This window comes from Polyodon spathula, chromosome 2 (assembly GCF_017654505.1).
Source record: "Polyodon spathula isolate WHYD16114869_AA chromosome 2, ASM1765450v1, whole genome shotgun sequence".
Classification (NCBI taxonomy): Eukaryota; Metazoa; Chordata; class Actinopteri; order Acipenseriformes; family Polyodontidae; genus Polyodon; species Polyodon spathula.
In genome coordinates this window covers 23,152,106-23,224,194 of record NC_054535.1, presented here as the reverse complement: position 1 = coordinate 23,224,194, position 72,089 = coordinate 23,152,106, and the positions used below count along the sequence as shown (strand labels likewise).

General features: G+C 37.9%; 1 protein-coding gene across 2 annotated transcripts; it reads left to right on the top strand.

Annotated features, from left to right (window-relative positions):
* Positions 1-16,753: 16,753 nt before the first annotated feature.
* On the top strand, positions 16,754-68,301 carry LOC121294305 (uncharacterized protein C20orf194-like). Of its 2 annotated transcripts, XM_041217897.1 has the most exons (38): positions 16,754-16,907; positions 22,605-22,684; positions 23,259-23,378; positions 29,725-29,849; positions 29,974-30,070; positions 30,443-30,549; positions 33,146-33,223; positions 33,875-33,976; positions 38,963-39,018; positions 39,110-39,245; positions 40,609-40,690; positions 41,078-41,110; positions 41,594-41,630; positions 42,036-42,120; positions 42,405-42,481; positions 42,638-42,682; positions 42,858-42,903; positions 43,141-43,252; positions 43,491-43,561; positions 43,695-43,745; positions 44,194-44,284; positions 47,594-47,697; positions 48,896-49,042; positions 49,611-49,702; positions 50,018-50,119; positions 50,243-50,360; positions 50,706-50,794; positions 51,098-51,256; positions 53,314-53,439; positions 57,766-57,803; positions 58,235-58,370; positions 59,078-59,164; positions 59,467-59,573; positions 61,239-61,313; positions 61,741-61,937; positions 64,087-64,152; positions 64,457-64,550; positions 65,138-68,301. In XM_041217897.1, exons 1-38 carry the CDS (start codon positions 16,852-16,854, stop codon positions 65,242-65,244), a joined length of 3,531 nt encoding a protein of 1,176 aa, XP_041073831.1. In that variant the 5' UTR covers positions 16,754-16,851; the 3' UTR covers positions 65,245-68,301. The 2 variants fall into 2 exon arrangements, with proteins under 2 accessions (XP_041073831.1, XP_041073841.1); XM_041217907.1 differs by lacking the exon at positions 41,078-41,110.
* Positions 68,302-72,089: the final 3,788 nt, after the last annotated feature.

The window sequence follows — 72,089 nt, the reverse complement described above, 5'->3', positions numbered from 1 at the left end:
ATATATATATATATATATATATATATATATATATATATATATATATATATATATGTGTGTGTGTGTGTATACACTGCTGTGCAAAAGTCTTAGACACATTCAGGAGTTACAATATATATCGATGTTATGAGCATCAGTTATTTTTCTCAAAGCCTCCACTAGTGCTTTCTACTATTGTAACAACTTTGACTGTTATTAATAAAACATAGTTTGGGTGAGAAGAAACCAAGCTTGTCATTTAGCAATATTTAATTCACATTGATCAGAATCTTCAGAAACTTGTGATCACACATATATATATATACAGCTCTGGAAAAAATTAAGAGACCACCGCAAAATTATCAGTTTCTCTGGTTTTACTATTTATAGGTATGTGTTTGGGTAAAATGAACATTTTTGTTTTATTCTATAAACTACTGACAACATTTCTCCCAAATTCCAAATAAAAATATTGTCATTTAGAGCATTTATTTGCAGAAAATGACAACTGGTCAAAATAACAAAAAAGATGCAGTGTTGTCAGACCTCGAATAATGCAAAGAAAATAAGTTCAGATTCATTTTTAAACAACACAATACTAATGTTTTAACTTAGGAAGAGTTCAGAAATCAATATTTTGTGGAACAACCATGATTTTCAAGCACAGCTTTCATGCGTCTTGGCATGCTCTCCACCAGTCTTTCACATTGATGTTGGGTGACTTTATGCCAAAAAAGCTTGGGCAAAGCTAAAAATTGGACTCATCTGGGGGTGCTTCAGCAAGGCTGGAATCGGGCAGATTTGTCTTTGTGAAGGGCGCATGAATCAAGCCAAGTACAAGGTTGTCCTGGAAGGAAACTTGCTTCCTTCTGCTTTAACAATGTTCCCCAACTCTAAGGATTGTGTGTGTGTGTATATGTATATATAGTATATATATTATATAATATATATATATATATATATATATATATATATATATACCAACCCACTCTAAGAGAGATCTAAAGGAGAGCTGTATATATATATATATATATATATATATATATATATATATATATATATATATATATATATATATATATATATATATACAGTGGCTTGCGAAAGTATTGACCCCCCTTGGCATTTTTCCTATTTTGTTGCCTTACAACCTGGAATTAAAATTGATTTTTTCGGGTTTGTAACATTTGATTTACACAACATGCCTACCACTTTGAAGATGCAAAATATTTTTTATTGTGAAACAAACAAGAAATAAGACAAAAAAAAAAACAGAAAACTTGAGTGTGCATAAGTATTCACCCCCCCAAAGTCAATACTTTGTAGAGCCACCTTTTGCAGCAATTACAGCTGCAAGTCTCTTGGGGTATGTATCTATAAACTTGGCACATCTAGCCACTGGGATTTTTGCCCATTCTTCAAGGCAAAACTGCTCCAGCTCCTTCAAGTTGGATGGGTTCCGCTGGTGTACAGCAATCTTTAAGTCATACCACAGATTCTCAATTGGATTGAGGTCTGGGCTTTGACTAGGCCATTCCAAGACATTTAAATGTTTCCCCTTAAACCACTCGAGTGTTGCTTTAGCAGTATGCTTAGGGTCATTGTCCTGCTGGAAGGTGAACCTCCGTCCCAGTCTCAAATCTCTGGAAGACTGAAACAGGTTTCCCTCAAGAATTTCCCTGTATTTAGCGCCATCCATCATTCCTTCAATTCTGACCAGTTTCCCAGTCCCTGCCGATGAAAAACATTCCCATAGCATGACGCTACCACCACCATGCTTCACTGTGGGGATGGTGTTCTCGGGGTGAGGAGAGGTGTTGGGTTTGTGCCAGACATAGCGTTTTCCTTGATGGCCAAAAAGTTCAATTTTAGTCTCATCTGACCAGAGTACCTTCTTCCATATGTTTGGGGAGTCTCCCACATGCCTTTTGGCAAACACCAAACGTGTTTGCTTATTTTTTTCTTTAAGCAATGGCTTTTTTCTGGCCATTCTTCCATAAAGCCCAGCCTTGTGGAGTGTACGGCTTAAAGTGGTCCTATGGACAGATACTCCAATCTCCGCTGTGGAGCTTTGCAGCTCCTTCAGGGTTATCTTTGGTCTCTTTGTTGCCTCTTTGATTAATGCCCTCCTTGCCTGGTCCGTGAGTTTTGTTGGGCGGCCCTCTCTTGCCAGGTTTGTTGTGGTGCCATATTCTTTCCATTTTTTAATAATGGCTTTAATGGTGCTCCGTGATATGTTCAAAGTTTCGGATATTTTTTTATAACCCAACCCTGATTTGTACTTCTCCACAACTTTGTCCCTGACCTGTTTGGAGAGCTCCTTGGTCTTCATGGTGCCGCTTGCTTGGTGGTGCCCCTTGCTTAGTGGTGTTGCAGACTCTGGGGCCTTTCAGAACAGGTGTATATATACTGAGATCATGTGACAGATCATGTGACACTTAGATTGCACACAGGTGGACTTTATTTAACTAATTATGTGACTTCTGAAGGTAATTGGTTGCACCAGATCTTATTTAGAGGCTTAATAGCAAAGGGGGTGAATACATATGCACGCACCACTTTTCCGTTATTTATGTTTTAGAATTTTTTTAAACAAGTTATTTTTTTCATTTCACTTCACCAATTTGGACTATTTTGTGTATGTCCATTACATGAAATCCAAATAAAAATACATTTTAATTCCAGGTTGTAAGGCAACAAAATAGAAAAAATGCGAAGGGGGGTCAATACTTTCGCAAGCCACTGTCTATATATATATATATATATATATATATATATATATATATATATATATATATATATATATATATATATATATATATATATATATATATATATATATATCAATTACCAGGTGCTGGTGATAACATAAAACCCAATAAATACACGTTTGTACATGTTTTTGGCAGGGAGGATTTTAACTCCATCCTTTCCTATGGTGTCCCATTTTGTGAAGTTACTTAATATTTTATTCAGAACTTGAATGCTCAAACTGAATACTTCTAAGGGTAAGATAAGCAACTTTGGCAGCAACTACAGCCTTTTTGGGTAAGTCTCTACCAACTTTGCACACCGGCTTGGTGCAACTTGTGTCCATTCTTCTTGGCAGATCTCAAGTTGCTTGGCGATCGCTTATGGACAGCAGTTTTCAAGTCTTTCCACAGATCCTCAATGGGATTCAAGTCAGGACTTTAACTGAGCCACTCAAGGACATTCACTTTCTTATTCTTAAGCCACTCCAATATAGCTTTGATGGGAGATGTGCTGTTTTGGGTCTGCATCAAACGTAACGCTTGGCATTTAGACCAAAAAGTTCCAATTTGGTCTTGTCTAATCACAATACCTTTTGCCACATTTTTGCAGGATCATTCAGGTGCTTTGTTGCAAACTCCATGCGGGCTTTGAGATGACTTATTTTTAGTAATGGCTTCCTTCTTGCCACCCTGCCATACAGGCTACTTTTGTGAAGTGTTGTGGATATTGTTGACTGATGCCCAGTCGTTTGCCTCACAGTGGCATCCCTCACCAGTTTTCTCCTTGCCCGGCTGCTCAGTTTGGAGGTACGGCCTGATCTAGGCAGTTTCTAGGTGGTCCAATGCACCTTCCATTTCTTGATGACTGAGTAGACTGTTCTCACAGGGATATTTTTTTTTCTACCCTTCTCCTGATCTATGCTTTTCAATGACTTTATCCCTGATTTGCTTTGAAAGCTCCTTGATCTTAATGGTTGAGTCTTTGCTTGAAATTTTCTACCTGACCAAGTAATCTCACAGAGACATGTGTTTTTATTTTGAAATCATGAGAACCACTAATATTGCACACAGACAAAAGCCATTCAACTAATTGTGTCGCTCGTTAAAGTAATTTTGTGCACCTGAATTAATTTAGGTTTGCCATAGCAAAGGGTTTGAATACTTATGCAATCATGACTTTTCCATTTCTATTTCATATTAATTATCTATTTACTTCTTTCTTTTTGTTTTTGCTTTGAATGTGTGGAGTAGGTTGTGTATACAACACATATTAATTCATACTTCAAAGTGTCATGACTGCAAGCTTTAAAGCAACAAAATGTAAAAACTGCGACGGTCTGAATACTTTTGCAAGTCACTGTGTGTGTATGTGTGTGTGTGTGTGTGTGTGTGTGTGTGTGTATATATATATATATATATATATATATATATATATATATATATATATATATATATATATATATGATATCACATGTGTACTGGAACCACTGACAGATGGAGATAGGCAATGTTTATCTCTCAGCCAGGAGAGGGATCTTATCAGAAAAGACAAAGGCAGCAGCACTTGAAAGAAGTATTTATGCAAGACTGTGACAGAAATATGAGTTCTGGTGATAAATCTTCCTCTCAACCTGTGAGGGCGCTAAAGAACGAGAGGAGAAGTATCTGGAAGGGCTGGCCTGACAGTCCGTTTCCGGGACAGGGAAGTGGGTCAGCCTGGATGGAAACGAGACTCTGTTGTAAGACCGTATTGATTTGAAAGGTAAACGAGAGGCAGCTGCAAGCAGTAAAGCAGCTGCAACTGTTTACCTAGATATCATGCGGGATTACATATAGGGGCCAGGGTAACGCTGATCTTTTCCTTCATTTGGGTTAACACTAGGCGAGAAGGACTGAGAGAAGAGCTCTCAGAAAATACGAGAAATAAGTGTTTGTTACATGTTGTGTGTTATTTCTGTCTGTCTGTAATTGTCTGTCTTTATCGCACCACTAGACAGTTAAAGCACACCTCCGGAGCTGTCGTCACGAAAGCACTATCCGGAGCATCACTGCACAGAGCACCTGCACGTTTGGATTCACCCAGGACTGGTGACCGTGCCTTTGTTTTCTGTTCAGGACTGTGTTGTGTTATTCACGCTCCCTGCGCTTTACACATTGATGTGTACTGCCGGGGATTTATTATTTGACGGTCGCCAGACCTGGAAACGGCGCAAAAATGTGTCCTAATATATATGAATATTTAATGGCATGCCTTAACTCTCTAAGAAAGAGCTATCCAGCCTGACTGGTTTAGGAGTAACATTGTTCACTGTACACTGATCCAGGTATAACAACATGCCTCACTTGCACATGTCATTTTAGATCTGTGTACTACTTTTTTAGACAATGTGAAGTTTAAGCTTCCTTCCTCTAAGAATGCAAATGCATTTGTGCTCAAGTTTGACATGCCTTGTTCAAACATAACATGCTTTGAATAATATTGCCATTAAATTATCCTTGGTGGTACTTTTTAATTCTTGCTGGTTATACTTTGAAATTCAGGCCTTGGGGAAATAGCTGGAATTATAAAACTTTGATTGAGAATACATTAGGTGGATACTGGCATGTACAATCCAGTTCAGTTTTCTTTTTTAATACTAGCAAGGGTGACAGTAGTCTCCTTCTATACTGTTAGCTTCTTTTTTAAGGTCCTTTAACAGAGGTCTTCTAGTTGCTGCTTGTGCTGATTTTACCTGAATCAGTCATCAGGCTTTGCAGTGTGTATTGCTGGAGAATATAAGGATTTGGAATCTCAACAAAATTGAATAGTGAATTTAGATTTGCAGTGGTGGCAGGAGTGGTACTGTGTGTTACTTACATTCTGGTTGGTGTTAGATATTCATTACTGTACACGGCCAGAAATTCAATCATTGTTTTTCAAGTATATCCAAGTTATGCTGTAAACATACTATAGGGCATGTATTTAATTATGACATGCAGAATTCTTTAACACATGCATTTCTTTGTTTGTAGTGCCTGTCCTGAGCACACTTTCAACTGGCGAGAGGTCATGTGATATTATTCATTTAAATCAATTTAAATTGAGTTGGACCCAGCTTCTATAAATAGCTGCTGCAGGATTTCTGAATCGACTGTATATGTCATACCATCTCAATAATGTAGAGCAACTTACAGTACATGTACACTTTCTAAACATATCCTTTTGTTTCCCAAAGTAATATTAAGTGAATTGAAAATAAGTGATATGACTGATAAACATGAATGATATTAAGCAGTGTGGTAATAATTAAAGTGATATTTCCGGGAGCTTATTTCCATTGAATCCCGTTATGGCTTTATATAGTTTTTTTTTTTTTTTTTACAGCAGAAACATAGCAAAGTGTAATAAAGCATAGTGAAAGCATGGTTAAGTTTAGGGAAGCATTGTAAAGATTAGCAAGGTATGGTAAAGCATATTAATAAACATGGCAAACCAGGGTAAACTATGGTAAATGCACAGTACAACCATGGGAAAAACATGTGAAAACTGCAAAAATACCATGGTAAACTTTTATAAGGGTGTCCTGGCTGGGACATTTTTATGTGGTGATAATAATTAGTGGGGGATATTAACAGGAGTGATAGAGTGCTGTATTTATTATTATGGGTCCTTTCATATGGGTGCAATGTCTACAGTACTGTAATTTTCATTCCTAGCTGGTGTGAGATGGCTCCCCAGTGACCAAGCAATGGGTCTGGATAACAAATTAAAGAATAAGATTAAGACTCCTGAAGGGAAAAAAAAAAACAACACACAACAAATGAACTGCCCAATTGGGATGTGGACCATTGAGTATAGATGTTATGTTTGTGTTGGTAGATCAATTGTGATCTCATTACATCTTCACACAGTATAACTGGAGATGGACATGTTGCTTTTTGTTACAAATTACAGTACCGCATATATACTGTATTTCCATATAATTATTACAAATTGGTTCTTTAATTGCATATCTCCTCTACCGCTATTAATACATACGTTAAAATATATAATATATATATATATATATATATATATATATATATATATATATATATATATATATATATATATATATATATATATACACACACACTGTTTCTAGACACCAGTGATTAATCACACTGGAAATGGTGTGCATGTGCCACTGTCAACATTAGTGGCACCTAATGTGAAATATTGTTTAATAACCCTGTAATGCACTGTGGCAAAGTGGTTAACAGGGTGCAGGTGCAGGAATGCAGCGGTGATCAATAAACAGACAGACAACAATAATCCAGGTGCGATGATGTTTTATTTGTACAATCCAAAGTGTGGTGACAAACGGCAATAAATAATAACAAAGAGGACAGGCAATACAGCGGTGTGTATTGCTTTGTTGTTAATCCCCGGGTTGGTCCTGTAATAATAATAGTCCCGTTCCTAAACACACAAATGTAACACAAAACACAAATACAAGTCCACAGTGAGTGTTATAGTGCTTGTGGTGTAATATACAGTTATTCGTAAACAATAATGCAGTGTTGTCCAGGTAAGTGCTGGCCATTGGCAACAGCTCTGGATCATGTTAGCTCTCTAATAATAATAACAAAGTATTCTTTAGACATGAGAAACAAAACACTCACAATAAAAATACAGGTTTTCCCTCCCAGGTTCAGCATTAACCATACAAAGATGCAGATCACTTCACTACGTCCCCTTTTGTACCCCTTGGTTAGCTCCTCCAATCCACGGCTGCCACGTCGTTTTCCTTCAGGGTCCATGATTCAGTGTATCGTAGCTCTGCCACCTTTCTAGATGACTGACTTCCGTCTAACCCTGGGAATTAATTGTCTGGACATCCAGTCCCTTACACAGCGCCCTCACAGGTCAGGCGGGTGATTTATTACCAAGAATCATTCTGTCTCTGTTACATATCCCACCGCTCAGAGTGGAGGCAAAGGAACACTCTGCTGAATCTACCTTTCCCATTACTACCCCCTTCTTGGAAAAATAATCTGCATTTTGGTGTTCTTTCCCTGCATGAATAATCATATGATACATGAAGGGCTGCAATGCCAGATACCACCGAGATATCCAGGCATCGCTGTCCTTCACTGTGCTTAACCACTTGAGTGGGGTGCGGTCTGTGACAAGACTGGATGAATGTCCCAGCAGGCAATATCATAAAGAGTGAGTAGACCATTTAATGGCCAAACACTCCTTTTCGATCATGGATTTGTTGTGCTCCTGGTGGAGCAACTTTTTGCTGAAGTACAGTATCGGGTGTTCTATTTCCTCTATCTCTTGGGACAAAACCACACCAAAACCACATTTGACATCGGTGTGGAAGATGAATATCTCGGTGAAATCTGGTGTGATGATAGTGGGAGCCTGACCGAGTCTCTGCTTAATAGTATCAAACGCCCCTTGACATTCTACTGACCACTTAATTTAATTTGGTGCACTTTTTTTGGTCACGTCAACTAAGGGATTGACCAGTGGCATACTCAGAGATGAATCAACGGTAATAACCCCAGTATAGACTTCACATGAGCCTTGATTTTGGGGATTGCCACGTCCACCAAAGCCTAGACTTTGACAATGGGTTTCGCCCTTCCACTCCCCACTACAAATCCCAAATATTACGTCTCAGGTGGAGCTGTAAATAACCACATCGTCAAAATACGCTGCTGCATATTCATGATGTGGATGTAAGACCTGGTCCATCAGTTTCTGAAAGGCAGCAGGTGCACCATGTAGCCCAAACGGCATGGTTGTGAAATGGAACAGCCCTTCAAGAGTTGAACATGCAGTTTTCTCTCTAGAACTGTGGGTTAAGGGGATAAAGTGTTTGTCAGATAAAATAAAACAAAAAACAAAACGGGTGTCCAAAGCTGTTCCAACCCTATTCTAAATTGTTTAATTGAACCAATTAAACCTCTATCCAGACCCTGAAGTAGTTAACTATATTATTTTACCCGTTAAACCTGGAGTGGAATGGCCCTTCAGGACCATGATTGGACACCCCTGCAATAAAACAATATAAATACATGCTCACTCCAAAACTGCACAGATTCCCATCTCTGCTTTCTTGGATCTGCTTTTGCTATTTTGTCATACAGTTTAGCAACCCATCATCAAATGATTTATTGTTTAGTGGTGCTAAGAACTTTGCACTTCAACTCATCAGTATGTTTTATTTCCATCTGTGCTAACTGGCAAATGACTAGATCTAAAACAGTGAAAATCAGCATGTAACTATTAGAACATAAGAACATAAGAACATAAGAAAGTTTACAAACGAGAGGAAGCCATTCGGCCCATCTTGCTCGTTTGGTTGTTAGTAGCTTATTGATCCCAGAATCTTATCAAGCAGCTTCTTGAAGGATTCCAGGGTGTCAGCTTGAACTGTAGCAAATAGGCTAGCTTTCAATATCTCTTGTGACAACCTGGAGTCCCTACACAAACCTCTCTTGACTTTAGTATCCCTGGTAAATGAGGTCCAGTTATGGCCCCCAGTGAAAGAACAACAACAGTGTACAACTGCTTCATGAATAACAAACTTTTATTAATTAATCAAAAGACTTAACAAAATATACAGCTGAAGTAAGGTACTGTACACTGCAAACATAGTGAATGAAAACAGATCAAGATTAGGTAAAAACTCAGTCAATTATCTTAGTCAATTATTTACTGACGTAAATATGATGCTCCTCATGGGCTACTATAAACAGCAAGTAATCACTGATGACGGTAGATAAAGTGTGTGTATTCACTTTAAATCACATTCTTTCAAAGAAAACTCTAAACTCTCTCTCTCTCCTCTCTCTCTCTCTCTCTCTCTCTCTCTCTCTCTTGTGTTTTGTGATTGGGTTTGTTTAACCCAAACAAACCGCTGGCACTCAGGACCCCCACACCCCCCCCCCCCCCCCCCGCCACACTCCCCCCCCCCCCCCCCCCCCCCCCCCCCCCCCAGAGCCTCTGCTCTGCCACAGATACATAATGTTAAGGAAGCATCACATTTATTCATTACAGCAAATCATTACACTGCATCCATGGATTAATTAAATTTAACACTGCAAAACTACAAAGTGTGCTCTCACCTTCTATGCTGGAGAGTCCATTTAGTGAAGTCATCAGTGTTAAGCAGCCTATTCCGCTAGGTTTCCGCAAAAAGGTGTTGACATGCATTTGACAGTATTCACAGAGCATTTGCCTGGATTTTATTGTAAGATACAAAATCCTATTGTTACAGAACTAGCAAGAAACTCCCGAGTTACGTATTTCAACATATTGGTTTTATTTTCTTATTGGAAAGGGACTACTGTAAAATTATCACCGGAGGAAATTCTTTCTGAATATGTGTTCCATTCTGTAGCATTGGCACATTTGCTTATATTAATGATTGTGGCTCTTAGGGAGACATTTTGCATTGCAGATTTACTGTGCTGCATTGTACTGTGAATCCAGTGAGTGAGCTGAGGATTTAAAAATATGTCTCTCTTCCATCAGTCTCTTGTCTCTGATCTTACATCTCCAGTATTTAAGTAAAACCCATGTGCAGAAGCAATTCCATGGCTTAAGATTTAAAAATCCAGCAAATGAACAATACTACACTGCTTTATTAAAGGAAAAATCCAAGAAGACTCAACGAAAAAATGAAACATTTCAGTACAGGCTCCTGAACCTTCAGTGTTTCACTGCTTTGCATCACCTAGGATCAGTCAAAGGCATGGCAGCTTCACACATCCTCCAACTGTACCGATTTAGCCGGTACAATACCTAATTTGTAACTTTGCTACCGAATCCCCACACAATAATTCTGTGTACCGAATTTTGAGCATCTGAAGCTTCTTTTTTCCTGCATGGCCCCACCAAGCCACTAGAGCAGTGGTCCTCAAATTCGTGCCCGCTAAATCAGGTCAACGTGCTCGTGGGAGCTGTTCTTAAATCATGGGTCGTGAACACATTTTTGGCAGGTCGTAGCGTGGGAAAATAAAGAAAGCTTTAAACACGTTTTCCAACAAAAGCGCCACAGCAGTCTGTTGGTAGTGCTCCTCGCTTATACTGTGCTTGTAACGTACGCAACATTATTATTTTTTTCCGAATGGCTTTTGCGATACGATGAACCAATTGAATATCTGCATTGTCTCTGCGGTAGCCCATTCATAATTTAGCTAGGTGGGACATAAACTATGTCTGTTTCAAGTGCAGGTACTAACTGTAAATTTAATAGGAGAGTCAAATATCTGCCAATTTTTACGCAGCTGTCCAATCATAAGCAAGCAGAGGTCGTTCATGGTATTTGTATGAAAATTGAAGGCGAGTAAAGTCCCCAAATGGAAAGTGAAAGATCTGACAGCTGTCCAGTCATTCGTGAACAGAGGCGGGGTGTTAATATGCCGGGTAAGAACTGAATTTTATCGGCACGCACAATTACCACCTGAGACTTGGTCTTATTAGAGTGCCTTCTCGCGAGATGTGTGTGTGTGTGTGTGTGTGTGTGTGTGTGTGTGTGTGTGTGTGTGTGTGTGTGTGTGTGTGTGTGTGTGTGTGTGTGTGTGTGTGAGTGTGTGTGAGTGTGTGTGTGTGTGTGTGTCTGTCACGAGAAGGCAGTGTGTAAGATAAGATCCTATGCAATAGTCAGTGTGTCTGCAAACAGCCAAGTAAGATCAATTTATGCCCTTGCCAAAATGACTTTGAGGACCGCTTCACTAGGGGAATGCGGTGCTAGTGCCGGTACTATGATAGGCGGTTAATATATTCTTAAAAGCAATAAATTAAGGAAGCTCCAAAAACTGTCGGGGTTAAAGCGATACCTTCAATTGTAAAATTAGAGGGTCTCAGTGGAGCGGTCAGGGCCCAGCGGAGTGGTCAGGGCGATTAGAGGGGCTCAGTGGAGCGGTCAGGGCTCAGCAGATCGGAGGGGCAAGCAGCTAATGTTTACAGTCGTCTTTTATACTTTTCAAACAAATACATTTTTTGAATTTCCTGTTGCATGCTCCCATTGGCTAGTTTGTGGATGAATGGGCTTGAAACTTTGATTGATCACTACCCCCCTTCCTCTGTCTGATTAGTTCATTATCATAATCTGGAAAGGGGAAACTTTCTTAAAACGTGCATAACTTTTGATAATTCTAATTTTATTTTGAATTCCAGTTATTTTTACCATAAGAAATTGTTTAGACACCAAATATGTCTGGTTGCGACTTTGGTTAGCCATTGCAAACAGTTTAGTTCTCTTAGGGATTTATTACCTGGGTTATTCTATGGGTTTTTTTCTAGGCAATTTAAGAATAGAAATGCTTGCATCTTGTACTTGTAATGAGTTTCAAATCAGTATGATGTGAAATTTGTCCTAATTCTCTTGTTTTCTGTAAGCTAATTTAAAGTGGTCATTTTTTTGCTTTCTTTCAGGCTCTGTGTTAAACCACCTTTCTCTCACTAGACTGGGTAATTCATTTTTCCTGGTGCCTAGTGCATTCAAGGTGTTAGATCGATAGTTATCGCTAGGCAAAGTTAGACAAATTAGATTAAAGTTAATTAAATTTAGCTTTCCTTGTTATAGGATCCACAACAGCTCCGTCCACTCTGTCCTCTTCGCGGAATCTTTTAGCTACGCAGGTAGCAGGGCACAGTTTCTTCTGGATACTGTGGTTTTAGGTGTAAAGCAGACCGAGAATGGTTTTGTCTGATAAGAGACTCTGTAAGTTTTACAGCAGTCCTCCAGCCGGGGCTCAGTCTCGTTGCTTGTGGTCGTTGACTTGCTTGCACCTTGCTTCCTCTTCTTGGGACCGTTTGGGGCAGAGTCCAATCTTAGGTCCATGTTTAGGCAGAGTCCTGGAGTTGCGGCCTTGCTTAGCAGGGTGACAACACCTTGTTTAGCATTTGCTGTGGAGTGCAAAATGTATAGTTTTGCTTGGATATTTATAGTCTTTTCACTCTGCTGAGTAGCTACTTTCATGAGTTCACTTGTGTACCTCACCTTTTTAACTCAAAGATCTTTGAGATTTATCTTTTTGTCTTCTTTCTTTCATCCAACGGCTTGTTGTTGCAATTGGGACTTGTTGACATATGTATTTTATGTCTTTCTTGCACCAAACTGCTTGTGTTTGCAGTTTTACAGTCTTTTCACTGTCCTTTCAGCCTCACCGAGTCCAAATGCCCCCCTCCTAGCTCTGGTCATCTTCAGTTCAGTATTCCTGCCAGGAACCAAGGGACTCTTTTCTTAAGACACAGCAGTTTCATTAATTAGTCCAGTTATATCATTAATACATGATCAGGCATTAATATCATATTGAGGGAATATGTCCCACACATGCCAACTCTACACATTAAGGCGCTACAATACAAATTGGTAACCTTTTCATGAGGCTACCAGCTTTCAGTACTGCTATATTCCTACTAAAATTTGCTTCTCATACTATGTATCCCAACCTGAAATACCAATGGTATCTGTCATTTCTTCTCTCTATTCAATATGTATTTTTTATAAGAATATATAAATGTTTATATGGTATATCATGCAGGTGCATAAATGAATATTCCTTCTGTAGTATTTGTGCACCCGGGTAAGAGATATAAGCTCTTCAAATTAAAAAAAAGGGATACTTTTGGAGCAAGTCAGTTTATACCTCCTGCTTTAAAAACAAATAAAGTGTGGGCCAGGACAGGAACTGAGCACAGGGTTAAGAAGACAGGGAAGGCTCTTCAGCAGGATTTGTTAGTGTGATTTTGTGAGACATATACATATTTTTGTTGCATCTAAATGTAAAAATGTGCAGGAAATTACATATTTTAAATTTAACATTTCAAAGATTCTCTGAGTGGAAGCAGGTCACTCACTAGCACACTAGGAGCCGCTTGCTCTCTTAATGCCACACAAGTGTACCTATTTTCACAGAGGGTATGGCATCATTAACCTCTGTCATTAGAAAAGTACAAGACATCATTAATTCAATTACATTTTTAATTACCCAAGTGGTCCCTTATCAACCATCATCTTCTAATTGATGTTAACAGAACATTTCAAATATTTATGTTAAAAACTCTTAATGTGGCCTTTCTTTTACAGTATACAGTATATACCTGCACATGTACTAAACTCAATGCAGCTGTACAAAATCAGCTTATTTCCTGTATATTCTGATAAAACAATAAAACATGCACTGTAGGCTTCAAGTACAGTACAGGAAAGACCCACCGGGCTCAGAACGAGGAAGTGTGTTGGGAGAATTAAGGAGAATAAGAGTGAATGTTGCCAGCCAGCGAACAAGGTACTGGTACTCGTTTGCTTAAAATAATTATAATTGTTAGTGTTTGTTTTACTTTGGACAGAATGCCCTTTTCGTTGTGTGTTTTTGTTTCATTCTTTATTAAATACGAGCGCAGCAACTCCGTTTTGCCTTGTACTACTTGTGTTTGTTATTCATTTCTTGTCTGACGTCACCACCCTCCAGCCACCCTTTCACAATCACTATGGATAAAAACAATTAAGATAAGGTGTGGCTTCCTGTTGTGTTAATACATTAGGTGCTAGAAAGCAGCACAAGCCCACAGCATTGCACATATTTAAAATAGATGAGGAAAACAAACTAGAGATGTTTAACACAGGAAGAGGGGAACCATAATGTTATCTGTGTTAATTAATTATGGATTTTCAGCCTTTATTAGCAGCCCTAACTAACTATCAGCATATTGTTACCAGCATTCATTATCTTGGCTGGCTTTTTATGTGGTGGTTTTATTTTAAGCTTCCTTTTTAAGTTTTTTAGGGGTTAATGCGGCAAAGTAAAGAAGTCTGGGTAAAATCTGGCTGCTTTTCTGTAACTAGCAAACATCAAAAATAATGTTCAGAGATAATGAGCTCATAGTGAGCTACAGAACTTCTGCAATACTGCTTGCTACGTGATACATGAAACATTGCTTGCATTCAATGCTTATGGTGCATTTCCCTTTATACTGCAAACCAGGGGCATGTCTTTTTATGCAGTAGGAACCCATTGCTCAAGTATCTCAGGTGATCATTCTTTATTGACACATTTGCCAGTCGGTCAGAAGCTAGGCATTCTCAAGGAACTAATATTAGATGACCTTGAAGGAATTGCAGGAAAACCTCTTGGTTGCACACAATGCTTCTGGGGTCCCCTGGATACAGGTGGCGGAAAAGATAAACAAGAGAAGCAAAGGTTCATGAGACAGGAGGGTTCCTGAGGAAATGCATAAATTATTTATGAAACACTGCACAGAGATCTGACTGGGGCAGCTGCTCATCATACTGCAGGCAGGCATTATACAGTATATTGATGTTGATTGCTGAGCTCTTACTCAACACATTTTCCTTGAATATCAAAGCTTTTCCGACCATCGGGGAGGGCTTTTGTGGCAGGACTTCAACTGTTTTCCTTGTTCTGAGCAAAAATCAAAAATGGCCAGAAAGGATGAGAACAGTCGCAAAACCCTAATTCCGACAGTATGAGCAATGTTATGAAAATGAAGTGGGTACCTAATTAACATAACTGGCGTGCAAAAATCAAAAGGGTTCATGTGGTTGGATTGAGTATTTTCTGTGTAAAGTGGCTCCGTCTGTTTCAAAATGTCCTAATGGAGATTGGCACCTATTTCAAACAGGCACCATCTAAGAAAGGGTCTGATGTGGGTACAGTGACTCTGACTTCTTTGGCAATGGATGTTGTCCAGGCTTGCTCTAGTTATCCAGACTTGCTCTAAACAAGATTAATGGTTTGTAGTGTATGAAACATTTTTGTTCTTTTGTTGTTCTCACTATTATTGTTCAGTAAACATTGCTTATTTTGTTTACATCACAGTCGTTGTTCCCATATCTTTCACAGTACACTCACAAAAATATGTGCTACTGATTAGCTTGGATTAGTTATCGTACAATAAAAACGATTATGCTATGTACAAAGAACTGGGGTGAGAATTGGCCCGGGCTAATGTTCAACTTCCCAGAAGAGTATTGGGGTGAGAATTAGTCTCTTTTGTACAGCGGTATCAGTGCTATACTTCAGAGCGGGCCCACAGTTGCCCATTTTGCTTATAATAATGCTGGGCTTGTTTTCTCGTGAGACTTGGCAACACTGGGAGGTCACAGGGTTCGCATCCCACCTCTGCCTGTGAGAAGGGTCTGCGGGAACTGCGGTTCGCCACGTTTTACATAGGCTAATCTAATGCTTATATTAAGGAAGACTAAATAGTATTCCTTTCGCATGTAAAGAAGAGATAACATTTCATTTGCTCGAAAATGAATACAATTTAATTGTTTACACCTGGAACCATGTCTGAGCCTATGACTAAAAAATTATTTAATGTAAAGGAAGCAGGATCTGAGGAGTGTGTGTGTGTGTGCGTGTGTGTGCGTGTGTGTGTGTGTGTGTATATATATACACACACACACACACACACACACCTCAGATCCTGCTTCTTTTACAGTGTAAAAATTAAAACCACTAACTGAAATTTATTAAATTGAAACCGCTTGTCAAAACTGTCACTATTTTTCTGCTAGGACTTTTAAATATAACTATCTAGATGGGGGAGTTTTAAATCATTTAAAACTATTAACATAACACTTACCTTCTTAACTACTAATTTACTTCATCATCTGTATATAGATAGTATCAATGCTTTTCCTACCAAAAAAAAAAAAAAAAAAAAACTGTCCCAAGCACTTTACCTGAGGAAAATATATTCCTAAACCACAAAATCAACCATTCTTTCCTATGTGCTGTTGTTACTGCTGTCAAGGGACGCTTAAGGACGTTATTAGTAGGATTTGAAGGGGTGAACAAACTGATAAACATTTACAAAACACAGCTACACAATCTTAACATATTTTTAAACTAATAATAAATTAAATATATATCTGTTTAAAGAATAAGACATTCGTATTTTAATACCACAGTTTGTGATAAAGATGTTTGATGAAAATATAGAATTTGTTATAACTCCCCTCTATCTGCTGTGTGGTACAATCCGTTGCCATTTCTGGTTAGGTCTTCCTCAGTCTTTCAAGGGTTGTTGTTAATGATGGGAGGTGTCGAGGTTTAAGATTTGCTTTTTAACGATATTATTTGTAATAGATATACTGCTGTGAAGATGGCATCAGTGTGGAGGAAGAACATTAAATACCATTCCTTGAGCCCTGCTGTCAGGTAAAACGTGATAACATTATTAAAATTGAGTCGTCAGAGGGAGTAGAGGCCGAGGTTTTTTACTGTAAATTTAACTGCAGCATTCCCATTTTGCATGTATTTTTTTTTAATGACAGTTGGGGGATTCCGTAATTCCTCTGAGAATGCTGGAAAATGGGTAGTCCCATCCGCAAAAACGTATGCATTTTTACTCACCCACTCTTATATATATATATATATATATATATATATATATATATATATATATATATATATATATATATATATATATATATATAAAACAATCAAAAAAACAAACCCCCCCCCCCCCCCCCCCCTCTCTTTGTGGGGGTCTTATTTCATATCACATACATTAATCGTAGGAGTTTATTGTTGCAGCGTTGGTGACTCAATCAATGAATGGACGACGGCAAACAACTGTGCACTGTCAATTGCATAAGGTCTATATAGTTGTTATTCATTTCTAGTAATTTCGGTGTATGATTTTTGAAAGACAAAGTAACGATAATCATTTGTTGTTGTATGTACAGTATGCGTAGTTAGCAAATACTTGATCGGTGCCAGTTTTTTAAATGCATTTATTTATTTATTTACAGACGGCATCATTCCAACGTGTTTTTATTATACTAATAATTGTTGATTATATATATATATATATATATATATTATATATATATATATATATATATATATATTATGTGTATATGTATGTGTGTGTGTGTGTGTGTGTGTGTGTGTGTGTTTTTGAAGCTTCAAATTAGGTGGTGTAATTTATAACTTTGACGCAATGGTAAAATATTAAATCGAGAAATAATAATAATAAAAACATAATTATAATAATAGTATGGTTTGTAGTCTGGAACCATCTCCCCAGTAATGTTGTTAAAGCAGACATCCTGTGACATCCTGAAATCTTTCAAGAAGCTGCTTGAGATTCTGGGATCAATAAGCTTCTAACAACCAAACGAGGTTGTAAGATGTTTGTAAACGTTTTTATGTAAAGCAAGTGTGAGTCCTGTACATAGTTTTAATTGGTTTGTGTTCTTTCTTGTTTCCTTGTGCTGTTGTACAAATGTACAGTATCTGTACTACACAGCAGAGCATAGAAAACTAGCTACATGTTTGTGTTTTCATGCTCAGACTTTCGTATTTACCTTTTAACTTGTTTTCCGACTTTGATTTGTTGCAATACTACTTTCTCTTGTCAGAATACTGTATACTGTAAAAACTGCGGCGGTGTTTATAAACTGAATAGTAATGAAGGACTCCGTGAACTAGTAAATTGTCATGAAAGTAAATCACAAGGTGCAGTAGATGTTGTTTTAATGAGGGGCCCTACATCAAAGTATTTTTGTTTTGTTTACAGTGCCATATTTGTTTTAACAATTTGCATTCATACAGTGTCTTAACAACAGTTGTACACTGTATTCTCAATGAAGTTCCCTTACAGGAAATTAACAGTTTCATTGCTAATGATACAGGAATGATACAGATAATTTTTCACATATCCATTTCACTTAATTGTTACCAGCCATTCAAACTGATACGACATTCCCCTTCGATTGTGCCTTAGGAAAGCTTTCTAGTTATACTAGACTTTACCAATACCCACAACTTTGGTTGTTGAACTTGATTTCAACTTCATAAATTTGAATGTATTAATCATCCGAATAGAGGTTGTGTATTGTTGTTCTAAATCAATCGCCACTATGCCAGCTGCTAATGTCATGTAAAATGTTATAGATGGCATCTTCATATGTTCAGTGATTGGGGCAAAGTCAAAAAATATCCTACACTTATACCCCAGACCAATTTTGACATCCAAACATAGGGTATAGCCTCTAATTCTTTGTGCCTCCCAATCGATCCATTGACACTCTTGTTAGGGGAGTCATAAGCCCCTTTCACACTGGCACTTCTACCCAGGTCCGGACCCAGGTCCAGACTAACTGGGTCACAATCCCGTGTAGTGTGAAACCACGTACCTGGGTCGTACCCGGGTTAACCCTGGTCCCAGTGACCCACTTCAGGATGTGGGTTGACATGTTTTGACCTGGGTTGAGCGAGACAAAATGCTTGGTGGCTGTTCGTGAGCCAACACAATAACAAACAGTCATGTCTGCTGTGAAAGTTTCACTTCCGCAAGGAACATTTTTGTTTATTCTGTTTAGCCATTTTTTTGTTGCTTGAGACACACGATGAGCCAGATCGCAGCAGGGATGTAGAAACCTTTGCTCTAATCAAAATTTGGGCCAACGGTTCAGTCCAGAGACGCTTGGATGGAAGCGTCAGTAACAAGCTGCTTCCGGGGCTTTGATACACACATTGTTTACTTGCTTTATCAAAAGCAGTGTGAAATCATGTACATTACTTGCATGACACTGGGTCCAGCCTGGGTAGGTTCTGAGCCAGTTAGATCATGCCAGTGTGAAAGGGGCTATAGTTACACTGAGAGAGAGAGGCAGTTCCCAGGACAGGGTGTTCTCATTCTTTGTGACTGATAAGATAAGTCACCCATTCCAGATTATGGGGGTGATGTAAGTGTAGACGCAATGCAAATAATTGCGGATGCAAAATTCTAATTGCATTGCGACCAGGCAATTTTTTGCACTGCACCCTATGTCAACTTAAGAGCAATGCAAATTACTCAACACACACAAATAAGGATCCGCAATTATGATAGTGAGGGTCTCAATTATGGGGTTTCTATGTAGTCAGTTTACACGTGGAATAGCGATGCGTGTGCAAGTTTGGGAGAACTACTCGTTTAAATCAGGTTTGTGGCTGAAAAAACCGCCAAAGAGAGGGATAGGTTAAATCTCATTTACTTGTGTAAATGATGAAACACATGGGAAAGTCCACACCCAGTTTCACATGGAAACCCACATTTCATGTTAATGAAAGTAGTTTTATCCTTAACTATAACTATTGCAAGGGAGCAAGTCAGTTGTTACTGTGAATTCCAAGATGGCAGAAAGTAGTTGCTGAAGAGTGATTTTATGGTTAGCAGTGGTGTAGTTCACCTTAATGATAATGCGGGCAGGTTTTTTTATAATTGTTTTTTTTTGTTTTCTGGCTGGTCTGTCATGTTGTTTGTTATTTTTTGTGGGTTTACAGTTCTGTATGAACTGCGTTATGGTCTTGTTATAATATTAACCCTTTGCGGTTCTATGTTGGACCAGGTCCGATATTACAATTTTCCCTTTCCAGCCCAATGTCGGACCCTGTCCAACGTCATCAAAAAGATAGAAAGCACAAGTCTCAAGTCGTTTTTTTTCTCTGGAAAAAGCCGAGAAAACCTTTCAATGGCCAAGTGAGACTGATAGGAGCCTGATGAAGCTGAAAATACCCATGCACCACAGAGATAACACGGACATAAACAAAGGAGATAGCTGCTACTGTATTCAGCGCTCAAACAATATCACAGACATTTGCAGAGCTTTTTGCAATTTACCCGAATAGGCTGCCTAGGATCTAGGAGGTCCTCTGTATGGGATCAGCTCACTGCAACAACTCCTGCACATCTTACAAAGATGGACATACTCCCCCACATCCTCCTCACCCAACTACCTTGGCATTGCTAATGTGATATTGAATTATATTGAAATGAGGCCAGGTTGCCAGTGTAGTATTTTAGGAATTTCATAACCCTGATTATCTGGAATTTTAGGACAGATGTAGGTCAGTGTTTGGCTAGACAGCATTTTTTTTTTAAATTCTTGTTCACTGGTTGATTGAAATCTTCACGTTCATTGTTATTCCTTTGTTATTTATTCTTACTGATGAGAATTATGTAATTCTTCTGTCAACGAGCCAAGAGGCTGTGCACATGCTTAGGAAATGATCTCAAACCAAACTTCCTCTATGTTATTTTCCTTTCTCAGCTTCCAAAAAGCATACATGGTGCGTTATTTGTTAAAACAAAAGTTTGTAATTGGAGTCCTGGATAGCTCATCTGGTAAAGGCAAGGCTGTGTGCTGTGTAGGGTAAGTCATCACTGTGCCCACTTGCCAATTTTAACTGGGGATCCCACAGGAAGTAGAGGGTTATTCCTTGTAATCCTACTGGTTTGAGAGGTAAAATCATCAGGGACTGTTTATCCTCGGCAGAGTCCTGCGTAGGTCAGATTTTTATGACCTGCTTTCGACCAGGGAGCTACACCTCTGCTTTCGCAGAAATGTACCAGTTTTGTGGCTGTCGTTCACAAAAACATAATGACAGGTTTTGCGAGCAATGAATCCAGTCACGTGTTTGTTATTTTAATTTTATTATTTTATTATTTGATTCTAGAAGAATTCCACACTTTACCTCTCAACCTGTTATCCACTACATGATATAATCCCTACCCTACCTTTTGTTTCACCTTGTCCACAGACATTTCTAATATCGCCAAGCAGACGTGATAAAAGGATCTTGTGAGATATCAAACAAGTGGCAATAAAAACTGAGAACACTGCTTAGTCAGCTGATTCCTCCCTAATTGTCCCCCTGCTGTAGTACAGAAAATACATTTGCCTTCTAATACGTTATTTGGGAAAGGGTTACAGACGAGTGCACTGAAAGGACAGAAAACGTTTTTAGCGATTTGAATTCAGACCTGAGAATTACTTTTTTTTTTTTTTTTTTTTTTTTTTTAAATAAATTTGGAATCGGCAGTTATTTTTTCTCATTTTCTCCTTAATTTGGAAAGCCCAATTATTTTTATTTCAACCCGACTCACTGCTGCCACCACCCGCGCTGACTTGGGAGAGACGAAAACGGACACACGCGTCCTCCAAAATGTGTGCTGTTAGCCGTCCACTTCTTTTCACTCTGCAGGCCCGTCATACAGACACCTCGTTGGAGGACCACGCAGCTCTAGGCAACTTACAGACCGGCCCGCAGGCACCCTGCCAATCTACAGGGGTCACTGTTGCGCAGTGAGCTGAGGACACCCTGGCTGACCTAAGCTCTCCCTACTCGGCAGTGGAATAGCCTGGACTCGGACCGCCGATTTCCAGGCTATAGGGTGCATTTTGCACTCCATGCGCAGTGCCTTTACTGGGTAATCCACTCGGCAGCCCCAAAACGTACATGTTTTTGACCTGCACCTGGACTGCAAACTGCAAAAAAGTTCACATTCCAAACCCAACCTGACCCGCTTTTGCGGTTCATCCGCGGGTACCTGATGTGATGCAGGACTTCAATCGTCAGCCAACAGCCCTCTGAACTCAATTGGACACATGCAGGACTGGCCTTTGTCTTCCATAGCTCACCAATATCCGATGTCAAACTGCTTGGTCCAAATAGGCAATTTGCTCAGCAGTGAGAACACAGGCCACCCACTGACCTATAATTCTCTTGAGGTGTTGTGGGGAGTTGCTGCGCAAGTTGATTTGTTAAGTTTCGCATTGTTCTGATATAATGTTTGATTTCTCTTGCTGAGAAAAAAGTAAAAAAAAAATAAATTACATTTTAAAAAATAAATAAATAAATAAAACAAATAAATAATAATTTGGGAATTAAAACCCTAAAAATGATTTAGAATAATGACCTTACCTTTTATGGTGGAGGAGTAATCTTAGGGTCAGTTGGAGCTGTCACTTTGATTAGCATTAAATTTTGAAGCATATTTCAATGGTCCTGCTCTTATTTTTAAAATGTGTAATTTTAGCACTTCTTTACCTTGTGGTGTTTTTTTTCCCCCTTCTTTTATAGCTGTTCCCGTCTTCGTCAGGTTCAGTCAATCCTGAGCGACAGCAGCAAGTCCAAACCAGATGGGATCCTGTGTATTCTTGGTAAGCCTTTCCACAGAACACTGACATATAGCTGTGGAGTGAGATATGTGAGTCATTAATGTAACAGTGTGGAGGCTGGATGAGAATCAGCGACTTTGCACACCGCAACGAAGTGTCCTAACCACAATGCAGAAGATCCAGGCTCTTCTGCATTTGTGTTTTTAGAGCTCATCTCATCTTACTGACGGGACAGATTATGCGCTGACAGTGTATCACACAACACTGCCTGATACACTATGTGTTTGTTTTTGAAAATGGTTTCCCATATTAAAAGGTTCACTCTATTTCGGAACCATTGTGGCTGATACTGGCTTCAATTTCCATAAAAAGTCTGCAACTTTGTTTGGTCACATTTGACTCATCCTTTTTTTAATTTTTGTTGCATAAAGGTCAAAACTAAGCTTTATAAGAATATTCTTATGTGAAAAAACAGACATCCGTACCAACTTGCCCCAGCAGTTCAAGAGATGTTTATTAGTTTTTGCATCATGTTGATTAGTCTTGATACAGTACTGGGTAATGGTGCACCCCATTAAATATCACCACCAGAGTAATTTCTGTCTCTTCATTGCAGGAATTGACAGCAGGTACAATCAGGGCTGCATCGAGCTGGCCAACTACCTGCTCTTTGGTTTGTACAATCAGAATAACGTGGACCTGGAGAGGACAGAGTTCCCAGAGGAGGTGCTAGATGGTATGCACAGCATAGTTAATTGACTGATTCATTCAATTGCACATTGAGTGTAGTTATTTTTTAATTTAAAAATAATTTCAGTGAAGGAATTGCCAGGGGCAGGTTTAGAGAATTTGACTAATTATTTGTCAGAAACAAAAAATGTTAATGTGATATGCAGTAACAATAACAATACAGTTATAGGCAGGGGTTCACATAACTTATATCATTAAGTTTTCACATTACCAGCAGAAATGGTTTGGTACTCCGTAAAATTAGAGGTCATTTTCTATGTCGTTGTCTAACTCCACCTCTAGTGCCAGGGTACCTCATATAGTGTGAGCCACGTTAAATTCTGGCGCCAGTAGGCATGTTTAATTTGTTGTTGTTATTATTATATATACAGTACCGTGAAAAAGTATTTGCCCCCTGTCTGATTTTCTGCATTTTTGCGTATTTTTGACACTGAATGTTATCAGATCTTCAACCAAAATCTAATATTAGATAAAAAAGGGACCCTGAATGAACAAATAACACAACATTTTGATACTTATTTCATTTATTTATTAAAGAAAGTTATGCAACACCCAATGTCCCAGTGTGAAAAAATAATCGCCCCCTTAGACTCAACAACTGGTCATGCCACCTTTAGCAGCAAAACTGTAAGCAAACGCTTCCTGTAGTTATTGATCTCAACGTGCCGTGGAGAAATTTTGGTCCACTCCTTCATGCAAAACTGCTTCAACTCAGTGACATTTGTGGGTTTGAGCATAAACTGCTTGTTTCAGGTACTGCCACAACATATCAATGGGGTTTAGGTCTGGACTTTGACTAGGCCATTCCAAAACTTTAAATTTCCTGTTCTTCAACCATTCTGATGTAGACCTGCTTGTGTGTTTCGGATCATTGTCTTGCTGCATGACCCAGCTGCGCTTCAGCTTCAGCTCATGGGCGGATGGCCTGATGGCGGATGGCCATTTTCCTATAGAATTATCTGATACAGAGCCGAATTCATGTTTCCTTCAATGATGGCAAGTAGTCCAGGTCCTGATGCAGCAAAGCATCCCCAAATCATGACACTACCACCACCATGCTTGACCGTTGGTATGAGGTTTTTACTGTGGAATGCAGTGTTTGGTTTTCACCAGACATAACGGGACCCATGTTGGCCAAAAAGTTCCACTTTTGTCTCATTTGTCCATAGAACATTGTTCCAGAACTCTTGAGGATCATCCTCATGCTTTTTGGCAAACTTGAAACGAGCATTCATGTTCTTCTTAGTGAGCAGTGGTTTCCACGTCATTCACGCCATGAATCCCATTTTTGCCCAGTGTCTTTCTGATGGTAGTCATTAACACTGACCTTAGCCGAGGCGAGAGAGGCCTGCAGATCCCTGGATGTTGTTCTAGGGTTCTTTCTGACTTCCTGGACAATTTTACACCTTGCTTTTGGAGAGATTTTGGCAGGATGGCCACTCCTGGGAAGACTCACTACTGTCCCAAACCACCTCCGTTCTGACGGTGATTTGGTGAAGCACCAGAGCCTTAGAAATGGCTTTGTAACCCTTTCCAGATGATAGGCATCAACAACTTTTTTTTCCGGAGGTCTTCAGGAATTTCTTTTGATTGTGGCATGATGTGCCTCTAGAACCTGTGTGCCGACAACTTCACTCTGATGGTAAGGGTCAAAGTTAGTCAGATTTATATTGGGCAGGGCTGGCCCAAATCAGGCCTGATTGTTAACCAAAGTATTCAAACAGCTGACCCTTATTATCCCTTTAATTGGGTTGAGTTAACTAGGGTGTAATAACTTTTTCACACCTAAAGATTGCATGTTTGATTACCTTGACTTTGGTGTTATTTTTTCTCTCAGACTTCCTCTATGTACTACTGCAACCCACAAAAAGATGTGACCAAATTCAATGTGAAAAAAATGCAAAAATGCAGAAACTCAGACAGAGGGCAAATACTTTTCACAGCATTGTGTGTATGTATATATATATATATATATATATATATATATATATATATATATATATATATATATATATATATATATATATATATATATATATATATATATATATATATATATATATAAAATACAGTGATAGCCGCCTTGAATCAAAACTAGTCTTTTCTTATATGTCCATTAGGGTTTATATTAACCAATTCCATGTCTTTTGAAACAAAATGATGTATGAATTAGATAAACAATGATTAAGATTCAGGGTATGTGAAAAAGTAAGTGAACCCCTGGTTTTATCAGCTCAGTTAGGGGGATAATTAGAATCATGTGTTTAAATAATTATGTAGATCTTCAGGGGTGAGTTTGGGAGGCCCCACCCTATATAAAGGTCAGAAACTTTGGAAGTTTGGTCTTCACAATACATGTGTGTGGAAACATGTCATGTCATGTGATGATCAAAATAAATCTCTGAGAACCTCAGAAAAACAGTTATTGATGGTCATCAGTCTAGAAAGGGTTGCAAAACAATTTCTATGGATTTGGGGCTCCAACAATCCACTGTCAGACAGATAGTCTACAAATGGAAAAAGTTCAAGATCACAGTCACTCTACCCAGGTGCAGTCGTCCTACCAAAATCTCTCCAAGAACAAACCAGAAAATTATCAAGGAAGTCACAAAGGACCCCAGAGTAACATCCAAGGATCTGCAGGCCACTCTCGCCTTGGCTAATGTGAGTGTTCATGACTCAACTATCAGAAAAAGACTGAACAAGAATGGTGTTCATGGAAGGATAGCCAGGAAGAAACCACTGCTCTCTATAAAGAACATTGCTGCCCGTCTGAAGTTGCCAAAGAGCACACAGGCTTCAGGAAAAAATTTATATATATATGTGTGTGTGTGTATAAATTGTAAATATTGTTTGTGGTGTGTGTGTGTGTGTGTGTGTGGATATATATATATATATATATATGTGTGTATATGTGTATGTATACATATATATATATATGTCATGTATATATATATATATATATATATATATATAGATATTATATATATAAAAAAAAAATTAATGTATATATATATATATATATATATATATATATATATATATATATATATATATATATATATATATATATATATATATATATATATATATATATATAATGAGTGTAATTACATACAACACCCACTCGTTATATCGCAGATGTCGGGGTCCATTATAAATCCGCTATATATTGAGGGCCACGATATAGCAAGAGACCCATAGAAAAAAAAAAAAAGGCTAAAAGGTAAATACTGTACAATCACTCCCTCGTTTTACTGGGTATGTCAGGGTCCAGTATAAATGCTTTCCGCAACCTGCTTTTTCTCATTTTTTGTGTAAAAAGTAGCACACCGTTTTAGTTTGTACAGCAGGGTAATTTCTTCTCATCAATTTCAGTCTCAAATTAATTTCATGAGTCTTCCTTTCTCTCCTTTTTCAAATGCACAAAACCGCTGCATTGAAATACTGTAATCCATTCCCAACAACAGCATAGGAGGCTTGTTGCTAGGGAGCTGACGTCACCACCTTGTGGCTTTTGCTAGTACATTGCTGCCACACGTGAACACCTCATTGGCTAAAATAAAAAACGCTTCAGCAAGTAGATACAGTAGTTCATTTGCTTTGTGTTATTGTGCAATACGTGCGTATATAATAACAGTACTATATTAATGCTTTATTTCTAATTGTTTTGTATATTATAGTTTGTGATGTGCAGTGCGAAATAAAACGAACAGGAGTTCTATTGCCTATGTATGTTGCAGTTAGACAGTTAAATTGGGGAGCCAACTCCAGGACTGCGATATATATCCAAATCATCAGTATAGCGAGGGTTGAAATAATGAGGTGCGTGTGTGTGTGTGTGTGTGTGGTTTACCATTTATTATATATATATATATATATATATATATATATATATATATAGATATATATTATATATAATATATATATTATATTATTGCAACCCAGCCATAGATGACCATAGTTCCTCATTTGTTCTGAACTACTCAAATGACTCATCCACAAAGACATGAGAGAATGTTCAAGGTGGGCGTGATTAGGGCGGTACTGTATTTAATAATTTGCACCAGTAGGCGCTCTGGTGCTAAACTTTCAAAACAGTTTTCAAGGATGCTGGCTTCAGGATCAAAGGTTTCAGTGGTCTTCTTTACATGTATGAGTGTGCATCAGGGCAGAAAGGCACGAGGCTGATAGGTGGGGTCGATATTTGTTTTTTCAAATGTTGACATGTGAAAATCCACGCTCATAAGCAACACTGCTTAATGGCAATGTCAGAGACAACAAAAATAGTTTATGAATATTTAAATAGTCCAAATTGCTGGCTGTTACAATTTTTAATAAATCCTCACGCATTCTCTGTTTATTTCAATAGTCTGCCACAAATTCTACCTCTGGGGATTCAAGAGCAAAAAAAAAGAAACACTTCTTCACTTTATTAGTGTTGTTGAAGACGTTAGCTTGAAGGCACAACAGTATTTATAGAAGAATATAACTGGAAAAAAAATATATGTATATATTATTTTAAGTAAAGTGCTTAAGTAAATGTATTTTTTGTTAAATTCACGTTTTAAATATAATTGCTGAAGTAACTTACAAAAAATGATGGTGATTAAGTAGATTCAAGAAAATGCACAGAGTCCTTTTCTTCAATCAGTTGCCAGGTTTATTGAAATATGCAGGGAGTCTGGTCCCAGGTACAGGACAAACAGAATACTCATCATTACAATGTTTGCATGACATTAAATACCCTTCTGTATAGATGGTCCACCTCCCCTTTCTCTGACACTTAACCAATGGTCAAGGTACAACACATTATTCTGTTAATTTAGTGTGTGTGTGTGTCTGTATGTATGTGTGTGTGTGTGTGTGTGTGTAGTCTAGTGTGACAATCTCTGAACTCAGTGCATTCTTCACACTCCTTGAGAAAAAGGTCCATAAATCTGCCCCTTTGATCCCAGTGGCATTATCTCTTTCGATCTCTCTGAGAACCTCTGGGTCCAATGCCAGTCCCTGGGAGCCTTTTAGCCCCTTTATGCTTTGCATTCCAAAGTCTTACAGCCTGGCCCCTTCTGGTCCACAGCACTGTTATCTTTTTAGCTTGCAGTCAATGCTGGGCAAGAAACTTGTAGACACATGGTCTCTATCAATTGTAAGCAGTACATGCAATTTGAACCAAACAGTCTGCTATCTGCAATATTAATCTCTTTTCAGAAAAAAACACCAGTATAGCTCTGCCAGTCCACATGCGTAGCAAACTGCTAATCAATTCTCAATCCATGTTTTCCAACAATGGCTCTCAAACATCGACACCTCCTCTCATCCGGCTTTAAGTGAAATATGGGGACTGATATTTAATTATGGTCGGCGATAATAAGCTCAGTTACCCGAAGATCGTTGACAGATCCCAGAGACCTTGAGGCGCAATAGAAAATCTGGAGGTTAGGCAGGTATGGGTCACAGCCAGATAATATGCTTGACCTTGCAAGCGTGTGCACCCGCACTGCCTATATGAAAAATGCTTTCCTGTTAAAAATATACTGACGTTGGGCATTTGCATCTTAAAAACAATGTGGAGGTCCGCATTTTTTTTTTTTTATTGGTGCGCATGCGTACCAGTTATGCCAACCCCTGCTTATCGAAAATGAATAAAAATCTTTGAAATCCTTACAAAACACACAAGTTTAAATATATAAGTCAATTATACAGTTACAAGACAGTTCTCTTCTGATCTTCTAGTCTAAGATTGAGACCTACTGGGTGTTACTTTTACATGGAATGATTGTTTCCATAAATACATTAAAAGGTAATTATAGCTATCTGTGGACATGGACTTAAAATGTAAGTTTATTCTTAAATAACTTAAATAAGCTTTTTTATTATTTATTTATTTATTTATTTATTTTTTTGGTCAGTAAAGATCTTTCAGGAGGCTTCACAGCTAATGTTACCAAGGTTATTTCTGATCAAGTGAAACCAGACCTTTTTTTTTCAAATGGCCCATGCATGTCAGTTGCTTTGTGTTTCCATTGGTATGCCACTAAATGACCGCCTTTCTTAACAAAATATAAGATCCTCTGTTGGACTTTATTGAAAGTGGGGGCTGTTCTGAAGAATCCTATTGCATTATGAGAAACTGTGTATTACCCTTTGTTAGTGGTGTAGTGGAAATCAGAATTGGAAAAATACTGAGAAATGGAAATAGAATTCAAGTACAGTAGAATTAACATACTGAATTACCTGTAGATGCCAATAATTGTTTTTAATAGTGAGGACTTGTTTGGCCTGACATAGTACTTGATAAAATTGAGTATATCTGTTTTTATTCATAACAGATGTGATACTATTGATAAAGTCAGAGAGTGTCCACCTGTACTGCAACCCTGTAAATTACAGCTACCTTCTACCTTATGTTGGCCACTGGAGAAACCTACACTTCCACTGTATGACAAAGACTGAGGTGAGTGTGTCCTATCCTATGTATGTGTGGGAGCAGGTGGGTGCTTCTGCTGTGCTGCTGTTGATTTGTTGTTGTTTATAGCAGGTAATGTGACTTTGATTAGCCCATCTTTCTCTCTGTTCAGTATGAAGACGAGGAGGCTGCAGAAGAGTTCAAAATCTCCAGCTTTGTGGACATGGTTCAGGACTGCGGCCGTATTGGAATTCCCTACAGCTCCCACGGTATGGAAACAAACTAACCCCGGATACAGATCACAACTTTCAACCACCCCAAGCAATTACAGCACAGTACTTTCATTTACATGTGTTTGTCAAAGACTAGACACAGGATTACTTCATGGCCCATTTTTACGTTATAAAATCTACATTTTCAGAATATTAAATTAATTTTTTTTAGTATGAGTTAGTGTGATATACAGAACCACAGAAATTACAGTTGCACACCTTTCGAGACCAGTACTAAAACCAGGGAGCAGCCCTGTGGTTTTTAAAAAGCACAAAAAAGCCTTATAAATAATAATCTTAATTTAACACCAAAAGGCTACCTCGATATTTTCTCAACAATTGTTACAGTAGGTATAAATTGACTTTCAGGGCACATTCAGAAGTTTGACATCTTTGTTGTGGAGAAGTGGCCCATCATCCAGGCTTTTGGTCTTGAAGGAATCGGAGGAGGTGGCTTTTTTACAATGAAGCACGAGGTACCGATTAATCTATTAAAAACGGAATTTCGTGAGGTGAACAGACTCGAACGCGTTCAGCTTGTTCGATGTGGAACAGGAACCTTTTCGCGAAATCAGTTTGTTCTATTTTTCTGTTTTGGCATCATAGCTGACCGCAGTTTGGGGATGATGTTGTGTCTGTGTTTGTGTGAGAAGTATATTATATATATATATATATATATATATATATATATATATATATATACACACACACACACACACACACACACACACACACACACACACACACACACACACACACACAGTGCCTATAGAAAGTCTAATCCCCTTGAATTTTTTCCCACATTTTGTTGTGTCAGTGCCTCAGAGTTTCATGCATTTAAATGAGGATTTTTTTTTTCCGCTTATCTACACACCGTACTCCACACTGTTAAGGGGAAAAATGTTTTTATTGGGAAAAAAAAATAAATATATATATATATGAAACTGAAAGTTCAGAATTGGATAAGTCTCCACCCCCTGAGTTAATACTTGGTGGAAGCACGTTTGGCAGCAATTACAGCTGTCAGTCAGTTGGGATTGGTCCTTACCAACTTTGCACACCTAGATTTGGAAATATTTGACAATTATTTACAAAAGTGTTGAAGCTCTGTCAAGTTCCTTGCTGAGCGTTGATGGACAGCAATCTTCAAGTCATGCCACAAATTTTCGATTAGATTTAGGTTGGGGCTCTGACTGGGCCACTCAAACATTTACCTTTTTGTTCCTTAGCCACTCCAGTGTAGCTTTGGCTTTGTGCTTTGGGTCATTCTCATGCTGAAAGGTTAACTTCCGTCCCAGTTTCCGATTTCTTGGAGAGGGCAGCAAGCTTTCCTCAAGGACTTCTCTGTACTTTGCTCCATTCATTTTCCCTTCTATCCCCCAGTCCCTGCTGATGAGAAGCATCCCCATAATATGATGCTGCCACCATGCTCAGTAGGGATGGTGTTCTTTGGGTGATGCGCATGTTGGGTTTGCGCCAAACATAACGCTTTGCTTTTTGCCACATTGCTACAGAATCTCCTGAGGTTTTTTTTTTTTTTCTTTTTGCATACTTAAAACGGGATTCAAGGTGGGGTTTCTTGAGTAATGACTTCCTTCTTGCCACTCTACCATACAGGCCAGATTTGTGGAGTGCTTGGGATATTGTTGTCACATGCACACTTTGACCAGTCTTGCCATAAAAGCCTGTAGCTCTTGCAAAGTTGCCATTGGACTCTTGGTAGCCTCTCTGATCAGTCTCCTTCTTGCTCAGTCTTCCAGTCTTGGTGGTGCAATACATCTTCCACTTCTTAATAATCATCTTTACCGTGCTCCAAGGGATATTCAAGGCCTTTGATATTTTTTTTTATACCCATCCCCTGATCTGTGCCTTTTCAACAACTTTGCGCCAGAGCTTTTTTGAAAGTGCCTTGGTCCTCATGGTTGAGTCTTTGTTAATTTAGGATTGCTATTAGAAGAGGGGTGGACACTTATCCAACCAAACTATTTCAATTACTAATTCATTTTCTACAAATTTTTAGAATATTTTTTTCACTTGGAACTTGTGGGGTAGAATGTGTAGATAAATGAAACAAAAAAAAAAAAGCTGTTTTAATACATTTTAATTCCAGGCTATAAGGCAAACAAATGTGAACATTTTTAAAGAAGGTGCAGACTTTCTATAGGCACTGTGTGTGTGTCTGTATATATATATATATATATATATATATATATATATATATATATATATATATATATATATATATATATATATATACATACATACATACATACATACATACATACATACACACACATACATACATACACACACACACACACACACACACACACACACACACACACTTTTTATTAAATGATGTCCCAATCCGGCTCCACCATGTTTTCTGACCAGGCTGTTTGACCGAACAAGCAGAACATGTTCCACAGCAGGAAGGTTACCAGATCAGATCGTCCAGTTCTATTAAGTCTGTTCAGTCTCATTAAATTACGCCTTTAGTTGTCCACTCTGTACTGCCCGTTTGATGGGAGCTTTTTCAGTGTGTTTGTATCACTGTAAGCTCGAACATCATCACTGCCCTCTACTGGAAACTTGCATTGAAAACATTTCAATTTAAATGTGTGTACATATTACAACCCCTTTTAAATGATTGCACCAAAAATAACACAACAAATTACATCTTTCTATTTGGAATAAAAAATGTTGCTGCCTTTTAAATATTTGTGTATATTTAATCCATTCCTGTAGATGTTTCTAATACCTGGTGTAAAGTGTGATAGCTTGAGAGTAATGTATTGGGAGCTTTTTAAATGATACTGGAGTTTTGTAAAGAGCTAAAAACCTTGGGGACTACACCGAAAAGAATATCACTTTGAGAATGTGTCTGAAATATTGTTGATGAAGGCAGCAAAAATGTATTCATTTTAAAGGTGTTGACGTAAACAACACATCTTACTTACTGCTAAGAAGAGTTTCTCTGTCAAGTGTTACATTGCTTATTACTCCGCTAATTTAGACATGCTGCTTATATTTGATGTGGGGATAAGGACCTTTCTGTGTTTTGGGTTTTAGCTGACTGACGTGAGCGAGAAACTCTGGCAGACTTACAGTAAGATGGACCCTGTTGCCTTGGAGATCCTGCTCACAGAGGTAACAAAGCTATGCGGATGCTCTTTGGAGTTCACTATTTTTTTTTTGTGTCTGCGTTTTATAACCTGGAGTTCAAATAACATACAATTTGTACAATATATCGCACTGTACTTCATTATTTAAATGCATTTACAGTACCGGCATATCTCGGAGAGCAGATTCAGTTGTACAATAAAACAAGAGCCATATTTTCAAAGTGTTTACTCCATTCTTAATTATACATATGGTTGGAAAAATCCTGCTCTCTAATTGGTTAGATGCGTTCTTGTAATGCCTTAAGTGTGCTGTTATATCATGTCAACCCATCCCTTGTCGTGTCTTAATGCTTCATTATTATTTGAAAGGGGAAAAAATCATGTCATTGTTATAGAATGAGAAAAAAAAAAAGCACCTTGAGAGTGCTTAAGTGATGTTGAATTACAACACTTAGCTGTTTGGTTCTAGTTTTTTTTTTAAATTAACATTTGTTTTACCTTGTTCAAAAAATAGGAGTTATTTAAAGACTGGAGCAAACACTTTGTAAATATGGACCTAAATGTTTAATATATTTTATTTTAAGGGATGTTTTTGTCATCGCTACAGACTTAACTCTTTCAGAGTGTACCTCAAAGAGTATTAAAACGAGTTTCACTTTGTCTTTTGTGGTTTCAGGACTTAGTGACATTTGAGAAACAGTGGGCCAGCTTCTACTCCAACTTTGACATTGAAAGCCATTCTTCCATCATGGAGCTGTCTGAGGCACAGGCTGGGGAGGTTAGTAAAAAAAGACATAAAGCAAAGTGTTGGTCTAATAAATGCATGTTTATGCAGTTTTCAAATAAGTATATTGGAACACATGTTTGCTCCTTTGCACTGAAATCTGCATTACATATTAGGGGTGAGTCAGTATAGATACATAACGGTATTGATACCAATCCTGTTAATCTACACCGTGATTATTGTAAATATGGTATAAAACGGTTAGCGCTATATTCATGTTCCTGTAAACAAAGTGAAGGAAAAGGCCAATTTCATATGAACACCTTTATTCTACATCCTGTACAAAACAAGAAGGTATTACTCGGCTTTCTCACCTAGCCTCACACTTGAGCATTCCAGCCACTTCTACCTTACTGTCAATCACCATCATCACTGCTGTTTTGCCTTTGTATTTTTTTTTATTTTTTTTTTACTGAAAACATGCTTCTAAACCAAGTGATGATACTTGCAGCCTTAGCAAAGTGTCTGAGGAACATCTGTTTGTGAACTGACACTGTATTTTAATAATGCTTTTGAAGGAAACTACCAATGACACAGAATACAAGTTTCAGTGTCTCAATTAGCAAGGGCAAGTGACTATAGCATGGTAGTCTACTTATGCTCAAAGTTTATTTTGTTTTAAAAGTTATTTACAGTGTTCAAACTTTAAGTGAATAAATATTTTTTTTGTACTAACTCCACATGTGTAATAATCATTAGTAACAACATTGGTGGCTTACTTATGCAGTGCCACGTGAACTGTAGATATAAATCCAATAACATATGTTTTTTAATATTAAAATACATTTTTAATGCTGTTGCTATGTATTTTATTTATCCTGTGCCAAAAGTAAACATCTCATCTCATCTCTGCTCTTAAATAGTTACTGTGTTTAGTATCAGCATCAACCTCCCATTCAATCTCCAGCCTGTCACTCAGGAGCGAATGCACGCACCCACATGACAGACGGCTACTCTGTCACAAGCATTAATACCTGCATCTTTCTAAACAAGGGCTTTAGGGGAGCTCACTAATAAAAGCTGAAGCTCAAAACAATAATTGTGTGAATATAGTAATTGTTACAGGTGTGAATAATGGTATTTAAGACAGGATTCATTATTCTGACTTTGTACATATCTGCCCTTAGTCTGGTCCCACCGCAGTCAGATATGCGACGGACTACTGTATTTATTTTATATGTTTTAGAATTTTTGTAACAAACAATCTGCAGCACCATATTATTTTGAGCAAATGGTAGATCTTAATAATAGAATAATGCATACTGTGGCATTATAACATGTATAGGACAACTTTCCTTTTTTTTTTTTTTTTTTTTGGCACAGTAAAGTATAAAATGCCAAAGTTTAAAGGAAGTGATTTTTGTTGTTGTGTACAAATGTACAGTAGTTGTTTTCTGTTATTTGTAAGCCTTAATTGTATAACTTGCATGATGAACTGTATACTATGATATTAAGGATACCGCTTTATGTATTTACTTTTTTTTTTGTGACGGTTATATCGTTTCAATTTCATATCAAATCAACAGTACAAAGGTAATTCTTGAAATCAGGACTTAAAGGATGTGTTGTAGTAAGAATACCTCTTAAGGGGGAACAAGGCTAAAAGGCTCAAGTATACACAAGAGCACAGAAATTGGACTAGAGAACAATGGTCAAAGGTGCTTTGGACGGTTGATGGATGGACAACGACACCTGTGTCTTCTGCCAATTCTGTTGTCAATTCTACGCTTGTCGTCTTTCTATTCCACAAGGATATTATCTTTAAGTTGCTCATCCTTGTTAGACAGCTTTGTGGATCTTCCAGTCTTGGGTTTGTCAATTACAGATGATGTTTCTCTGTACTTGTTGATTACGCTTTGTCAAGTGATGCGAGCTGTTTTACTCAATGTTTTTCCTTCTTTATGCAAGTCAAGGATGTTATGATTGTAGAAAACACTAGTGGAGGCTTTTAGTAAATTGTTGATGCTCATAATGCATCAGAGTAGAAAAATGCAACGAGAGAGAGAGAGAGAGAGAGAGAGAGAGAGAGAGAGAGAGAGAGAGAGAGAGAGAGAGAGAGAGAGAGAGAGAGAGAATAGTTGCGAACTGACCGGTTGTCGCGAAGACTGCTGTAATGGGTGACGTCAGACCAGCAACAGGAACCAACACAGAATAAACAAAGAGATGGTTTGGTGAAGCTGAGCAATTGCTTTCGCTCAGCATTTAATAATGAAACAGACAGAAAATATAAGGTGGGAACTACTATTTTAATTTCTATTACCTCTGTCTCCTCACTCACTGAACACACAACCCCGAGTGAGTGAAAATATGCTGCTTTTATGCAGCTGTACCGAGACTCCATTGCTAATCAGACATTCAGTTGGAGTCTCAGTATAGCTGCACGTGAATTAATAAAGTGCAATTCCCCGTGTTCGCATATTACATTTTACCTGCACATGAAGTGCTGTTCAATCCTCGTGCCTAAATATAAATATACATTTTAAACGCTCGTGTTACACAGACCCATTTATATCCCGTGTACCAATGACTATACACCAACATTAACACATAACACGTAACATACAACACAAAATACACAGGGGCGGGGCATCATTGCCACACTGTTCTACAGAACACCCGCTTTGAACCAGAGGCACGCAGTCATTCACCCATGACTTCAATGCAACCACAAAGGCGCTCCTATAAGCGCTATGCTGGTCACAGAGAAGGCAGAATTACTGTACCAACAAATGTATCCAGAAAGGTAAGGCAGATTTCAAAGCAAGTACAGGCAATTTTTACTAGGAACATTTTAGTTTTAAACAAAGAACAGGTTTTTTTTTTCAAGCCAAAGGATGCAAGCTGCACGAATTCATTTTGTTAAAATGCACTACATTAACCCAGGTTCATGGACATTTAAGTCTGTGTTTTTGCTACAGTTACAATTTGAATGGTAACTTCAGTTTTGACTTTTTTCCATTTACAGTACTGTTTTAAAGACTTTGGAACCATAATATATTGTATTGCATTACTGTGCTCTATCCTTGTATTATTCGCCAGATTGAGGGTGTAGATAGCAGGTGTGCATATTTAATAAAACCACTGAAAATTCAGTTTTCAGAGTTACGAACATTTCAGACTTATGAACCACCTCCATTCCCAAGGCGTTCGTAACTCTGGCTTTCTACCGTGTGTGTGTGTGTGTGTGTGTGTTATATATATATATATATATATATATATATATATATATATATATATATATATATATATATATATATATATATGTTACAGCTTAATATCATGCCTCATTTTATTATCACGATTTTTCAAAAACCACTGGCCATGTACCATTAGTTCTTTGAGAAATTTCCTCTTTTAATATCATTTTACAAACCCTGTTAATCTCACGTTTTGTGCAGCCTCTCAAATGCTGCGTGGACGGTCTTAATGGGATACAGTTCAGTTACAAAACACCAACGACGCCAATTTTCTTTAAAAAGCAAAAATCAGTCTTATTCACAAAGAAAAACAGCAAGTGCAACGGCTAATTGATAGCTCTCATCAGTCGACAATTCATGCCTTTTTTAGATAATGACACAAACTGTTTTGTTCTAGTTAATGATACGAAAGGTATGTGTCCTGTAGTAAACTATATGCATTTGTTTAAATGTAAAGAATGACTAAATGTACAGTATTAAAACACTGCTCTATAATTTACTGTAAGTTTTTTTTCTTTTTTTCTTGCACTCGTAATGTGCTGTCATAAGTAAACGTGAAACCTGGTTTATATCAACACCCGCTTTATATCACAAATTATATATAAAGTGGTTTTGTGTGTGTTTGTGTCCTGATTCGCTGGTACAGTACTCTCCTGACCTCCCAACTCCCACCTAATAGGCTGTCATTAACTGTCAGTAAATGTGCTGTATTCAAGCCCCAAAAACACACATGAGTATAGTGCTGCAGATCTGAGCCTCTCACGGCACCACTTCTAAAATCCCTTAAATCATGTAATAAAATATTGCAGCATTTGTAAACGATTGTATTATTAATAAAGGCTGCAGTCGTTTTGATTAATTTAAAATAAACGCTACGGCGCCAGATTGAAGTAATACAGTATATATTATATGTGTAATAGATAGATGATGAAATCCAAGGCTGGCAATGAAATGTGAAACAACAATATGATTAGGTTGAGCAAGATTCCAGCTGTCCGTATGTATTGGATGGATACGGACAGTTTTAGCCTTGTCACATATTCAAAATCACTGCACTGCCTCACAGAATTTAAAGTACCAATAGCCAGCTTGTTTACAGTTACAAATGTACAGTAACTATACAACTGAGTGACCAATTAACAGCAAAAAAGCTCCCCAGAGTATTAAGTAGACATGCTGAGTTGGATGAAGAAAAATTAAATGAACTGGAAGATGGCGAAACAAAAACAAAAAAATACAAAAAAAATGCTGTCTTTGTAGTCACTCACCCAGACTTTGTCACTTCAAATAATGTCTTTTTAGCGGTTTATAAACACTACAAAAATATACACAATATCAAAATAAAGATGTACTTTCTTTTGGATGTTTCAATTAATTAAATTTACTTAGCTAACTAAAGGGACTACTTTATTGTTGTAAGGATATTTAATAAAAACAAATAATTATTTAACTTAACATGATTTTATGCTTTTTTTTTCACATCCACTGTTTATGTCGAATGTATGGACTTATTGGGGGTTGAGTCCGTATATTCGACGTATACAGACACCTTGTTGTGCCTTTAATGCTGTTGATTTCCCAAGACAAGATCAATTGACAGCAAAGCCAGTACCTCTCCAGTTGTTCTTCAAATCACTGATAGCTTTTTTCAGTTTATCCACTTGTCTTGTTTTTCTGTGTTAGATTTTTTTTAAATTATTATTCTAGACTGACCTTAAACTTTCTAGATGACATGCTTCTTTAAAATCAGGTTCCAAATGTGTTTTTTCTTTTTTCTTTTCAGCCCTTTCGCAGTTATTTTACACATGGACTGATTTCTAGCCACATTGCTGGCAAATGGTATGTACTGACCCCCCCTTTCTCTCTCTATCTTTCTTCAAGCACCTCCTTATACAACCTGTTTAATATGTTTTGGGGCTTGTTCTTTCAGTAAAAGCCGACAGCCTTTTGTGCTTTTTGGGTGTCACTCCACAAGAGAGGACCTGAACTCTTACTGCTTCAGCTTTCCATCAGAGGGGCACCAGGTTCGGAACACGGGGATTGGAGGGGCCGCTGCCAAGCACATGGTAAGACTGCATTTAGCCAGCCACTGATTTGCCATGGCACGCTCCCTGAGCGGATACCTGGGACTGTAACAAAGGGTACAGTGTGACCTTCAGCGCTTTCTGACCACCAAACCTGTGAACCGAACACTAATCAAACATGTATTGACAAACCCTGTGTAGAAGAATCAGTGTTTACAGTGAGGAATCCCTCTGTATGCATAGTGATGGGGGAAAATGTATGAATTAACAAATTGCCACTACAACTGTTAATATCTCATTAACTATTTTAGTGTCGTTCCATATTAATGTTACAGACCACTCAGTTTCTAACAGTATATTTACAGTTGGTACACTGTTGTGTTCTGTTATAGGTGGTGACGAGTAGAAATTAACTATTTCATCGCCACATTGTTTTAACCTCTGGACATATCAGTGTTACAGATCTTGTTTATACAGTGCCTATAGGATGTATTCACCCCCCTTTGGCATTTTCACAGTTTTGCTGTGTTACAACCTGAAATTTTGATGCATTTAAATGGGATTTTTTCCTTTGATTTACACAACCTACTCAACACTTTGAAGAGGCAAGATAATTTTTATTGTGAAACAAGTTACCGGTAATGAAAAAAACAACAAAAAACTGAAATGTTTTGGTTAAATGAGTATTTACCCCCCTGAGTCAATTGGCAGAACCACCTTTGGCTGCAATTACAGCTGTGACTCTTTGGGGGTAAGTCTCTAACAGGTTTGCACATCTGTATCGTGCAATATTCATCCATTCTTGGCAAAATTGTTCAAGCTCTGTCAAGTTGGATGGGGATCGTTCGTGGACAGCAATCTTAAAGCCTTGCCACAGATTCTCAATCGGATTCAAGTCCGGGCTTTTACTGGGCCACTCAAGGGCATTCACTTTCTTGTTTTTAAGCCACTCCAGTGTCGCTTTGTCTTTGTGCTTGGGGTCATTGTCCTGCTGAAAGGTGAATCTCTGTCCCAGCTAGGTCTTTTGCAGATTGAAGCCAGTTTTCCTCAAGGATTTACCTGTATTTAGCTTCATCCAGGGGGTTAACTAATGAATGCTGTTCAGGTTTTTATCCCCCCCCCCCCTGCATTTTTTCACACATTGAAAGTGTTGAGTAGGTTGTGTAAATCAAAGGAAAAAATTGTGAAGTTGTCCAAGGGGGGTGAATACTTCCTATAGGCAAAGTATATAAACCATTCAATCTGTTACAACATTCTCCTTAGATTATGCCCCTGGAGATGCTTTGTTTTTGTTCACAAACTCCCATTTCAAATGTTTATTTTATTTACGCCCTGCAAAATGTACTGTTTTGCTTTATTCCCTCTTGCAGTTTTGTAATAATGTGCCATCTTCGACAATCCACAGGTTGTACAGTGCGTGGCCCCTAAAGGACCCTTGGCGTGTGCACGGACCTGTTTCTTTGGAACTACTCATATCCCATACTTGGGTAAGTTCCTTTATTTATCACTGGACAGGACTAATCTGGGTAAAAGCTTTGCTGCTTGAAACAGTTATATCTTCCTAATCATTTTTGCATATGAATTTTTACTAATATCAGGAATATACTACTATGGACGTACGTTATGGTGATTACTGTAAAGATTTGTGAATGTGGCCCAATGTCTCTTAAGAAGAATTTACCTGGAAAATTATTAAGTTCTTGAATTCTGTTCGCCTTGCCTGTACACAAATTCACAATCGTCTACCTTGCTGTGTCGAACACCTTGTGCCCAGAACTTTGAAACTTTCAAGTCTTTGCTGCTAAAATCTGACACTTGGTCACTTTTTGTTCAACAATTAACCAAAACATTAACTTTGTTCTACCGTAAAACAGACAGAAACTTTAGCTGCACAGACAGACAAAGGGGTGAGTGAATGTAGTGTTTCCTTACCTCATGCATGAAGACCCTTTTGGTAGTGCTTTGTAACCACCCTTACCAATTGATACTCTGCGGCATTGCAGAGTTTCTGTACTAAGGGGAAAAGGTAAGACTGTTATTTGTAGACTGATATCACAGAAGTGTTTTCATATTTTGACATGTCATCAAAATGGTAACATTTGAAAATATGAAATCGCCACTGTGTAATCCATTCCATTTAAGGTATTAGGCTGGGTGTTTTTAGTATCCCAGTGTTATGATTTGACTTAACTGTGGTGTAGGGACACACTATTAACTATTAAGTTACTACAATCCATTTATGTGTGTTCTATTTGAAACGTGACATAATCACCTGCAATAAAACATTTATTATCCAAAGTAACTGGGACGATCCTAAACTCAAGGGGTGTTCAATTTGTCCACTCACTTTGGCTGCAGCCTTTAACACAATTATTTATTTCTACCAATAGGGAATGACAATGAACAGTACAAGAAAACGGAACTGATGTAAGCTGATTTTTATTTCTTTTCTTCTGTCCCTGAAGCTGTCAACCTGTCTTGTCATATGAATGTATTTATCATGTCTCCAACAAGAAGTATATAGCTGCCCATCTGTATGTCATACTTTACAGCTTTAAATACAGACTGAATATCACTTATTTAGTAGTGATTAATCTTGGTTAGGACATTTTTGTATCTCAAGTTTTTGAAATTATCAGAATCTGTGTAAATAAGTCAGCCCACCTGTACGTTTGTCACTGTTACATGTTATCATCTTAGATCATGGTAATCTACTTTTCCTTAATGCTGATATATATAGATTTGTATTTCCAGCCATGATGTGGTCTATATGTTACTGGCATTCTTGTTTTAAACATAACTTTGTTAAAACGTCTATTCTCTAACTTGCAGGATTTTGTCTCAGATCTATGAAGCTACAGTCCAAGCTGTGCTGGCTGGTATCCAATGCTATTCTTGCACATTTAACACAACCAAGGTGTGGACCCCACTATACCCACACTTTGAAACATCTGGTTATCTGGGTCTTTAGGCACCAACAATCATAGAATTACAGTATTTTATTTATGCACATATATTGATATTTATAGTCTTCCCTGCCACCTGTCCCATTCCATCACACATAGACCGCTCTTCTGGGATGTTTTTTGTTCTTTTAAAGAACCAAAGAACCTTATTTGGATGAATGTGTTATTTTTAAATGTCATTATTTATTGTTTATGCAGTGTAATAAGCTCATGTAATTCATTTGGCTTATAACAGGCAAAGGACATGGCAGATCAGACATTCCAGTCATCCCTGGATTGCTGCAATCTTGCACAGTATAAGAATGCACTCCGGTACAGTACATTTCTATAGTTCTTATTTTTTCACATTATTCTCCTTTTGGGCATTTTACTGGAAAACTGTTAAGAATATTTTTTTTCTATTCAGTTCCATTAGCCTACCGTGATTTCTCTGATCTGAATATGACCGCTATTTTTGTTTCTCTTCAGATCCAAAACCACATTCTACATTCAAGCTGTGAATAATGAAGGAAGGTTGGTTTATTTATTTTTTGCCATTACTGTTCATCTGCAAGCTATTTGCTGTGCAAAGGTTATGTTAAAGTAGTTGTTGTTTTGGCAGTTTTTGTGATCATGTGGACTTCCATTTAGAGACATTAAGCATTTGGGGGGTTTTGCTCTGTTAAATGTGTTTTTTTTTTCCCCCCAGAACTGTTCCTTTGGAAAATGATGGTAGTAGGTTCTTAGTCAAAACTGTAAGTAACTACTTCATCCTCTTAATGCAAAAAATATGTATACACTGAGTTTAAGTTATAAGAATAGTCCAGGCTTTGTACAAAACCTTTTTTGTACTAAACAATTTTTTTTTTTTTTTTTTTAAACAAACGCTTGCTGCTATAACACATTATTTGAGAAAGCAATACAATATTTCCCAATTACGCAGTTAGTCTTTCATTTTGCAAGTTCTTCATTGTGTTTTATTCCCTCCTTAGGCCTGCATGACTGTGTATGACGTTCCAGACTTACTTGGCGGGAGAGGAGTTCTGGGTTCAGTAGTATTCTCAGAATCATTCCTGGAGTCTTGTTTTTTTGTGAAAGAACAAGGCAAGTTCTGTTATTTGTTATTAAACACATTTTCTTGCAATTCTTAACTTGATCAATCATGAGGTCTCCAATGTACATGCATTGGACACGCTATATAATACCTTAGGCACCTTGCTAAGTTCAATTAGGGGGGAAAAGATAGATATACCCTGGTTAGTTGAAAACACATGATCACAATTAAATGCATAGGTTCCCCCCCCCTCTTATTTGTTATTACATTTTCTATTTCATCCTGCAGATGGCAGTATTTCCACAGATAGCCTTTTTACCATCCTGACGGCATCCATTCCAATATATGTCTCCTGGCTCGTAAGTGATTGCTCCTAATGGCCTTTCATATTTGTAACTTAATATGTGATCTTGATTGTCATTATGGCATAGAATATTAGCTGTAACTACATGTGATATTAAGTGATACATTCTTTTTTTTCCTTATTTTTAGGTAGAGGACAATGATGTTAAGCTATCTGAGAAGGCACAGCAGCTACTAAAGGTAAGCTGCCAAAAGAAGACTGTTTGGTGCATGTTTTACTACTGAAATAACATTCCCAGTGGCCATTCCTTAATATGTGGTTAAGTAGAGGAATGTGGTGGGCAAACCAATAATAACCCTTTGAATGGAACATGCAGAGTCTGCTGAGAGCATTTGGCACACACCTCACAGAGTTCTGATATTGGGTTTTGGTTTCTACACTGCTATCAGCATGCTATTTTAATTATAGCATGGTTCAGATTTTAGATCAGTTTGGATTAGCGAGTGTCTACTGTATCGCAGACCATATACAATCCCCTTGGGCCCCTGTTGGTGGTTTAGAATGAGGGTACATTCATGTTCTTTTGCAATTGCAAAGGGTCTCTGCATGTGCTGAATACTTGGGGGTTGATAAATGTTGTGCTACGTTTGGTGGAATCGTAAAAACTGTATTCTGTTTTGTGTTGAGGATAAGGAAGAGACCTGCCTTGGAAGCCCCCTTTCTGTTGGAGAAACGGCTTTCATTTACTCCAGCAGCATGCTGGCCTGGCCAGAGGAAGGTATGTCTTCTACTGGTGAAGTCATAGTGTTTACAGGATTATACACATAAGAACATAAGAACATAAGAAAGTTTACAAACGAGAGGAGGCCATTCGGCCCATCTTGCTCGTTTGGTTGTTAGTAGCTTATTGATCCCAAAATCTCATCAAGCAGCTTCTTGAAGGATCCCAGGGTGTCAGCTTCAACAACATTACTGGGGAGTTGATTCCAGACCCTCACAATTCTCTGTGTAAAAAAGTGTCTCCTATTTTCTGTTCTGAATGCCCCTTTTTCTAAACTCCATTTGTGACCCCTGGTCCTTGTTTCTTTTTTCAGGCTGAAAAAGCCCCTTGGGTCGACACTGTCAATACCTTTTAGAATTTTGAATGCTTGAATTAGGTTGCCACGTAGTCTTCTTTGTTCAAGACTGAACAGATTCAATTCTTTTAGCCTGTCTGCATATGACATGCCTTTTAAGCCCGGAATAATTCTGGTCGCTCTTCTTTGCACTCTTTCTAGAGCAGCAATATCTTTTTTATAGCGAGGTGACCAGAACTGCACACAATATTCAAGATGAGGTCTTACAAGTGCATTGTACAGTTTTAACATTACTTCCCTTGATTTAAATTCAACACTTTTCACAATGTATCCGAGCATCTTGTTAGCCTTTTTTATAGCTTCCCCACATTGCCTAGATGAAGACATTTCTGAGTCAACAAAAACTCCTAGGTCTTTTTCATAGATTCCTTCTCCAATTTCAATATCTCCCATATGATATTTATAATGTACATTTTTATTTCCTGCGTGCAGTACCTTACACTTTTCTCTATTAAATGTCATTTGCCATGTGTCTGCCCAGTTCTGAATCTTGTCTAGATCATTTTGAATGACCTTTGCTGCTGCAACAGTGTTTGCCACTCCTCCTACTTTTGTGTCGTCTGCAAATTTAACAAGTTTGCTTACTATACCAGAATCTAAATCATTAATGTAGATTAGGAATAGCAGAGGACCTAATACTGATCCCTGTGGTACACCTCTGGTTACCACACTCCATTCTGAGGTTTTTCCTCTAATCAGTACTTTCTGTTTTCTACATGTTAACCACTCCCTAATCCATGTACATGCGTTTCCTTGAATCCCAACTGCGTTCAGTTTGAGAATTAATCTTTTGTGCGGGACTTTGTCAAAAGCTTTCTGGAAATCTAAATAAACCATGTCATATGCTTTGCAATTATCCATTATCGATGTTGCATCCTCAAAAAAATCAAGCAAGTTAGTTAGGCACGATCTCCCTTTCCTAAAACCATGTTGACTGTCTCCCAGTACCCTGTTACCATATAGGTAATTTTCCATTTTGGATCTTATTATAGTTTCCATAAGTTTGCATATAATAGAAGTCAGGCTTACTGGTCTGTAGTTACCTGGTTCAGTTTTGTTTCCCTTTTTGTGGATCGGTATTACGTTTGCAATTTTCCAGTCTGTCGGTACCACCCCTGTGTCAAGAGACTGCTGCATGATCTTGGTTAGCGGTTTGTAAATTACTTCTTTCATTTCTTTGAGTACTACTGGGAGGATCTCATCCGGCCCAGGGGATTTGTTTATTTTAAGAGCTCCTAGTCCCTTTAACACTTCTGCCTCAGTTATGCTAAAGTTATTTAAAACTGGATAGGAACTGGATGACATGTGGGGCATGTTGTCAGTATCTTCCTTTGTAAAAACTTGTGAAAAGTAATCATTTAACATATTTGCTATTTTTTTTTCTTCCTCTACGATTTTGCCATTTGTATCTCTTAAACATTTAATCTCCTCTTTGAATGTTCTCTTGCTGTTGTAATATTGGAAAAACATTTTGGAATTGGTTTTAGCTCCCTTAGCAATGTTCATTTCTATTTCTCTCTTGGCCTTTCTAACTTCCTTTTTGACTTGCGTTTGCAGTTCTGTGTACTCTTTCTGCGTACTTTCTTTTTGGTCCTTTTTTAATGCTCTGTAAAGTGCCTTTTTTCGCTGAATATTTTTTTTAATTGATCTATTAAACCATTTTGGCAATTTAGTTTTACATTTAGATTTGTCTACTTTAGGGATGTAATTGTTTTGCGCCTCTAGTACTACATTTTTGAAGAACAACCATCCTTCTTCTGTGGGTGTTTTCTCTATTTTACTCCAATCTACTTCTGTTAGTCTCTGTTTCATGCCTTCATAGTTTGCTTTTCTAAAATTGTAAACCTTAACTTTAGTCTTTACTTTTGGGGATTTAAAAAACACTTCAAATGAGACCATGTTGTGGTCTGAGTTTGCCAGTGGTTCTCTGACCTCTGTTTTAGTTATTCTATCTTCGTTATTTGAAAAGACTAAATCAAGGCATGCCTCCCCTCTAGTGGGTGCCTTCACAAATTGTGTTAGGAAGCAGTCATTTGTCATTTCCACCATTTCTATTTCATCCTTCGCGCTACCCGCCGGGTTTTCCCATTTTATTTGGGGGAAGTTGAAATCCCCCATTAGTATGGCTTCTCCTTTGCTACACACATTTCTAATGTCATTGTATAACAGATTATTGTGCTCACCGTCTGAATCTGGCGGTCTATAGCATGCTCCTATTATTATGCCTTTTGAATTTTTGTCTGTTGTTCTGACCCATATTGATTCGGTTTTATTTTCTTTGTCCAGGTTTAACACCTGGGCTTCAAGACTGTTTCTTATGTATAGCGCTACCCCTCCTCCTCTTCTGTCCTGCCTGTCTTTCCTATACAGTGTATACCCACAAATATTATATTCGTCCCCATCACTCTCAGATAACCACGTTTCTGTAACACCTATCACATCATAGTTACCTGTTAGTGCAGTAGCTTCAAGTTCTAGAATTTTGTTTCTGATACTTCTAGCATTTAGATAAATACATTTAATGGTTGTCTTACCTGAGTTTTTGTTCTTGTTTTGTTGCGGTCTCCCTTCTGTTTTTTTGTTGATTTCTCCCCCCTTCCTTTCTAGTTTAAATACACCATATAACTTCTGTACCCTATTGATGGAACGGTCAGGTCCAGGTTTATTATGGGGTTTTTGTCAAAATATGTAAGTCACAGAGGTTCAATGACCCATGGTCTGTTTAGAATCCTAAGGACATAAACGTACTCTGTTAGTGAAGTCAGCTTAAAATGTTTATGCTAACAGTTGTTTTAGTCATTCTTATTTTTATTATTTAATTTGAATACAGAATCCATACTCATAAGAGAGGTCAAGGGAGTGCATTCATTATAACATATATTGTATTTTCAGGATACCCCCTTTTGTTCTAATGATGACCAGTTTAAGCCCATGTCTTTTCTCTCATTCAGGTAAAATCAGTTTCTTCTCAGAAGGAATTCTATTTATCCATCCTCACTTTGGTTGCGTCACTATCTACAAGAATTTGATCAATGCACTCAAGTTTTATGATGGGGTACGTTGGATTTTTAATTGTAGATTGCAATAAAGCAAACAGACATTACTTTCTAGTTGTAAAGGTACAGTACCCAAACACACCCTTGATATATATTGTATAAACCTCTTTAATGAAAGCTGAAAACTGTGTCACGCAAGCAATGCACATTTATATTGTGTACTTTGAGAAAATATGCCATGTTTTTTGGTTTGTGCAGTTTAAAGTGATGAATGCATCAGAACTTTGGTCTTGGGTGGTATACAATAGCTTACATTCTATTGCCTAAGCTACTGTATACTGCCCAATATCAAAGTTCTGTGGGTAAGAACTGATGTTAGTTTTCTTCTCTGTAAGAACATGCAGTGACAAACCTTGCAACACAGCAACCTCAACTCACGACACACTTTTATAGGTACTATTGTACAATTTTGCTTTGTATAGCAATTAACACTTTGTTTATCAAGGCTTTCATATCAAACACATAACCTTAACTTAGAGCTTTATAAATGAAAAAAAAACTCCAAGGCTCTTACAATAAGATAAGAAAGTAGAACATTGTTCTGGCTCTCCCAGTAGAATGAAATAAGCTGCTGCTTTGCACAAAGGCTATTGTGTAACTAATAACAATATCTGTTAAAAGAGCACGCATCCAGTCGAGATGTGTGCACTATTGAGAGTGCTATAGATAATGCACACAGTGCCTAGAGAAACGCACACTTTTTCACCTCTGTAGCCTTTTTTTCCCTTTTGACCCCTGGGGTGTGTGAGCTGTATGGCTCGACAGGCTATTTTTGAGCTTTCCTGCTATTGTTTGATGTCCTAGATCTTGGCTTGTAGAAGAGAAAGCTTATACATGGCAACTGGCAGTAATTTATTGATTTAGTCTGTGCCAGTTTTTATCTTTTGAATAAAAGGGAAATATTTGAAGGTTGTCTAAGGGGAGTTTTTTTTTTTTTTTTTTCACCTCCCCTCAGCCAGGACTGAGGATTGTGAGTTTATTTTAATAAGCAACACATTTGTATGTTTGAAACCTCTGGTCTCTTGGACCAGGACACATCACTCCTATTGTCCAGACTTGAACATGCAAGGATCTGACCAAATTAAACCAAAAATAACCCTTCTGACAGTTTTGTGATATCTACAATGACGAGAAAAAAAACAAAAAATAAAATTGCAGAAAAATAATTCCACTAATTATGTATTACCTTTGTTGCAGGACTCCCCCAGTGTAGTTGCTGTCCTCCTTGTTGAATATAAGAGATCTCTGCTCCCTCACTTACCCTTCCAGCTTCACTCCACATCCAACTGTCTCGCCATTGCACTGTTGCCCAAATCCAAAAGCTACAAGGCTTTCTATTCACAGGTAACACGTATAGCTAGCACTCTAGCGATACTAACTATTCAGGAAATATAAGAGGAGTTTTCTGTTCTCAAGCCACAAGTTAAACTAAAAATTCCATAACTGCATCAACATAATTAAAAAATAAGCTAATTAAATGAATCTGCACGATATATATATATATATATATATATATATATATATATATATATATATATATATATATATATATATATATATATAAACTTACGTATGCCCGCTGTAGAGGCAGTATCTTACAGTGATTACAGGTTCATTGTCAGTCTTACTGTACTGTGATAACACTACAAAGTTGGACAGAACTACAGCAACCCAATATATAAACATGTACTGTATTAAGCACCTCTCAGAAATGTTTTAAAGTACAGCACTATTGCACTAGCTGGGATAGTAAAGCCAGTAGATTTCTTTTTTTTTCAGTTTGGTGTTGCTGTTTCTGTTTTCACTCTGTAGGTGGAATTGATAGAACTTAATGATCTATGACTGTCTGTTTCAACTCAGTGTGTTTTTTGACTGAATTGTCTAGCTAATTCCTCCTCTAATACTTCCCTAGGTGCTGGCTACATGGAAACAGCAGTTAGACGATTCTGGAATTGTGCTGAAGATGGTACGAAGTGAGCAACTGTCAGAAGAACAAACAAACATGTGAGTAATCAGAGGTGTTAATTGGTACACATGTTGATATGGCCTCCAGGATCCTTTTTTCTAGTATAGCAGGTGTCAGTATTTTTGAAGAGACAGACCTCTTTAGTTACCAAAATATGTATAGTAGTCCATGGGAAATCCCTGTGTATATTCATACATTGACCTCCGTTTATAGAAAACTAATGGTTGTAACTTTTGCAGTTTAATATGTGATAGAGGTCTGTGAAATCTATGTTGAAAATTAAAAGGTGCTTCGTGATGGGTTCTGGAAATAATTGTTTCACACTATTGACTTAATTTCTACTGTCCTTGCAGGCACGCCAAGCTGCAAAAACTCTGGGAGAGTCATTCAGTCCCAGTGGGTGAGAGGTGGTGCCATCTTAAAGTTGCCTCAGCAGAGCTCCTACAGCTGGAAACGTGGGTTCATTTAATGGTTTATATATCTGTAAATCAAGACTATTTCTTAGCTTGAAGGCTATATTTTGTTTCAGAATTAAGTTGTTGCTGTGAAAGCTCAAAACCTTTTTTTTTTTTTTTAAGATTCATGATGCATTTTGAAGTCAGTAGTGTTGGCAAGGAGCCGGTGAAAAGCACTCACCTTCCTGCACTCTTTCATCAGACCAGTTTATCTGCAAACATCCATGAGGAAACTGAAAAGGTAGCTGTAACACTGTTGTTTTTTTTGTTTTGTAAAGAATTTAGGATAATATCTACCAAATAGGCTCATTAGAAATGCTGTTTTTTCTCATGTGTTGTATTTAAGAGTAGAGATCCTGTGTGGTCCTGTAATTTGTGGTGTCACTTTTCGGACATGTGTCACACTCATGTAGGGATTAAAATGTAAAAGACTAGCCAAGGTTAAGTTGATGAATGCATGGTTCAGCTAGAGACATAGAGGAACAGGAGTTGCACAGGTCCTGTCAGCCGTGGTCACAAGGGCCTTGGGAGTGATCTGACATTAATACTGTACCTACATTCAAACTTTATTATGTATTTTTCCTAGGTGGTAATCACCATCATTACAGGGCTTCCTGGAAGCCATAAAGACAGCCTTGGCAACTTTCTAGTAAATCTGAACAAAGAACATGGAAGGTAAATGTGTGTCTCAGTCAGTTACTACTGTACATAATTTCATCTCCACAAAGGAGACAAGACTAGACTGAAACAATCAACTAGACTGAAACAATTACACTGTAGAGGGTCTGTGTGGATCCCAATCCTAGCCATATGGAAATAATTTAAAGAAAAAACAAAAGAGAGTTAGCCAAGTTACCTTTCGCCACTGAATACATGGCATATCGCGTATTGCTTAACATTATTTCATGTATAATTAGAACATATAATCTGTTGTTGTTGACTAACCTTGTGTGCTCACATTCCACATGCTTTTTTCAGGTGGGTGGTTTATCGGCAAGCACCTGATGGCTGCAATAATTTCAGTGCCGTGAACTTCCAGCGTTACCTGTCAAGTGTCCTTGAGACCCAGCAGGGCCGCAGTTCTAGACAATCAGTCTACACGCGCAAGAGAGTGAGACTGCTAGTGATCACTCCTGGGTATGTGCTGAAATATCAACTCATTCTTACACAAATACCATTCAGAAGTGTGTTCAGAATGCCATTTATGTTACTAATTTGGCAATCCCTACCCACGTTACTTTATTGGCATAAGAATTAGATATGAATTAAAGTAGAGATTCAGCTTTATAATAAAACAACACATGATTACATGTATAAAATGAAAACATGCAAAAATGAATTTCATACTTTTGACAAAAGTATTTGGGCAATCAACACATTTCGTATGAAACCCATTCGTTGCTAATTATTGACAATTGTCATGATTGAAAACCAACACCTGATGATAATTATAGAATTAATAAATACATAATCAAGTGCTGAAAAATAAACTGGAAATTTGTGATTCAAAAAGGCAAAAAAGTGGTTAAAATGAAGAGTACAGCAACAATCTCAGAATGGCAGTGATATATCTAAACAAAAAGGAGAGACTACCAGAAAAATAGCAGAAAGACGTGGTTTACCAAAAAGCACTGCATGGGCAATTATTAACAAATACAGGAGAACAGGAACTAGCTCCAGGTGTGGAAGACCAAGAATGATTTCTGCCAAATCTGGAAGAAGAATCGGTCGAGCAGCCGTGCAAAATCCTCGGACTACTGCAAAAGATTTGACACAAAAATTGAGAGAAGATGGTTAAGAAATTCACGAGCGAACAATGCAACGGTACCTTAACAAGATTAATGTCCATGGGCGAAAACCAAGATACAAACCTTTGTTAAAAACAATACACATAGAAAAAGCGATTCAGAGTTTTCCATTGAATACTTAATATACATTGAATACCTGATGATTTTGTCAACCAAATTTTATGGTTAGGCGAATCCAAAATATAACTTTTTTCACCAAGACAGCAACAGTATGTTTGGAAAAAGAGAAGAATTTAAAGAAAAGTTAATTGTGCCCATGTTAAACATGCTGGAGGTTGTGTGATAGTATGGACTTGTTTTTCTTCCTCAGGCACTGATGATCTTTGTATTGCAGAACGATCAGTCAATGCTGCAAAATATCAAGACATTTTGCACTCATTTGTTACTCAGTGCTAGAAGGCTTATTGGACAGAAGTGTGTATTCCAGCAGCATAATCACCCTAATTACGTAAAGTTGTATGTGTTGAAGGGCAAAAATATATAATATAGTAATAGTAGTTTCAAAATACAAAAAAGACTGCAAGCTTTTAAATAAGAAAAGGCTGGGCACACAAAATACTAACGTAATAGTGCCCAAATACTTTTGTCAAAGTAGGAAATTTGTTTTTCTATGTTATTTTTAATTTTATGCATGTTATTTAATAATTTATTATTTTGTTGTAAAGCTGAATCTATAATTATATCTTTCAGTATAACAATTAGAAATGATAGAAATCACTTTCTTTTGTAGTTTTTCTAATGTTTAACTGCTCAAATACTTTTGTCTGTGACTGTATGTCCTCTTAAGGCTGTAATAACAACAAAACAGCTTTGCATCACAACACAAGGGTATCCAGGACAGCTGAGGAATGCTGTTCCACTCTCACATTAATGGCTGCTGAAGTTGACAGAGCTGGCGTTCCTTGTGTATGATGTGACAGTAATTATAATATCTGTTTCCACAGAAGAATTAACTTGCACGGCATTAAATCAGATAACCCATGCAAGTCTGTGCTGGGACAATAGCTTCCTAATTAATGACCATTTTCTACTGGGGGAATATTTTCCTAAACAATAGGATGGAGTGTACTTTTATGTTTCATAAAGTCCTGCTAATATGTTAAGGCTTTTTTTTTATATTATTTTTTTACTTTCTGTGGAATCCTATACTGGGCAATAGTGGTAGTGAAAATGTTGTTGTCAGTAAACACAATGTAAGAGCCACTTAGAGGAGAGAACAAAACAGGTTCCCCAGGCTTCAAGCCCCGGCCCCTGCTGGTAAGTTTCTAGGGGTGTTTTCTTTGAATCCTCAGCCCTGTCCTGAGCCCTGGCTCTTCCAGCTGGCACCCTACCTGTACTGTGCTGTCAGCTCTCACATTCTCACTCTCTCTGCTGTCTCGGCTGCAGATACACAGATGCCATCGATGCTGTGCAGGCTGTGCAGGCTCACCCTGACCCCAACATTCAGTCTGCCTTCACTGTGGGCGCAGTCACAGCCTGCGTGGATCCACTCAGCAGCTACATGGAGCACAGGTATCCAGAGTGCTATCCAATCTTATCATTTCCCTTCATTTTACCAAATACTGAAATTCTAAACTGTCCCTTGAAAACATGCAAAAATGAATTTCATACTTTTGACAATATTTGGGCAATCAACGCAAGTTTAGCACTGCATTTTTGCACAGTATATGCTTTTTTCCATGGTTATGGTGTGTACGTAGCATAGTTCCCTTTCAAGTACGAAATTTAACCATTACTGAATGAGTATTTACCCGAATTCTGAATATTGTATGCCAAAGCTGCTCTTTGAACCTGTGATGTAGTCGTGGCCCTGCCCCTGAGAGAACAAATTTTACCTTTCAAAACTGACCTGATGGAGGGCCTTGTTCAGATAAGTACAACTGTTGCTTATATCTGTATATTTTTTTGCATTTTATGTGTTTCTACACATTTTGTATATAATAGTAAGCAAATTGCTGCAGTAGTTTTTCTGTTTACGCGTGCACTGCAGCCTGTTGCTGGTTATGTCCTGCTGCGGCCTTGTGCCCCATGTGAAGTTAGCGGCTTGAGTCGCTCCTTCCTAGGGACCCAACAACATAAGTCAGCTGACTTTGTGCTCTCCCCTCATGCACCTTTTTTGCTATTTAGCACCATATGAGACGTTTTATATTTATGTAATTGTTATATTGCTGTTTTTTGTTGAACAAATGTTCTCATTGTGATTATTTCTGTGTTTTACAGATACCACGTGCAGGCCTGTCTGTAACGTGGTGCTCCGCACACATGCAGTAAAAGCAGCTGCTAGGCTCAGCAACACTGCGCAGGACTGAGGTACTCGCTTCTGCTTGTTGTTGCTTGCAATTAAAACCACAGTATCCAGATGCCATTTTGGTGATCAGCTATTTTAGCATCACCATTGCGAAGGCTGTTAGTTTATTCTGACAAGCAGGCTTCCCTCAGTCTTGTGTTGGTACTGACTGAGTGATTTTGCCAGTGGCTTTACTGACCAGGTGGACCCGTATCGCCAGTACTGATCCACTCTTAACCCGATACTGAACTGGGACTGGGGTTGTCGTACTGGGACGAGGTTACCTTACCGATACCGTTGCCGACCCGGTGCTAAAGCCACCGAACCGAGACCATGTGATAGTCACTGACCCGGTACCCTCCCTGTTCTCACTCTGTGCTGAAGTCACTGAAATGACCCGGTACCGAACCAGTGCTAAAGTATCGAACTTGTGCTGAACCGACCCGGTGCTAAAGTCACAAACCGGTCACGCTTGGGTCTTGTCTCAACCCTATACTGTATATTGCATTGCTTGCTCCTTGCATCATGCCCAGGTTCTATCCCTGTGAGACGTGCAGTGCCAGTCTGCCTATAGAAGACAAGCACAGTAAATCCACTTTCTGCCTGGGGCCAGAGCGTTCCAAGGAGGCCCTGGTTAACCACAGCTGTGAATTTTGTGTCCCTTTCTTCTCATGTTTGAGAAAAGATTATCCCACAGCTCTAAGACACGTTCTGCGCCTATTATGCACAGATTATCCACGGGTGGACATACTGTCCATCGCCCCCTCTGAATAGGTGAGTGAACAGGAACTGGCCTTCCCATCCTGAGGACGTGAAGTTAGACGGCACGCCCCCTGAACGGCTGCATTTGAGCCGTTTGGGACTTTCCAGCAGGGTTTTTGACACCCTGCAGAATGCCAGAACGTTCATGCATTCGCAGTACTAGTACAAGTGGGGTGTCTTTCAGATGGGTATCTACCTTGTGGGTTCGATGGCTTTGTCCACTTATGAAGGACGCTGGAGGCTAAACGTGGTGTGTAATGCACTCATGAAGCCTCTAATTGAACCCTGGCATTCAGCTGACCTGAAATTTCTACCTATTAAAGCAGCTTTCGTGCTCGCTTTTACCGCCGCAAAAGCACACTTGTTTTTTTACAGAGGGCACAACAATGGTCATGCTCCGTACCAAGACAATCTCGGGATTACACGTAAACCAGTCTATGGAATTGGAAGCTTTTTATCCACCTTTCCAGTCTGACAGGGAGCGACAGCTCCATTTATGCTCTTTGGGCCCTGATGTATTATGTTGACGAGACAAAAAGTTGGAGGCAGTCTGAACAGATTTTTGTTTGCTTTTGGGCGAAGTCCTGTGGTCAAGCCCTGTCTAAGCACTAGCTGTCCAAGTGGACAGCAGACACAGCCAGGACTGCCTATGAGCTGGCCAACTTGCCCCCTCCAGAAAAGCTCACTGCCCATTCAACCAGGGGCTTGCAACTTCGTGGGCTTTATTCCAGGGTGCAATTGTCAAGGACATATGCAGTGCAGCAGTGTGGGCTACTCCCCACACCTTAACTAGGTTCTACAGACTGAATGTCGTGGATCCTCAAAACCCTGATTTTGGAAATACACTGTTAAGGATGGCTTTCTAGTCGACCCTTACAACACAGGCATGGAGATGAAACTCCATACATTTTTCATCCTATTTATTTGCTACCGAATGGTAACGCACAAGTCAGCCTTTGGCTTAGCCTTGTAGCATTCCGGTCATTCCGCAATTTTGCGACAGTTTTGGTACACACCCATTCGGTAATGGTTACATTTCGTACTTGAAAGGGGGAAATGTTAGGTTATTATCATAACCTTAAGATTCCTTGAAATATAAATGTAACCATTAACCTTCAAGGTCGCTGCGTCTATGATTGCAGCAGGCTTGAAGGAAAAATGGTGCTTAGATCTGGGAGCGCAGTCCTTTTGTTCCCTTGGGGGAGGGTCCATGACTGGGTCACAGGCTCAAAGAGCAACTTTGGTACACAATATTCAGGATTTGTGTCTTTAGGAGGTAAATGCCCATTCTGTAATGGTTACATTTTTATTTCAGGGAACCAGGGTTTAGATAAAAACAGTCTTCCCTGGTTTTCCATGTTTTATTATTATGATTTACCATACCTTATTGTTTTTAACAATGCTTACCTTTGCCTTATCGTGTTTTTAGCATGCTTTATACACAACTTTCTCATTTGTGCATGTACACCTCTTTTGAGGTTTTGTTAGCCTATAATAAATTGTCATCCACAACTTGAAAACAGTCAATCAGAATTCTAAGGTAGAACTATAAGAAGACAAATGCTTGGGAAGTGTCCTGTTGAAGGCACTAGTCAAAACATTTTTGTCCTTGACTTAATTTGTGATAGTTTTGTCTAAATGTGATCTGACTCTTCAGCTACTTCTTCTTCAGGCTAACTAAATTACACCTCACACATGTAAGCATCCCTTGTACGTGTTATATGTTTGTGCTATTTTTTTGGGTAGTTCCATGTTTTTTTTTTACCCTAGTTCAGACAACACTAGTTTTTTAATTGGATTGAACAATTTGGTCTGAACAATTTAGAAGAACAGTTGTTTTGTATCTTTTTATTATTCTTTGTCCCCTGCTTCCTACTTCCTGTCTTTGTATTTACTGTACTGGGCACAGTCTCTGCTGTGACTCTCACTATCGTCCCTACGGCTGGCTCCTCAAAACTGATAAGCAGCCTTTGAAAATAGAAGATTTGCACCTATGTACTGAAGTGGGGCCCAACCTTCCATCAACACTTGCTAGCTTTCATTAACTGTTTGCCAGCTTCTGCATGGGTTCACTTTGTTTGAAAACATCTGAGGAAAAGACGCTATGATTTCCAATAAGCTCTGTCCAGCCTTCCCTAAAAAGGACACAACCTGTGTCAGAGTTGACAACTTTTTAGATTACTCTGGGATTTACTGTATGGGGTGAATCATTAAACTAACCGAATTGAAGCACACCTTCCACAGAGCCCTATTTTGAACAAATGGTAAAGATGGTTTAAAGTTATGCCACTAGGATTTTATTTTGTTTTGCTATTTAGTATTCAGAATTAGTTTGCTTATAGGAATGCTTGTTTAAAAGTTATTTATAAATGTAATAGGATTGTGCTAGTGCATTGAGTTAGCTTCAAGACAAGGATCACCATGCTCTGCTCTGCCCTGCAGTGTATAAAACAGATTGACTTTTCCCCTTCACCAGTTCTAAGGGTTAAGCTTGCCTATGCTTGTATTATAAGTACATCCTCGCATGTCTGACTGTTTCAAAATTAGATCTCATTGGAGGATTAGTTGGTTTGGAGAGTTTATCTATAATCTGAAGAAAGCAGTTGAATCTGTCCTTTGGAATAACTCTGATCAGCTTTCACTAAAAGCCAGTGTTAGTTGACTAAAACTTATATAATATATATATATATATATATATATATATATATATATATATATATATATATATATATATATATATATATATATATATATATTTTTTTTTTTTTTTTTTCATTTTTACCTTTTAGATTTCTATTTCCAAAGTTCTTGGAGCAGTGTTCTCAAGGTATGTGTACATGGGTGAGTCCACTGCTGCATTCAAGTAGTGTGGTAGGGGACATGAATGGACTGGATCTGAACGTAATGCTATTCACCTTTTTATGATGTTTGCAATCATTCTGAGTGGTTGTTATTGAAGTTACTCAAATATTATTGTCTGTTATTGTGCTTTGACTATGAGTTGAGGAGCTGCACTTCACAATGTTTGAGTAATTTCAATAAGAACCACTCGGTTAAATCAGGACATTTGAAACTAGTAACTTCAATGATTAGGTGCCTTAAAACACACTGTAGAAATGCATTTTGTACTGTATGTGTCCCCAATTTATTTATTTATTTATTTAACTAAAACCTATGTTTCTGTCTATCGCAAGATAGTTTGTACAAGGCAACCTTCTGAGCTTGCATTTATTTATTTTGTTTGTTTCCATGCTGCAGGTGTGGTTAGCAATGTAGTTTTCACTGGCCTGACTGGCGAGCAGAGACACCCCCTGCTCCTGCAGCTCCAGCACCTCATCCGAGCTGCCAACCCCACCGCAGCCTTCATCCTTGCTGAGAAGGGGGCCGTCACCAGGTGAGAGACAAGATAGGGGGATAAGTTGGGACAAACTAGAGCTTAGAGATAGAGCAGATTCAATACCTTTCACGCTTGAATTTGTCGATGTTGCTTGCATGCCTGCCTGCCTTAGTCCAAAGCCAAAATTGGTTAACTTGTAGCATGCTTTGAACTCAATACTCCCCACATAAACAGCAAAGTTTTAATTTGTACAATAAAATTAGATTACTTAAATACATATATTGTAAGTAAATGGTTGATTACATGTGATATAAGTAGCAAACACGATGGTTCTTTGTGGTAACTCAAAAAAAATGAATTTGTGAGTAAAGACATTAGTAACCCTGGACTTCGTCTCTGTGTTTGTCTTCCTTCACTTATTGATCATTTTTGTGTTTCCCACATAGAACCATTGTGTATCTTCACAAGTTAAGAGGTGGGAGGAACGTGTCTTTCTGTCTCTGTCTGTCCGTATGTCACACATTTTTACTTGTGGTGAATATGTAGATCATGGTGTTCTACTTTTTCATGATATTTCATGATTTTTATATTAACAGCCGTGGCAGGGAATGTATGTTATTAACATACTTGCTTTTTTATGATGTGGGGTGGAGCACTTAAATATTCCAACATTACCCGGACTAAGTTGCAAATCCGAAATAAGTTAAATATTCCAAGACCATTTAAAAGCAAACATGTTCATTTTAAAACTGTCCTGCATCCAGGAATGAAGACGTGGAGCTGATTTTATCTGGGAGCATTTTTACAGAACCTAGTCTGCTAAGATCACGATATTTAATGTATCCTGGCTGGTGAGTAGCCATATTTATCGTCTTTCTTACTAACTTGTAAAACTGTTGGTTCAGTTAGATTTCCTAGATTTAAAGTCCTATAATTTCAATATTTATGCAGGCTTTTCTTGATCTGATATATCTGTACTGCGTACTTAATATTGTAATTGCATACTCTGATTTTTCAAACATAAATATATTTTGAGTTCTTCCTATGTTCCTGTATTTTTTTTTTTATTAAGAAGAATACATTGAATAAACTAATCTAATTACAAGGTTACCAGATCAAAGTAACTTTTATTTCAATTTGGATGTTCTTACAGGAGTGATGGCAAATTCAGTTCTGGACCTGTCTTTCCATCCATGACCCTGATCACTATCCGTTTCAGTCGATCTCTGGAGAAGCCCCGCTTCATGGCTCGCTGTAAAGGTTAGCATTGTTTCAAGATCCCCAAGGGCAGAGTTGTGACCAGTGTTAGAATGTACACAGGGCTTATGTTAAAGATACCATGGAACCATCAACATCTACAGTGTTGGCATGATGTCCAATCTTCTCTTAAAAGGCTGACACCACAAAATCACAGCGACTGCACATGTTGGTTGAGTTCTGTTCGAGGAGGGATGATTGCTGTCTATTGATCCACCAACAGAACATCACCCTGTGGTGGTCAGCCTCCACATAATTACCAGCCTGACCTTGCTTAGCTTCTTTGGTCTGATAATTAATCATTTAACATGGGATTGCTAGAATACTTTGTTTCAATATAATAGTTTTCCTAATTATGCACTATTGATAAGTACATTTATATTGCAATTATGTCTACATACAGGTAGTGGACAAAAAATTGAAACAACAATGTAAAGTCACTTAATAGGGCATTGGGCCACCACGTGTGGCCAGTTTGGCCTATATGCGCCGTGTCATTCTACCAGCCTCTGGAATTGTGCAGGAGGGATGCAGCACCATTCTTCCACGAGAAAGTCAATCAGCTCACGTCTGGTTGATGGAGGTGGAAAACGCTGTCTCGGACGTCGTTCCAGAATATCCCATAAATGCTCAATTTGGGTTCAGATATGGTGATTGAGAAGGCCATGACATATGGATAACATCAGCGTCATGCTCATCAAACCAGTGGGCGACCACACGTGCTCTGTGGATGGGGGCATTGTCATTCTTGAAGCATTCCCCCTCCCCCGGACAGCAAAGAAATGCTGCAACATGGGGTGAAGATGATCACTCAGTACCATTTAAGTAGTGATTAGCATTGACCTTGCCTTCTAAGGGAATGAGTGCACCCAAACCATGCCAGGATAATGCGCCCCACAACATTACAGAACCACCAGAACCCTTCACTGTTGGAACAAACCACTCAGGGCTGTAGAGTTCTTTAGGAACATGGTGAAGGAGGATTCATCTGACCATATCACATTTCTCCACTGCTCAGTAGTCCATTACCTGTGCTCTTTGCACCACTGGACTCGCAAACGTGCATGCCAGGTGTGATGAGCGGTTTGTGCACTGCAACCCGACTATGGTATCCCACTCTGTGGAGTTCTCGAATGACCGTTTTTAATGAAACTGGCTGCTCACGCCCCAGGTTGAAATTTGCAGTCAATTGATCAGCAGTTGCTCGCCTGTTTAGCCTTGCACTTCGAATTAATGCATGGATATCACGATCCTGGAGTATGCGCTTCCACCCACTGTTGCCCTTTGTTGATGATGTCTTTCCCTTGGAGTTCCATGCCGACATCACCTTAGACACTGTTGCTTGTGAAACATCACTAAGTTGAGCTGTCTTGGTCGCTGAAGCTCCTGCAAAATGCCCCCCAACAATCGCCCTTCTTTCAAAGTCACTGAGGTCTCCTCTTGCAGATATGCTAGCCATGATTTATAGGCAACCAGGCCTGTCCAGCATTTTTATATGTGACCCTAAGCATGCTGGGGTGTTATTTGCTTAATTAACGCATGAGCCACACCTGTGTGGAAGCCCTTGCTTTCAGTATACTTGGTGTCCCTCATTTACCCAGGTGTTTCAATTTTTTTGTCCACTACCTGTACATACGCACATACATTATTTTTTTTTCTCTTTCACAGCATTAAAGTCGTCACTGAAACCAAATCCGTTCGCTGGAAATGTGTACAACATCCAGGGTAGAATTAGATTTTCAGGTAAAAACAATGCTTTTGGAGTTTGTGAAGAGTTCTTTTTTTTTTCTTTTCAAAGCACATGTGAGAGGGCTTTCTTGAACAATATACCTAGCTTTTTATTCTTGTTGAAATTTTTATTTAAAATTTGTTATGCATGAAAATAAAATTTCACCCATCCCAAACTTTTTAAAGCAAGTTTGGGTCTCAAATCATCCAGTTGCTGTTTTCTGTTTTTTCTTTTAAAATGTATTTAATATAATATATTGCGTTATTTTATTTGTTAACTGGATGTATTCAGAACAGTATATAGTTTACTGTGCATATGTGAACTATGTTGTACTACTGTCCTACCGCTGTTTTTTTTAATTTATTTTCTGCTGCCTGGACAGAGTATCTCTATATACTTATAATGCCTCAGCATTTCAATTCCAAATGATTAATTTGCCAGACTCTGAGAAGGTGATTGAAGTGAACCACCACACCCTGACCAACAGCCTGAGCCTGCTCCCTGTGCAGGAGGGGCCCTCCCCCCCTTCTCAGAATGGGGGCGCCAGGCAGGAACCCTCAGACTGCTTTATCGTGTTTGACGGCATCAGTCTGAGTGAGGAAGCCTTGAGGGATTGGCTCAGACAGTGTGCCAAGCAGGTAACACCAACCCAGCTTTCCTTTAAAGCTTGACCCCCTGTGGAGCTGCAATTTAATAATGCAACCATGTATTATCTTATTTGAACATGGCATGAAAGTGTACAGTAATAATGGTTGAGAGATGTGGTGCTTGATTCTCAAAGCTCTGTCATTAGCACAGTTCATGTGAAAGGAAAAAAAAAAAACACTCCAACCAGAAATAAACAACTCTGGCATTGATTTAAGGGCCTTTAAGTACAGTTGTCCCAAAGAGCATCTAGCATGAAATATCATGAGTTACTAATATGCTCTGTTAGTTGTTTAGATTCACTTTGTATCATTTTCCGGTTCATTCATCACATCCCGGTGTCCAAGAGTGCAGTCATTGAGCTGTGTCACTGTGGATTTAGGAAATAACCAGATTTGCGCAGAATAAAAGATACCACTATATGTGTTGCAGTAGGATAGGTTAAGGATTAATGATTAATGTACTTGATGTACTTAGAATTTAACCATGATTCGGATAATTCAGTTGAGGACAGAGTGCTTAAATTTCTATGTTTTAAAAAGTCACCAGTATATTAGGACCAAACAGAAAACAAGGCAGACAGAATCTAAACAACAAGAATACAGATAACCTTGACATTCCATACTCTTAGCAAGTTGCTCTTACGGTTCTTTCTTACTAGTTTTATAGTCTGTGGTGTGTGTGTGTGTGTGTGTGTGTGTGTGTGTGTGTGTATATATATATATATATATATATATATATATATATATATATATATATATATATATATATATATATATATATACACACACACACATATATACACACACACAGCTCTGGAAAAAATTAAGAGACCACTGCAAAATGATCAGTTTCTCTGGTTTTACTATTTATAGGTGTGTGTTTGGTAAAATGAACATTTTTGTTTTATTCTATAAACTACTGACAACATTTCTTCCAAATTCCAAATAAAAATATTGTCATTTAGAGCATTTATTTGCAGAAAATGACAACTGGTCAGAATAACAAAAAAGATGCAGTGTTGTCAGACCTCGAATAATGCAAAGAAAATAAGTTCAGATTCATTTTTAAACAACACAATACTAATGTTTTAACTTAGGAAGAGTTCAGAAATCAATATTTGGTGGAACAACCCTGCTTCAGAAAGGCTGGAATCAGGCAGATTTGTCTTTGTGAAGGGTGCATGAATCAAGCCAAGTACAAGGTTGTCCTGGAAGCAAACTTGCTTCCTTCTGCTCTGACAATGTTCCCCAACTCTGAGGATTGGTTTTTCCAGCAGGACAATGCTCCATGCCATACAGCCAGGTCAATCAAGGTGTGAATGGAGGACCACCAGATCAAGACCCTGTCATGGCCAGCCCAATCTCCAGACCTGAACCCCATTGAATACCTCTGGAATGTGATCAAGAGGCAAATGGATGGTCACAAGCCATCAAACAAAGCCGAGCTGCTTGAATTTATGCGCCAGGAGTGGCATAAAGTCATCCAACATCAGTGTGAAAGACTGGTGGAGAGTATGCCAAGACGCATGAAAGCTGTGCTTTGAAAATCATGGTTGTTCCACCAAATACTGATTTCTGAACTTATTTTCTTTGCATTATTCGAGGTCTGACAACACTGCATCTTTTTTCTTATTTTGACCAGTTTTCATTTTCTGCAAATAAGTGCTCTAAATGACTTTTAGAGAGACTTTTGGGAGAAATGTTGTCAGTAGTTTATAGAATAAAACAAAAATGTTCATTTTACCCAAACACATACCTATGAATAGTAAAACCAGAGAAACTGATAATTTTGCAGTGGTCTCTTAATTTTTTTCAGAGCTGTATGTATATATATAAAATAATGATCATTAAATACCCTTTTACAAAAAAAAGAACCTCATAGCACTGTAGATTTTCTTGAAGCACACAAACACATTATATATATATATATATATATATATATATATATATATATATATATATATATATATATATATGCATACTATCCAGAGACACCAGAGACAGATTAACCCAGCCCCTTGCTAATAAAAGACATTAACATTAAATGCAGTCACAGCTGAAATATAGATAGCCCACTCCTGATAACAAAGGCTCTCTTTCCCACAAAAGATAATTTGCCAATATCAGTATTTTCTCACAGAACTCTCCAAAGAAAGCTCTGAAGAGACACGAGACCTTGACAATGCAGGAAATCAAGAACATTCATGTGAGTATTGGTGGAGGACAATCACATACACATAACTGACATGAAAGTTAAATATTAATGAAAATTAACTAGATGAGTGAAGCAGACCTAGGTTTATTTATTTAGATTGTTTCTTTATATTCTTTGCTTGACCTTATTATAAGGTCAAATAACCATCTCACTGGTAGTGTGAATTTAAAGAAGGGCTGTCTATTAGCAAGTTCCAGCATGAAACCCTTCATACTGACCCATTCAAGAAATATATTCTCAGTGTCAGTTTTCTAATATGACCCTGTCCTAACCCTACGTCCTGTATTCCATTCAGGTGAAGAGACACTTGGAACCCCTTCCGGCCGGATACTTTTACAACGGGACCCAGTTTATTAACCACTTTGGAGAGAAAATGGACTTCCATCCATGTATCCTTTCAAATGTTTTATATTTAAAGTAACCTTGTTTGAAGAATGGTACATTGGTCATCATTCACAAACTGAATAGATCAAAGTGTTATATATATATGATTTGTTACCTGTTTGGGATGAACAGTTAGCTTGTCTTAAATGCATATGCTTAACTTTATGACTATATAGGTCTGATCTATCACGGTATTTAAAACTATTCATGTTGCCAAACTACTAACCAACACCATAGATAAACTTTTGGCTCTTTTAATTGAATCTTCTTGTAACACAAATGGTGAAAATTTATTTTGGTGTAATTTATTTTAATATTTATTAGCAATCTGAACAATTGCTTTAAAAAATAAATATGTCTTAATAACAAATATATATCTTGGACACAATAAATAGAACAGTAGTTTTAAGTTACAACATCTTTTGTCTACTTTTACAGATGACTGTAGTGCTGTTATAAAAACGTTGAGAAGAAAAGACCTGTGCAAGGAATAGTTACTGTATGGGACAGTAGAGCTGTATTTCCTGTTCATGTTGGTGTTTGAGGTCTGTTTGGTACACAATCTGTTTTCCTTAGATCATTGCCCTCCCAGTGATGGAGCAGTTTATCTCTGAGTATGTGGAGGAGGCCAACCGGGAGATTGAGAGGTACAACCGTGAGCTGGAGCAGCAGAGGCACGTGGACTTGTTTGAGCCTTAAAGGTTGTCCGCCTGCTCCACAACCACAGATCATTATCACACACAACACAACAGCGGACCTTACAGAGGGGCTGCAGCAGCCCTCTCGTTAGCATGCATTAAACCATACTTGGATATTCCATGTACTAGGGAATGGGACTAGGGTTTAACAGCAGCCTATAAAAGAAGTGATTTATTGTAATTCACACACACACGAAAACACTCCAAACAGTCATTTGATACAACACACACCTGTCTGTTTACCCAAAGTTTCAAAGTGTGAGACAGGCCAACCCAGTCTCACGAGAGAAACGTTAACAGATTAACGTTTCTGCATTTCTGCTTTCTGGGGAAAAAAAAGTTACGTGGGAACCGTTTTCAATTTCAACCACAGTGCTTTGCAGCAGCTTTTGTCGAAATTCTCTTTTTGTATTTATTTCTGTGAACATTAGTTTATGGATAATCTTGTTTGCTTTTAAACCAATTAAATTGTTACAAAACAATTACTATTATTTAGTCTGTTAGTTTTAATTCTGTACATGGTCTTGTAGTAGTGCTAAAATATACACTGCTTTTTTTCTTTATATATTTACCCGAAACCTTGCTTAATATAATTTTAGGAAATGACATGTCAGCACTGTACTGAATCCAGAGCGCGCCTGACAATGAAAATAAAAATACGGCTGAAAGCAAAACAGTATTCGGTTCAACAGAGACAGTCGGTAGCTTCAAAACAAATAAGCTAAATGCTCCGTGTCTATCTGTGTATCGATAAATGTACCGCCCCTGCTTGCCATGCAGCGCTCAGCCAATAGGCAGGGACAGGACGTTGAAAAGTATTGTGGGATATGTGGGATCGAGTCATAGAAGCAAAGGTATATTTCAAAGTTTTAAAACGACATTTCCCATAATTCTTTTCAACTTTTTTTCCCTCAGAAAGCAGAAATACAGTAATTTTAATCTGTTAACGTTTCTCTTAACTGGGTTGGACAGACACAGCTGTTTCACTAGCTGCAGCAATGAGGGGCAATGCATTACTGTGTGGTATTAATCTTCAAGATGGATTAGGCTGCAGAAAATAAAGCAGATTGAATAACAAAAGAGTGGGACTAAAGCTAGATGTGAGTATGGAAATAATGTTGCCCCATTAGGGGATGCCAGTCACTTCACCACTTATACTTCAGTTCCATTCCAGCTGTAAAACTTGATGGTAGCAGCACCGCTGTGCTAGTATGATCTAAGTCAGGTTGAATGGGTGGTCTGCCTAATTAAACAATCACTTTTAAATGTTTAGAACATGCTCGGCTACATTTTGTAGTTACCTAGCGGAACGTGGTTGGGCATGATGATCACTTTGAATGGTTGACTGGTACCTAAACAGTCAATCAGCATACTATAGAGGCTGTATTTGATTTTGAGAAGCTTAATGCACCAGTTTCGTGGGCCAACAATTTCTGTAGACCATTCCACTTCATTGCGGGTGGGGAGGGTGGGGATTGATTTCTTGGGTGTCTTTAAGAATGCCTGAGAGAGGTTCTGTAGGAAGAAGCAGCAGTAGCAATGTACTAAAGCTGATATGTTACTTATGCTATGCATGACTCGTGTTTGTCTATTGAAATGAGTGCCTGAACGGCTAACTAATCACTGTTACTAAAAGGGGGTTATCAGTGCTTAAAAAGTAGCAAAACTTTTTTTAAAAAGCTCTGGTAAGGTCAAATCTGTATCCTTATTTGTCTAAGTGTGAGAACATACTCACAAAAACTTTATTCAATAGCAGTTACAATTTAAAGTCAAACTAAATGACAGAAGAGATTCTGTTTTAAAAGAATGGGAGTGGGTTGAGATTTTTAATGAAAGTTAACTTTACCTTCACAGAGATTTAACATACAGCCTCAGCTGTTCATTATTAGGAAAACAAATCTGTCAACATCTCTGCATTTATACAGGGTATCCCCCTATAAGCCCATATGTGGCTCCAAGCTGGGGTAGGAAATAAAGTCTACATTTCTGTTGACACTTGACAATTCTTTACATTTGCCATCTTTGACATCCAATGAATGTATGGAAGACAGTGATGTTTACTTTTACTTTTACACATGATTTAGGCCTTGTAAACTACTGACCTAGAAGCCAGGTGTATTACTATCTGATTCCTTCCCACTGTGTCATTGCCATTTAAATACATGTGGTGTTGACACTGTCTACAGGCTTGTCTACAACTCTGATTGGTTTTTTATGTTGTTTACAAGCCACTCATGTAGGTATGATAAAGATTTGACCTTGGAGTTAATTCTGTACAGAGCGATCAGTATTGGTTTAGAACCTGCAATGCTGAAGGCCTGGAACTGGAAAACAGATTAAAGAATTGAAGTTGTTTCAAGTCCCCTCTGGTTACTTGAAAGCACTGCTGGCCCCTGCATGTTAGTTCTGAAATATTTCAATGTATTAACTGACAAAGCCATATGCTTTAAAGCAGTAGTCGTACCACTGTTGTATCTGAAACTAGCGTGTAATAGCTTAATGAAAAATAAAAAAGCAGTTACTTCAGCCTCCTTGACGGGCTGTGACATGTGAATCCGGAACAACCTATATGAGAGACCTTTTTAAATTCTCTTGCTGGTGTTTTGGGAAGGAATCGCATGAGATCACGTAATGCTCTTGTTAGCTTATTAGCGTGCAAGTGCAGTTTACTCAATAATTGTCATAGGCTTTGCTATGTACTGTAATTCCCTTCTGACAACTTTTTAAGGACTGCTTTTGTGGGTTAGAAAAAGAGTGGTATGCATTAGGAACCCTGTTTGTTAGTGTGAATAACCTGGATCAAGGAGATCCAGGTTCCAAATCCCTGGGTGACTGTGCAGAGGAGTGACTATTTGACCTCTCATAACTGTACATACTGTGCAAGCAGGGCTAACTATGAATTATTTGCTGGTTTTGTTGATTTGAATAATAAGAGGTCTGCACAGGCCTCCGAAAGTGAGAAGGATATCTAATCCTCAGGCTGATTTTAAAATAAATAAATAATAATAAATGCTGCTTTCTCCTTGGCAGTGGTATGACATGCCGATTTTCTTTTAATCCTTGACTAAACGAACTCAAATGTTAATTGTTTATATATATATATATATATATATATATATATATATATATATATATATATATATATATATATATATGTGTGTGTGTGTGTGTGTAATGTGTGTTTATTATTATTTATTTTTTTATTATTGTTTATTCTGGTGCCAAGGCTGTGGGTATACCATGCCATCATTGCCAGTAATGAAAACTGGCCATTAAGGTAAAAACTAAGATGTCTTCTGTGTAAGGAGGGAGGTCATTTTTTTACTACAATTTATCAGCTTTGTGATGCTGATTCTGCTAAGCTATGTGGGTTGTTCTAATGCAAACTGAAATTTGAGGGCATGTTTTGTGTTAATGCTGTCCTTGAAGGGTCTGAAGGGTATGTAGAGGTATATTATATATTTATCTCAATATAATACACAGTAGCACCTATTGCATGTATAACAATACCCTTATAAGGTCTATTTAATCTTCTTAAAATGGCCTTTCACCAAACTGGTACTGTTAAGGAAAACTTAAAAAAATATATATTTTACATATCTGGGAATGATTGAATTACCTCAACATTTAAATAATATTTTTGTAATGCTGTGAATTCAACAAGGGTTGAAAAAAATACACCCTGTTTTTAATATAAATGTGAAGCGGAAAAAAAACAAACACATTTCTTAAATGTTTTCACAATAGCAGTGCCTTGAAAATGGCAAAGAGCTAAAGCCTAAGAGAAATGCTCTTTGCCACATCCCTGCTGTGTTAAAGCAGGGTTGAGGGGCTGTCTACAAACAGTGTTGGTGAAAGGAATATTAAAGTTGCTCTTGTACAAGTATTATAACCATCTATTAAGGTAAAGCAGGTGCATGGTAGAAACCACTTGAGGACCATAATAGCTTCAGAAATAGATGTAGAAATTAAATTCGTCATAGGCCAGCAGACTTACTGAACAAGCCCTTTAGTTGTTCATTTGACTTTGGTATTTGTAGTAGGGAGGTAGGGGGTTATAACAGAGAATATGTAAATGGAAACAGTGTTTAGCAGTTTGGCAGTCTGCATTGGAACTGTAATTGGAACTGTGAGGTCCCTGTTTAGTTGCTCAGGGGCCCCAGTAGGGTCCTCAAGTGGATTTCCAAGTCAGCCGGCTTTATCAGTGCATTGTGTTCTTGTCTCTTAGGCCACCTAGCTAGTCGCTGAAGTTATAGAACAAACTGATTTTTAAAAAGGGATTGACTCACAGCTCTTAAACTGTGTACAGAGGATAAGCTAAAGTACAAGGAGGTTCTTTTTTAAGGTTTATTCAAAATAAATAGAAGGGCCAAATTAGGAATGTATGCACTTTTTTAAACAAACAAAAAAAAATAGATAAAATAAATAAGATTATATAGGTTTTGTAAACAAAGAGACTTTGTTAAGTTGCATTTGCAAAAACTTGGCTTGTTCCCAAGGGAGTGTACCATTGTGTATATACACTCCTTGCTAAAACACTGTTGGAGTTTCTCATTTCAGTAGCATTACCACACAAGGAGCAAATGCTTGGTATGTCCGAAACTGATAGGAGTATGTGATTTACTCATTTCTTTCTTATGTTCTTTATCTTTTCATATTATTCCATAGGAATTTGAGCGATCACCCCCCACAAACATGAACCAGTTTTGTTTTAGAGATTAGAAAAGTCCTCTGTCTAGAAGGTGGCTCAACCAAGTAACACAGAAGATACATTCTTAGGCAAGTTCTTAGTTGCACTGGCTCAGCAGTGTGGTGGGTAGTTGCCCCCAAAGAACTGTTAGAACTTTTCAAAAGCATGTGGGGAGATTTGGCTCTCAGGAACTGTTCCAGTATAGTACTGTTGGTTTGTGGGTGTCATGTTTAACTGTAGCAGGTAGTTAAAGATGTTTTTGTTTTTCAAGATGGTACTTTTGTACCCTTCATTTATAAACAAAAGAAGCATGCTGTCTCTCCAGTGGCTAGTCTGCCAGTGTTAATATTTGGGAACAGGCCTTTCTAAAGAAAAACTATTGACAATTTGCACAGTAAAACTGTATTTAAATTCTGAATGCCAACTGTTTTGTTTCCTAAAATGCAAAGTATCATTTTCAGTCAGTGATAGCTCAATATTGGTGTTTCTGCAACCGTAAAAAAAAAAAAAAACTTACCTCAAAACTACATTCAGAACGCTTGTGTGCTGTTGAAGACTAATATTCAGATTGAAAATCAGGAAATTATTCATGTGACTTAAAGTGCCAAAACATATCTCTGTTTTTTATGCTGATTTTTAAAAAATTTTTTGGTGATGTTACTGAATTTGATAGAATGAAAAAACAAATCTATTTGCACAAAACTACTGTAACTTCAGTAAAACTGGTTTGTCCTGTGACTGATGCTTTTTTTTAAACCTTATTATATTTATTGCACTAAATAATCCATTAAAACCTATTAAATAATTATTCATTTTTCCATTATTTAGAAATTGTTTAAATGCTGTTACCTATAGTTGTGTGCTGTTTCGTGAATTTTCCACCAGTCTGTTTTCACTGATTTAATGCAATTTAAAAATAAATAAATGCTAGCATTTGTTTCACCCACTTGTCTTGTTCCATATGGTTATTTAATTAAACATACTAACTGGTATTGCAAGTTGATTTTTGAAAAGAAAATTGCTTCATTATGCCTTCATCACTCACTACAGCTATAATCCAGATAGAAATGCTGACCAGATGACAGGTTTCAGTGCTTTATTTTGTAATGCATACATATGATTATTTCAAATAAACTGACTTTACTGGCCTTGTTCTTCAGTGGAAGTTACACCTTAATTGGGACTGGCAGGACATGGGCTGCCAGTTGTTAAGATTTATAATGATTTAATGACATTTTTAGATTGGTAGCTAAGCCATCCTTCCCCTGTTCAGCAGGGCTTCCTACAAGATGGTGTATGGGAAGGTGGAAGCTGATTGATCAAAGAGATACGCGAATGGTGGAAAGGGGAGTTTTTTTTTTTTTTTTAATGGTCAGCTGATTCTCTAATTGAGGGATCAGCCCCCTTTCAGAAAATAAGCCTCAATTCCCGAACTAAAACTGAATCCTTTCCTTTTGTACCTGACACTTACTAGTGACTCATCGCTCATTGATGTCAGTGCTTCAGTGAGCTACAATTGCATCTGGACAGCTTTGTAGATGGGCTACCAATAACATTGATTTAAGATATTTTTTGATTGGGGTATTTGTTATCATGTATCAAATGTTAAATACATGAGTTAAAAAAAAAAAGGTTGAAGAATAACTCATTAGATCCTGGATGGGGGGCTCTGCAGCAATAACAGCTGTTGAGGGCAGGACTCGTTTTTAAAAGTGATTTACAATGAGTTATGACCCCTGCAGTGTTGAGAAATACCTGCATAGCTGTCCATTGAAATTAAGAGTAGGACACCTTGTAACAACTATTTTAACATTGAGGTTTTAAATCACAGTTACTGTTTTCAAATATAAGATGAATTTAGTTCCTCGCTTGTGTGGCAGATGCTACAGAGAGCTGGCTGTGTTAGGAGTTCTGTATTCAGTTACAATTCCACAGTGGCCTGGAATGGTATTAATCGCAGTATCCTAGCATGGCGGTTGAAAAAATAAATATCCTTAATGCCTTTGCTAAACATAGACCAATCCCTTGCATTAAATGTACTCAGAAGTTAAAGACCCATACAAAGAATTCAAAAGAGCACTGTTCTTACCCTTTGTTTGATTACATTTAGTTTAATACTGCATCATTTTGTAAATACTTTTTACTGTTTTATTTAT

Coding starts and splice junctions, on each gene's coding strand:
- LOC121294305 (XM_041217897.1), top strand. CDS start 16,852: ATGGCATCAGTGTGGAGGAAGAACATTAAATACCATTCCTTGAGCCCT. Junction 29,850..29,973: donor ACTGTATGACAAAGACTGAG/GTGAGTGTGTCC, acceptor CTCTCTGTTCAG/TATGAAGACGAGGAGGCTGC. Junction 39,246..40,608: donor GGGCCGCTGCCAAGCACATG/GTAAGACTGCAT, acceptor GACAATCCACAG/GTTGTACAGTGCGTGGCCCC.